The sequence below is a fragment of the Mobula hypostoma genome, chromosome 25, assembly GCF_963921235.1.
Source record: "Mobula hypostoma chromosome 25, sMobHyp1.1, whole genome shotgun sequence".
In the NCBI taxonomy this organism is placed as follows: domain Eukaryota; kingdom Metazoa; phylum Chordata; class Chondrichthyes; order Myliobatiformes; family Myliobatidae; genus Mobula; species Mobula hypostoma.
Window position 1 is genome coordinate 2655063 of NC_086121.1, and position 72089 is coordinate 2727151.

The 72089-nt window shown below is 45.8% G+C and overlaps 1 protein-coding gene across 1 annotated transcript; it reads left to right on the forward strand.

Annotated features, from left to right (window-relative positions):
• The first annotated feature begins 4999 nt into the window (after positions 1–4999).
• LOC134337889 (solute carrier family 2, facilitated glucose transporter member 1-like) lies at positions 5000–47523 on the forward strand. Its single transcript, XM_063033216.1, has 10 exons — positions 5000–5171; positions 23712–23807; positions 32843–33003; positions 34619–34859; positions 36572–36734; positions 38100–38287; positions 40357–40461; positions 41975–42076; positions 43502–43705; positions 44918–47523. Exons 1-10 carry the CDS (start codon positions 5145–5147, stop codon positions 45143–45145), a joined length of 1515 nt encoding a protein of 504 aa, XP_062889286.1. The 5' UTR covers positions 5000–5144; the 3' UTR covers positions 45146–47523.
• The last annotated feature ends 24566 nt before the right edge of the window (positions 47524–72089 follow it).

Sequence of the window (72089 nt, forward strand, 5' to 3'; positions counted from 1 at the left end):
TATTAAAGGTTATAGAGAGAAGGCAGGAGAATGGGGTTGAGCGGGATAATAAATCAGCCATAATGGAATAGTGGGGGCAGACTTGATAGGCTTTATGGTCTAATTCTGCTCCTATGTTTTATGGTCCTGAAAAGAAACCAATGTTCTTCCTCAGTTCAAATCCTATGTGAGACTAGACCAATGTGGTTAACTCTTAATGACTTTTGAAAAGGTTCGGTGTCAGGGCTATAAGGAGTGGCAATAAAATCCAGTAATAACCCTGTCTCATACCAGAATTGAAATTGCTGCCTGACCTGCTGAGTTTCTCCAGCATTTGCCGTCTTGTGATTTTGAAAAGCAACTTGTTTTGAGTGTATGCAAATCAGTTTAATTATAACCAATTGAAACAGCGTTGGCGAGTAAGTAGAGTTCAGAAAGAACAGCTTGTAATTTACAAACGGTCTTTCAGAACACCCCAAAGGTCTGCACGGCCAGCGAACTACCCTTGAAATGCAGACATTGTTGCCATGCAAGAAGTGTGGTAAGTTCCAAAGGCCAGCAATGAAATCATGGGACAATTTTCACCAGGGAAGTTGGCTGAGGGGGTAACAGTTGGTGAGGAAACTCAAGAGAAGTCCCACTGAACTTTTACAGCGTAGTGTCACTGCACTTGTTTATTCCTTCCGAGAGCACAGATTGAAGGCCTTGGTTTAAACAGTTACCTTCCCCAAGCAGTAAGACTGATCAACACCTCCACCCACGAACCTACTCCTCCACACCACCAACCACCACTACTTTATCATTTCCTTTCAGCGTCACCTTGTGTCCGACACTCCTGTGCCTGGTGTCACTTTATGGACATACAATCAATCTATGTATACAACCTAGGCTCAGGTCCTGCTGCTGTCAGTAAGGAGTTTGTATGTCTCTCCATGAGTATGTGTGTTTCCTTCGGGCTTTCCTGTTTCCTCTCGCAGTCTAAAGAGATACTGGTTGGTAAGTTAATTGGTCATTATAAACTGTCCCGTGATAAGGTTAGGACTGGATCAGAATCAGAATCAGATTTAATATCAAACAAGAGAAAATCTGCAGATACTGGAAATCCAAGCAACACACACAGGAACTCAGCAGGCCAGGCAGCGTAGGAGCTTGGCGAAGCGGTCTCCCAATCCACAGCGCCACTACCTGCGCGCTGCCTGTCAGAAGAAGCAGGATCTCCAAGTGGCCACCATTTTAATTCCACTTCCCATTCCCATTCCAATATATTGATTCATGGCCTCCTCCACAGTCGTGATGAGGAACAACACTTTATATTCCGTCTGGGTAGCCCCCAACTTGATGGCATGAACATCGATCTCTCAAACTTCCGGTAGTGCCCCCCACTTCACTATTCCCATCCCCTTTTCCCTTTCTCACCTTATCTCCTTGCCTGCTCATCGCCTCCCGCTGATGCTCCTCCCCCCTTTTCTTCCTTCCATGGCCTTCTGTCCTCTCCTATTAGATTCCCTCTTCTCCAACCCTGTATCTCTTTCACCAACTTCCCAGCTCTTTACTTCACCCCTCCTCGTCCCAATTTCACCTATCATCTTGTGTTTCTCCCTCCCCTCCCCTTCACCTTTTAAATCTACTCTTCATTTTTTTTTCTCCCGTCCTGCTGTAGAGTTTTGGCCAAAAACGTTGACTGTACTCTTTTCCATAAATGCTGCCTGGCCTGCTGAGCTCCTCCAGAATTTTGTGTGTGTTGCTCAGATTCAATATCAGCAGCGTATGTTGTGAAATTTGTTAACTTAATGGAAGCAGTACCATTGCATACATGATAAATATAGAAAAAACTGAATTACAGTAAGTTAATTAATATAGTTTAATTAACTGTATTAGTTAATTAAAAATAGTGCAAAAACAGAAATAATAGAACAGTGAGGTAATGTTCATGGGTTCAATGTCCATTTAGGAATCAGATATCAGAGGGGAAGAATCTGTCCCTGAACTGTTGAGTGAATTCAGGGATTGCTGGGTGATGCAGCTTCAACTACTGGAAGGGCTTATTCTATGCTGTCCCTCAATGAATGAACGAATGAACGAATAAATAAATAAATAAGTCACCTTGAGTATTTATACTTATTGTGTTATTTTCTTGTGTCCTTTATCTTATTGTGTGTGTTTTTTCAATGCTGCATCTGATCTGTAGTAACAATTATTTCGTTCTCCTTTACACTGGACTCATTGCAATTTGCCTATTGCTACAATAGGTCAATGGCAGATGCGGTTTCAATGGCTCTTCACATGGCTCTTCATCTGGACGATATAAACACCTATGTCAGGATACTGTTCGTCAACTATAGCTCAGCATTTAACACCATCATTCCCACAATCCTGATTGATAAGTTACTAAACTGGGGCCTCTGCAATTGGATCCTCAACTTCCTAACTGGAAGACCACAGTCTGTGCGGATTGGTGATAACAGCTCCTCCTCACTGACAAACAACACTGGTGCACCTCAGGGGTGTGTGCTTAGCCCACTGCTCAACTCTCTCTATACCCCATGACTGTGTGGCTAGGCATAGCTCAAACACCATATACAAATTTGCTGATGATACAACCATTATTGGTAGAATCTCAGATGGTGATGAGAGAGCATACGGGAGTGAGATATGTCAACTAGTGGGGGTGTCACAGCAGCTCAGTTTTTGAGGACAGCCTGCTCCAGGCAGATTTACAGCTGTACCATATTCTTTCCATTTCTTGATGACTGACTTAACTGTGCTCCAAGGGGTACTCAGTGACTTGGAAATTTTCTTGTATCCATCTCCTGACTTGTGCTTTTCAATAACCTTTTTATGGAGTTCCTTGGAGTGTTCTTTTGTCTTTATGATGTAGTTTTTGCCAGGATACTGACTCACCAGCAGTTGGACCTACCAGATACAGGTATATTTTTACTACAATCAATTGACACATTTTGACTGCACACAGGTCTCCAAAAACTGATCTCCATTAACTTATTATGTGATGTCTAAAGTCAATCGGCTGCACCTGTGATGGTTTGGGGTGTCATATTAAAGGAGTGAATAATTATGCAATCAATGGTTTTGTGTTTTATATTTCCGAATAATTTAGATCACTTTGTGGAGATCTGTTTTCACATTGACACAAAGTGTTTTTCTGTTGATCAGTATCAAAAAACCAAATTAAATCCACTGTGATAAACAATAAAACATGAAAACTTCCAAGTTGGTGAATAGTATTTAGAGGCACTGTACATTAGGGACATTTAAGAAACTCTTATGTAGGTACAAAGATCAATGAAAAATGGAGGGTTATGTGGTTGGGAAGGATTAGATTGATCTTAAAGTAAATTAACAGGTCAGCACAACACTGTGGGCTGAAGGGCCTGTGTCATACAGAAACAGCAGACGCTGGAGCTATTCAGAGGACAGGCAGTGCCTATGGTGACATAAAGAGTTACTGCTTCAGGTCAGTCCAGGAAAGGTAATGTCAGAAGAAATGTGATTTAACCTGCAGAGGAGAATCTGTGGAGCAAGTAAAGAGAAGGGTGACAATAGGATGGAGTAAAGGGGATGGTGACAATTGGATGGAAAGTAAAGGGAATGGTAATGATAGAATAGAGAGAGTAAAGGGAATGGTGACGATAGGATAGAGAGAGTAAATGGAATGGTGGTGATAGGATGGAGATTAAAGGGAATGGTGATGATAGGATGGTGGTAGAATATTAGGAACATGGGATGATGTGCCCTGGAATTGACTCCAAATGTTGTGGGAATAGTTGAGTGATGGGCAAGTGAAATTATCTCTTTTTGATCAGGAGCCTGATGGTTGAGAGCTGCATTATTCCACTGCCCTGTGAGATCTACCTGTCCCAGCTTGTACAGCAGAGCAAAAGCAGCCCAGTGCGCAGTGTCTTATGGCGGGGGGGGGGGGGGGGGGAGAGAAAGAGAGGAAAAGAGGGAGGGAGCATGGGAGAGAGAACAAGAGTGAGAGAGGGGGAGATAGAGAGAGTGGAGAAAGAGAGGGGGAATGAAAGAGAGAGGGAGAATAAAAGACGGGGAGGGAAAGGGTGAAGAAATGAAAGAAAGAAGAGAGTGAGGGAATATGGAAAGAACGAGAGAGATGGGAAGAGAGGGTGGGGTGGAGAGAGTGAAGGGGAGAAGGTCAGTAGAGATGGGAGAATGAGAGAGAGATGGAGATATGTGGGAGGATAGAAAGAGAATGGGAAGGTGGGAAGAGAGGTAGAGGTTAGAGAATGTGAGGGGAGAAACACAGAAAGATATAAAGTGAGAGAAAGGGGGAGGACTAGTGAGGGGGTGGGAAGAGAGAGAGAAGAGAGAGGGCTACAGCGAGAGAGGGAAGGAGAAAGAGGGAGATTGAGGGAAGGAGAAAGAGAGGGATAGAGGGAAGGAGAGGGAGAGAGGGGAAGAGAGAGGGGAAGAGAGAGGGAAAGAGAGAGCGAGGAGGGGGGAAGCAGGGAGGGAAGGAGAAAGTGAGGGAGAGAGAGGGGGAGGGAAGGAGAAAGTGAGGGAGAGAGAGGGGAAGAGAGAGAGGAAGAGGGAAGGAAAGAGGGAGGGGAGGAGAGAGTGAAAGAGAGAGAGACGGAAGCAGGGAGGGAGAGAGAAAGAAAAAGAGAGGGGAAAGGAGGGAGAGAGAAGGGGAAGGAGAGAGTGATTTATCTATTTCCGTATTTATTTACTTGTGGGTCCACTGTTCCCGTTGCAGGCCGGCCCGCATACAGCCGAGGCCTCTCTCTGTGTCTGGCAGAGAATCACGGTTTATAACTTCAGAAATGTCAGAGTGCGGTCGGCGCTGAGGAAACTCCGGGGCTCTGGAACCCCGCCCGCGCCCGCAACCGCACCCGCTGGGCGGGAGCAGAGGAGAGGAGAGAGGAAGCTGGAGCCCGAGCCGGAGCCGGGGGCGGTGTCCTGGGCGGCGAGGTGGGTTGGCCCGGGAGCCGGCTCGGAGCGAATAGAAAGGCGGCCGGCCTATCACACACCCCTCGTACGTCAGCCATTGACACATCCAATCCCGCGGCCGGTGGCGACACACAAAGAGCGGATCAGGTTGCTGCCCCAGGCCGGCTTATCTTCCGCGGGCGACCGAGTAGCGGGCAGACGCGCCTCATCGGCCGGGACACAGCAACGCGAACCGGGACAAGATGGCGAGCGAGACGGCCGACGGAAAGGTGAGAGCCGGGCGGGAGGGGGCTTCGGCGCAGGACGCTGCCGCGATTTGGGGCATCGCGTCCCCGGACCGGTTCCCCGTGCCCCGGACCGGCTGGCCGGATCGGGTCGGTCATTCCTGCCTCCCCCCGAGGAGCGCGTTGAGTCTGTGCGGGAGAGGAGCCCGTGTTACCGAGCGAGCGAGCGAGCCCTCTCCCCGCGGAAAGCGCCGGAGCCGGCACCGGAGGGCCGAGGGCTCACACGGCCAGGCAGAGGGGCAGCAACAGACGCAAAATGCTGGAGGGACTCGGCGGCACCTGATAAGCGGTCCAGGACTCGGGCCGAGACCCTTCCCGATGACCCGGAACGTCGACTCCATGTTCCCCTCATCGACCGGCGGAGCTCCTCCAGCTTTGTGTGTGTGTTGCTCTGGATTTCCAGCGTCTGCAGGATCTCTCGTGTTCACAGTCGGTCCGCAGCCGCCGGCCCGGTCCCATCCATGCCCGGAGCCCCAGTCAGCGGCTGGCCAGCCCTTCCCTTCCCTTCCCTTCCTCTCCACAGTGAGGTTTAGTCATACTGTATTTCATCACCCTGAGCTGGTCGCCGCTTCTCCCACGGCAGTGCGGAGTGTCTCCGCATATCTCCTGCATTTCGGTCAGATACCCAGCCTTTACAGATTTAGTCCCATTGTTTTTAAACCCCCAACTGGGCTTAATTACGCGGGTCGCGCCGACTCGTCCCGCGTAAACACTTCCTATCCGGCGAGTCATTCAAACGCCCTCGCTCAGAAGCCGGTATACAGTAGATATAATGGCGGAGGGGATAAGTTCTCCCTGAAACTTTGGGTGTGTGTCTTTAGGCTCTTGTATCTCTTCCCTGCTGGTAGCAATGTGCTGGGTGATGGGGGTCCTTTATTGAGGGATGCCTCCTTTTCCAGGCACCGCGCTTTGAAGTTGTGCTCAGTGCTGGGAAGGTTAGTGCCCATGATGGAGCTGGCTGAGGTTACATCTCTGCAGCTTTTTGTGTGGTTCTGTGCCGTGGCCCTCCGCACCAGACGGTGATGTTAGACTGTCACCCTGGGATTACCACCGAACGGGGTCGTGATTCCCAATAACACATCCCAGACAGGGGTCGGGAACTCTCAGCAAAAGCGTGTCTGATAATGGCTGGGGTTTGTCATGTGTGGGGACCGGGCACCGCTCTCCGCCCTCGCTCGAACCAATCGCAGGCTGCCCGGCCTCCCCAAGGGCCTCGGTTTAAAGCAGTGTTTCCCCGGTGCACCGCGCTCTGGCTTTTATTGGGAGCCGAGAGACGTAGCCTTCAACGTGTTGCGACAAGCAGTGTGTGTGTGTACGTGAGGAAGAGAGCGTAGCCGCCTGTCGCCATCGGCGCGGAGGCGCAGGGTCTCGGAAGCGACCCTGTGATTTCTGTGTGGGGGGATTTAGTATCATTTACTGCTCCCCATGTCATTCTTACAATGGCTTTGGACTCTGAACCGACTATAATCTGCATTTCCCATGTTTATCTGTGTGTGTCTTTCTCCGTACGTATATCTGTGTGCTTTCCTGTCATGTCTGGCTCTGACTGTCTGTCTCTATATACATATACCTGTGTGCCTTCCTGTGGATGTGTCTATGTGGCTCAGTATGTGTGTGTCTCTGTGCCTTCCTGCGTGACTGAGTGTGTGTACGCGTGTGCCATGCCTGGGTGAGTTTCTTTAGTAGTTTCTTTATTACCAAATTAGGAAGGTAACTAGTGGTTGACTTTTTTTGCCTTCTACCTTGGCTACTCATTATGGTACTGTGGCTGCAGATATGGGAAAACTAGCCTCTGTATATCATTTGTTCTAACCACGGCGTTTAATGTGGATTTTAATCATTTGTGACGGTTACTTTTTTGTCGTCTTCTGCTCCCTGGGCAGAGACATCAGTTGGTGGCTGAAAAATGCGGACCTACTGGTCAGGTCATGTGAAAGGATATGGGAGCTTAAGTACTTGCAGGGATCTGTTGTGTAGCAACAGTGAATGTCATAAATTCCTAATCAGCACGATCTGTATGTACCAGACAGGGGGAAAAAAAACTTGCTGATCTTCAGTTTGCTAAAATAACATGGCTCCACGCTAATTGTCCCAGTGTTTTGAATGTAGATAGGTTTCCCTTTGTTCAGTTATACATACACTCCGTATACCCATGTACCTGCACATTAATGCAAATATCTATGCTCTGCTAGAAGTGACAGGTTTAAGTAAAGAACTACCTCAATCTTTCCTCACTGGGCAATCAGTCAACGTCACAATGAATTTCCTCACACTCCTCCTTGTGATTAAGATCATGTGAATAATACCCCAAGGATTTACAACAAGTTATGTATTTCAATATACATTTTATATACTGTATATAAATATTACTATTGTTAGCATGTACACTCAGTGGTTGTATTATTAGGTACACCTCATTAATGTAAATACTTAATCAGCCAATCATACGGCAGTAAGTCAGTGCATGACAGTATGCAGACATGGTCAAGAGGTTCGGTTGTTCAGACCAAACATCAGAACGGGGAAGAAATGTGATCTAAATGAGTGTGGAATGATTGTTGGTGCCAGACGGGGTGGTACTACAAATCAACAGTTATTTTCACCAAACTTAGTTACAAATTAATGGGTTTTGAAGGTGAACTCCTCAGTTCTCTCCTCACAGATGCTGCTGAGACTCGCTGCTGTTATTTCAAATTTTCAGCATGTCTTTTTTTTCAAGCTTTAAAGCATTTGTGTTGATCGATGTAAATGTATACAGGTTTGAGGAGTGTTTAGTGGCTTTAGGCCTGTCCCATTTGAAGCTTAGAGAATGGGTGGGGTATCTAATTGAAACCTATGAAGTAGTGAAAGGCTGAGGTAGGTTGTGGAGAGAATGTTTCCTATAGGGACCAGAGGGCACAGTCTCAGAATAGAGGGACGTCCATTACGATCAGAGATGAGGAGGAATTTCTTTAGCCAGTGGTTGGTGAATCATTGCCACAGACAGCTGTGAAGGCCAAGTCAAAGCGGGGGTTGATAGGTAACACACATCAAAGCTGCTGGTGAACACAGCAGGCCAGGCAGCATCTCTAGGAAGAGGTACAGTTGACGTTTCAGGCCGAGACCCTTCGTCAGGACTCGGCCTGAAATGTCGACTGTACCTCTTCCTAGAGATGCTGCCTGGCCTGCTGCATTCACCAGCAACTTTGATGTGTGTTGCTTGAATTTCCAGCATTTGCAGAATTCCTTGTGTGGGGGTTGATAGGTTCTTGATTAATCAGGGTGTCGAAGTTTACGGTGAGAAGTCAGGAGAATGGGGTTGAGAGGGCTAGTAAATCAGCCATGATGAAATGGTGGAGCAGACTCAATAGGCTCAGTGGTCAAATTATACTCCGACGTGTTTGATTTCACGGTCTATATCTCTGTGCATGTGCTCTGCTTGTAAAGCACTAACATCCATCCCTGGAGTAGTGTGTGACAGTGACTCAAACATTTTTGGAAGGTACACAGGTGGAACTGGAGAAAATAGAAAAATGAAAGGGTCCGTGGCTGGTTGTTGTATCCAACAGCGACAGGAAGCTTGTGTGGAACAGTTTTTAAAGCTGAAGAGCCCTTGCACTGGGGCAGTCCCACTCTCTCAACCTTGGAATTCTGGGTCTAGTGGTACGTTGCAGTGATTGACCATGAATTCTGAGCCTCATTGTGCCCGTCACTCTCTGGAGATGGTTGCAGAACCACCTTTCTAGTTGTTGGAAGTCATTCCACTACCTCCCCCCAGTCCATTGGAGCTGACTTCCCATACTAGGACAGGCATGACCCTATCTCACTGGGGTATGAGGCCTGCCAGCTGCCCGCAACTGCGTTACCCTGCCTGTTGAAGTGGTATACCGGGGGGGAGGGAGGGGTGGCTGCTGTCACATGCAAACAGCTACTGGGAGCTGAGTATTCGGTGGGGACCAGAGGTGAGCGAGCTGCCTCAGATTGGACGTAACAGGCCCCATCACCAGAGGTGTTCCTCCTCCCTAGACATCCTAAACACCCAGATTAATTGTACGGTAGGTTAGAAGGACAGCACAGCATTGTGGGCTGATGGGCTTGTAATGTTCTTTGTTCTCTGTGGAGATCTAAACCGCACTGCCAGGGAGAGTAAACAGTTGACGTTTTGTGCCAGGGTCCTTCACCATGAGTTCTGATGATGATTTTTACCTGATACCTCAACTGTTTATCCCCCTCCGTAGACGCTGCCTGACCTCTTGAGTTCCCAGGCTATTTTTTGTGTGTTGCTCTGGACTTCCAGCATCGGCAGAGTCTATTTCATTAGAGATTTTGCAGATGTTGGAAATCTTGAGCAAAATGCTGCAGGAACTCAGCAGGTCGGGCAGCATCTGTGGAGGGGGGATAAACAGACCTGTCAGAAGAGAAAAGAGATGTCTGATTCAATCCCGCCCATTTAACCTTGTGAAGGATCTCGGCCTGAAACGTAGGGTAAGAGGCTGTTCATCAGGGCTGGAAAGGAAGGGAGGCAGAAGTGAGAATAAGGAGGTAGATAATCTGTTTTTGATGTAGCTTGTGAGTAAGTATTCGCCCAAATTCCATGTAGATGGGTAAGCTCTCCCAAAGAGTACCTCAGAGTTTTAACATCTGTCGGAGAGAGCTGGCACAGCCTTGATCTTAACAGCCAATCTGAAGTGTCCCTACAGCCATGTAGTTCTGCACGTACCTGTCAACTTGGATTAAGGGCTTACGGCCCTTAAAGGGAGACACACTCACAACAGTGTGCTGAAACAGATGATCTGTTGGTGAACCACAGCGACAAAAGAAGGGCTTTTGAAAGTCTTCATGGTGCAGAGCCACCGGTGGGGTTTGATGTTCTGTCTATTATTAAGGACTCCCACCACCCAGGACATGCCATCTTCACATTGTTACCATCAGGAAGGAGATACAGAAGCCTGAAGACACACACCCAGCGATTCAGGAACAGCTTCTTCCTCTCTGCCAGCTAATTCCTAAATGGGCATTGAACCCACAAATGCTACTTCACTTCTTAAAAGTTATTTTTGTTTTTGCACTACTATTCTTAATTTAAGTATTTAATATACATGTGGTTACTGTAATTCAGTTATTTTTATTCTCTATATTTATCATGTATTGCATTATACTGCTGCTGCCAAGTTAGCAAATTTCACAACATAATGCCAGTGATATTAAATCTGATTCTGACCCCGAGCTTTGTCAGTGTGGGTTTGCATGTTCTCCCCGTAACTTTATATTTGTGTAGAGGTATTGAACTCTACTTCCAGTCCCTTCACTAGGTTGAATGGGTGAATCAGAATGAAGCAGTTTGAATGAAGGATGTCGGCCTGAAACGTTGGCTCTTTATTTTCCTCTATAGACGCTGCCTGACCTACTGAGTTCAATTTTGTGTGTGGAGTTTTCAAGGGATATGGGCTAGGTGACGTTGAGTCAGAATCCTCCTGACCTTTCTGACAAGTCTGTTTATCCCCCTTCACAGATGCTGCCTGACCTGCTGAGTTCCTGCAGCATTTTGTGCGTGTTGCTCAAGATCTCTGGCATCTGCAGCACCTCTAACACGAGATTCTGCAGATGCTGGAATCCAGAGGAGCTCAGCAGGTCAGGCAGCATCTATGGAGAGGAGTAAACAGTTGATGTTTTGGGCGAGAACCTTCATTAGCTTTCATGATCAAGGGTCCGTAGATGCTGCCTCACCTGCCAGGTTCCTCCAGCATTTTGTGTGTGTTGCTCAAGAGTTCCAGGATCTACAGGATTTCTTGTGCTTGCAAACAGAATACGTTTATTTTCATACTGTGGTCAGGCTGCAGACTAACTTAGGCTTGTTACAATGCACAATTGCTTCTAAAGATACATCGCCCACCTCCACTGGGGCATGGGCTGCTGACAGCAGCCCACCAGAGTCCTCTGTCTTGGGTCAGTCTTTCAAATTGTCCCCATGTGTCGCCTCTGACCCTCCTTCTCCCAGGGATGAAGTCTTTAGAACTTCTGTTGGCATTTCTATAGTTCTGGGTTTTTACAGGATGTGGTTGCTAACCCGTATGCCCAACCATCCTCTTTTCTTGTGAAATAATCAATGGTGAATTTGTGTGCCATTAGGGTGAAATATTTTGGGGTGACCTGATATTCCGAAAAGCGTGGTAGAAATGAGATGAGGTTATGCTGGGACACTGCTGGGTAACACAATCCTTCCTGAATCCACCGGACAGTCAGGTTGTAGCACTGGCCGAATCAATGACGCAAGCAGTATAAAATGTCTCCTGGCCTGTGCGACCACAGAATATCCGGTTGCACTCTGCAGCGAAGTCACTTGATGTGCTCACGTGGAGGGCACGGTTAAAGGACACAGATATATTGGGAGGAGGCCGTTAATCTCCTGCTGGAGGCTGTCAGGGGTCAGGAGGGTTTGTTTGGACCGGTGACAGTACAGTATTAAATAATCATGGAGTAGGAAGTGTGGGTTGTACCTGTACAGGAGACTGCAGTCCTGTGCTGCCAGGAGAGTCAGAGGTACACAGCATGGAAACAGACCCTTTGTCTCCACTTTAATGATCAGCTTTATTTGTCACACGTACATCGAAACGTTCGAACCTGCAGTGAAGTGTCGACCAGCATGTGCTAGGTGCAGCCTGCGAATGTTTCCACGCTCTTCGAACGTGGCAGGAAACCAGAGCACCCGGAGGAGACAAGAAGGCACGAACTTCTTGCAGACAGTTACTTGGCAGGAATTGACCCCTGTTCGGTGGTGCTGTGAAATGTTATGCCTGCTGATATGCCACTGTGCTGCCCAGGATCATATCCAAGTTAGCCTCCTCTGCCCTTGTCCCTCTCAACCTGTTTTTCCAGTACACTAGTGTAAAAGAGAATGAGATAATTGTTACTCTGGATCCGATGCAACACAGTAATAATAAAAAAACAATAAATATGAACACATCAGATAGCTTGTATACATAGATTGTATGTCCATAAAGTGATGCTAGGCACAGGAGTGTCTGTACATAAGGGGACTCTGACAGGAAATGATAAAGTAGTGGTGGTTGGGGGTGTGGAGGGGTGAGTTAGTCGGTGGAGGTGTTGATCAGCCTTACTGCTTGGGGAAAGTAACTGTTTTTGAGTCTGGTGGTCCTGGTGTAGATGCTACGTTGCCTCCTCCCTGATGGGAGTGGGACAAACAGTCCATGAGCAGGGTGGGTGGAATCCATCATGATGTTACTGGCCCTTTTCCAGCACCTTTTGGTATATATGTCCTTGGTGTTGAGTAGGCTGATGCTGGTGGTGCGTTGGGCAACTTTGACTACCCTCCAGTTAGCTGCAGTGCTGTTTCCATACCATGCAGGGATGCAGCTTGTCAGGGTGCTGTCTACTGTGCATCTGTACAATCACCTGAGTATAGATATACATAGTCCAGCTCTCTTGGCCTCCTACGAAAGCAGAGGTGAAGAAGTTAATGTAGGAGGTCGGTCCCTGATTGCCAGTGTGAGTCACTGGAAATGATGTGCTGAGCTGCATTCTCCGTCGAGGTCGTGGCTCAGACTGAGTTGTTCTTTAAGGTAGATTGGATGTGAAACTCCGCGAGACCCTTGTCAAAGCCAGCATATCCTTTCTTAGATAAGGGGCCCAAAAGTGCTCACAATACTCCAAGTATGTTCTGGCCAATGCTTATAAAATCTCAGCATTACATCCTTTCTTTTAGATTCCAGTCCTCTCAAAATGAATGCTAAGATTGCAGCATTTGTCTTCTTTACCGCTAACTAAACCTGCGAGTTAACCTTTGGGGAATCCTGCACAAGGACTCCTCAGTTCCTTGAGAGAAAATCATATCTTAAAAATTGATTGGCCCAAAGTTAACAAAGTAATAATCCTCAGAAAATTTGCTCACGTCCACTGTTCACAGAAAAAATAACTCCTTCATACTGGTGAACAGGAAATTACATTAGACAATTTCAATTCTTTGATCTTGATGGGAGTGGGTCCATTGTACCTATCACAACACTTCCACTGGCAGCTCGTTCTGTAGACCGTCGCCATCCCCTCCACCCTCCATGTGAGTGAGAAACTTAACCCTCAGATCCCTTGTAAGTGTTTGAGTCAGCCTTGGGGCTCTGGCCATCTTCACCACTGGTCCTTATTCAAAGTTCAAAGGAAATTGATTATCAAAGTACACGTATGTCACTGTATACACCCTGAGATTCATTTTCTGGTGGGCATTCACAGCAAATGCAAAGAAATACAACAGAATCAATGAAAAACCACAGAATAAAACTGGCAATGTGCAAAAGACAACAAACTGTGCAAATACAAAAAGAAAAAAAAAAGAAATGTTAATAAATAAACATAACTATTAAGAACATGAGATGAAGAGTCTCTGAAAGTGAATCCATAGGTTGTGGGAACAGTTAGTTCAGTGAAGGGGTGAGTGAAGTTATCCCCATTAGTTCAAGAGTCTGATGGTTCCTGAGCCTGGTGGTGTGGGTCCTGAGGCTCCTGTACCACCTTCCTGATGGCAGCAGCGAGAAGAGAGCATGACCTGGGTGGTGGGGTCCCTAATAATGAATGCTGCTTTCCTTTGACATGGAGGATGTATTGGTCAGAGCTGCCCTTCGGCCTTTTGGGAGAGATTTCTGTCAGGGTTCTGGGGTCTGGTTCCTGCTGGCAACGTGAAGGGAACTTGTGCAGGCCATCAGAATTAGTTTTAATATCACCGGCATGTGTCATGAAATGTCTGTTTGAGGCAGCAGTTCATTCCAATACATAATAAAATGATAAATTATAATGTCATGTATACATAAGTAGACCAACAAAAAAGCAAAAAATAAGAAAAATACTGAGTTAGTGTTTATGGGTTCAATGCCCATTTCAGAAATCCATTGGCAGAGAGGAAGAAGCTGTTCCTAAATCATTGAGTGTGTGTGTCTTCAGGCTCCTGTACCTCCCTGATTGTAGCAATGTGAAGAGACATGTCCTGGGTGTTGCGGGGGTGGTGTCTGTAATAATGGATGCTGCCTTTATGAGTCATTGCCTTTTGAAGGTGTCCTCGATTCAGGGGGAGCTGATGCCCTCAATGGAGCTGGCTGAGTTCACAATTTCCTGCAGCTTTTTCTGATCCTGTGTAGTGGCCCCTCCGTACCAGGTGTCAGTCCCTGGACAGATGTCGTTACAGGGCTCAGCCTTAGACTGAAGTTAAAAACCCAGTAAATGGCTGTTGGTGATTATCTCCGAATGCCTGTTAAAATCGTTCCTATAGAATGGCGTGCGTGCCAATGGTCACAAAATGCTGGAAGAACTCAGAAAGTCAGCCCGCATTTACAGTGGGGAATAAATAGTTGATAGTTTAGACTGAGACCCTTCATCAGGACAATGTTGTCCTCTGGTCCCATGCTTGTAGCCTGTGTCATGAACTGGTCTCAGTTGTATCTACATAGTTTGTTGACAGACAGTTAAATTAGTCTATTTCCCAGGAAGTTTGTTTAACAGTAGGCTATCTCAGGAGCTTTCTTCTGTGAAAGGATTTAGAGAAGAGGCTTATGAAGTCAATGAAAATCAAAAATAATTATACATTGAGTGAATGTGACAAGGGTGTTTCCAGGCGTGGGAGAGGAGGTAATGATACCAGGAATGACAAGGTTAATGTTTGAGGAACATTTAGATTAGATTAGATTAGATTACGAGGACACGCAGTCCTCTTTTATTGTCATTTAGTAATGCATGCATTAAGAAATGATACAATGTTCCTCCAGAATGATATCATTGAAACACAAGACAAACCAAGATTGAAAAATTGACAAAACCACATAATTATAACATATAGTTTCAACAGTGCAAAGCAGTACCGTAATTTGATAAAGAACAGACCATGAGCACGGTAAAAAAAAGTCTCAAAGTCTCTCGAAAGTCCCATCATCTCACGCAGACGGTAGAAGGAAGAGAAACTCTTCCTGCCATGAGCTTCCAGCGCCGCAAACTTGCCGATGCAGCACCCCTGCCTCTGGGTGCCAGGCTCTGGCACTGATGGCTCTGGTTGTAAACTCGTTAGAGTTTAGAGGAATGGGGAGGGGGATCTCATTGAAACTTGCCAAGTATTGAAAGGCCTAGATAGAGTGGATGTGGGGAGAATGTTTCCTACAGTGGGGGAGTCTAGGACCAGAGGTCACAGATAAAGTGGATGTAGAGAGTATGTTTCCTATAGTGGGGGAGTCTAGGACCAGAGGGCACAGCCTCAGAATAGAGGGACATCCCTTCAGAACAGAGATAAGGAAGAGTTTCTTAAGCTGAGGTTGGTAGCTCTGTGGATTTCATTGCCATAGATGTGTGTGTCTGTGTATGCTTGTATAATTCTGCTGACCAAATGTTATATTATGTAATTCTGAGGCTTTATAAGGTGCTGGTGAGGCCTCACTTAACCATATAACCATATAACAATTACAGCACGGAAACAGGCCATCTCGGCCCTTCTAGTCCGTGCCGAACTCTTACCCTATCCTATTCCCACCGACCTGCACTCAGCCCATAACCCTCCATTCCTTTCCTGTCCATATATCTATCCAATTTAACTTTAAATGACAACATAGAACCTGCCTCAACCACTTCTGCTGGAAGCTCATTCCACACAGCTACCACTCTCTGAGTAAAGAAGTTTCCCCTCATGTTACCCCTAAACTTTTGTCCTCTAATTCTCAACCCATGTCCTCTTGTTTGAATCTTCCCCACTCTCAATGGAAAAAGTCTAACCACCTCAACTCTATCAATCCGCCTCATAATTTTAAACACCTCTATCAAATCTCCCCTCAACCTTCTACGCTCCAAAGAATAAAGACCTAACTTGTTCAATCTTTCTCTGTAACTTATGAGATGAAACCCAGACAACATTTTAGTAAACCTCCTCTGTACTTGGAGTACTGTGAGTAGTTTTGTGCCCCTTGTTTAAAAAAGAATGTGCTGGCATTGGAGAGGGTCCAGAGGAGGCTTAGAAGAATGATCCTGGGAATGAAAGGGTTAACGTATGTGGACCGTTTAAGGAATATGAATCTAAAGGATCTGGAGGCAGATAAAACGACCCTTGGTGTCGTTTGGATCTCTGACTCCATTTAGTGAAGCGGAGGAAGTGTGGTGTGATTTACATTGTGATTGCGAAACAGGGAAGTCAGTTTCAAGTAAAATTGACTGTGACCTTGGTGAAAGGAGAACAAGTTCTAGAACTTTCGTGGAATAGATTATTGTCCCGCTCTTCACAGTAATGGTTATTCCCTGGAATGGTGCCTTTCCATGTCTCTCCACACTGGAACGCCAATCACAACTGCCATCTCGCTCTCTTCACAAGGTCAAATTTAGAATCAGGTTTATTATCACTGACGTACACAGTGAAGTTTGTTGTATGTTGAGCAATACATACAAATAATTCCAAAAGGAATATTCTCTCCATGGCCATCTTATTGGATGCCTCCTCTTCCTAATAAAGTGATCACGGAGTGTATCTTCGTGACCTACTGCTGCTGTAGCGCCATCCAGTTCTAGGTTCGACCTGTTTTGTGTTCAGAGATGCTCTTGTACACGCCAATGTTGTAATGTGTGGCTATTTGAGTTAATATTGTCTTCCTTTCAGCTTGAGCTGGTCTGGCCATTCTCCTCTGATTTCTCTCATTAACAACGAATGCAAGAAAATCTGTACATGCTAGAAATCCAGAACAATACATAGAAGACGCAGGAGGAACTCAGCAGGCCAGGCTGTATCTATGGAAAAGAGCAAACAGTCAACATTTCGGGCCGAGACCCTTCATCAGTCAATGTGGACTGTTTGCTCTTTTGTGTAGAAGCTGCCTGACCTGCAGGGTTCCTCCAGTGTTTTGTGTGTGTAGCTGTCTCATTAACAAAGAGTTTTCACCCACAGAAAAGCTGCTTGCTGGATGCTTTTTTTGTTTTTGGCACCACACTCTGTAAATGTTCATGTTCTGCATGAAAACCCCAGGAGATCATCCGTTTCTGAGATACTCAAACCACCCTGTCTGGCACCAACAATCATTTCAGAATCAGGTTTATTACCACTGTCATGTTTTCTGAAATTTGTTAACTTAGCAGCAGCAGTTCAATGCAACACATAAAATAGAAAAAGAAGGAAAAAATAAAAATAATATTAAATAAGTAAATCAATTACAGTATGCATATTTTGAATAGATTAAAAATTGTGCAAACCCCTCTCCCCAGAAATAATATATATTAAAAAGTGAGATAGTGTTCACGGGTTCAGTGTCCATTTAGGAATCAGGTGGCAGAGGGGAAGAAGCTGTTCTTGAATCACTGAGTGTGTGCCTTCAGGCTTCTGTACCTCCCACCTGATGGTAACAGTGAGAAAAGGGCATGCCCTGGGTGCTGGAGGTCCTTAATAATGGACACTGTCTTTCTGAGACACCACTTTTGAAGATGTCCTGGGTACTTTGTAAGCTAGTGCCCAAGATGGAACTGACTAGATTCACAACCCTCTGCAGCTTCTTTCGGTCCTGTGTAGTAGCCCCTCCATACCAGACAGTGATGCAGCCTGTCAGAATGCTCTCCACAGTACAGCTATAGAAGTTTTTGAGTGTATTTGTTGACATGCCAAATCGCTTCAAACTCCTAATGAAGTGTAGTTGCTGTCTTGCCTTCTTTATAACTGAATCGATAAGTTAGGACCAGGTTAGATCCTCAGAGATCTTGACACCCAGGAACTCGAAACTGCTCACTCTCTCCACTTCTGATCCCTCTATGAGGATTGGTATGTGTTCTTTCGTCTAACCCTTCCTGAAGTCCACAATCAGCTCTTTCGTCTTACTAACGTTGAGTGCCAGGTTGTTGCTGCGACACCACTCCACTAGTTGGCATATCTCACTCTTGTATGCCCTCTTGTCTCCATCTGAGATTCTACCAACAATGGTTGTATCAGCAGCAAATTTATAGATGCTATTTGAGATGTGCCTAGCCACACGGTCATGGGAATAAGAGAGTAGAGCAGTGGGCTAAGCACATACCCCTGAGGTGCACCAGTGTTGATCGTCAGTGAGGAGATATTATCACCAATCCGCACAGATTGTGGTCTTCTGGTTAGGAAGTCAAAGGTCCAATTGCAGAGGGAGGTACAGAGTCCCAGGTTCTGTAACTTCTCAGTCAGGATTGTGGGAATGGTGGTGTTCAGTGCTGAGCTATAGTTGATGAACAGCATCCTGACATCCGTGTTTCCACGGTCAAGGTAGCTTGGATCACATTTCTTCCTCATTCTCATGTTTGGTCTGAGCCACAACTGAACCTCTTGACCATGTCTGCATGCTTTTATGTATTGAATTGCTGCCACGTGATTGGCTGATTAGATATTTGCATTAATGAGCAGGTGTACAGATGTCCTCTGAGTATAGAAAGAGAGCAGAATTGTGATGTGTTCTGTGTTCATTGAGAAATCTGATGGTGGATGGAAAGAAGCTGTTCCTGAAACAATGAGTGTGTGTCTTCAGGCTCCTGTACCTCCTCTGTGATGGTAATACTGAGAGCAGAGCTTGTCCTGGGTGCTGAGGGTCCTTAGTGATGGAAGCTAACTTTTTGAAGCATTGTTTTTTGAAAATGACCTTAATGTATGTGGATCCTTGTACTGAAAGAGCTGGCTGTACTTGCAACTTTTCCGATGTGACCCCTCTTCTATACCAGTTGTTGATGCAACCAGTCAGAATGCTCTGCACGGTACAACTGTAAAATTTTACTTTGACTGTGGTTTTGAGAGATTTGCTGCTGTCACTGGTGGGAAACTCGTGATGAAATATAGCTGCTGTTGTGCTTTCTTCGTGATTGTATCAGTATGTTGGGCATAGGGTGGATCTCCTTCTCCTTTCTCTTCACCCACTTCAAAGATTGTCCTGCCCTTCATTCAGGACTCTTCCATGCCCTTCCCACCTCTACACCTCCCCTGACAAATCCCTAAAATCAGGACCTGTTTACCTGGGAATGTCCGTGGGAATGCCAGGACCATGACCCATGCTGTAAAGAATCAAGGGTCAACTTATTCACCCTAGACATTTCCTTTTATTAGGAATTTGCTGTGCTGTGTTGGTCAGGGTGAGACGTGCAACAGAAAACAACACCATTCAACAATTATACTTAATACTTTAATACTTAATACTTTATACTTTATTGTCACCAAACAATTAGTACTAGAATGTACAATCATCACAGCAATATTTGATTCTGCGCTTCACACTCCCTGGATTACAAATATTAAATATTAAAAATATTAAAATAGTTGAAATTAGTAAATATTAAAAATTTAAATTATAAATCATAAATAGAAAATAGAAAAATGGGAAGTAAGGTAGTGCAAAAAAACCAAGAGGCAGGTCCGGATATTTGGAGGGTATGTAAGGAATTGTTTTAAACAATAAAGTTGGTTAAAGTATGTTTATGGGATAAAATGTGCATAAATACCAGCATATAATCAGCATTATAAAACATGGTTTAGAGTGCTTACAGTGCAGTGATGGGGGTCTGAGGGGGTTGTGGGGGTGACAATGGGCGATCAGATTAACTGTCTGGGAAAGCAACATTTAAGATGGCGTGAAGATTTTGTTTTGATAGCCTGGTAGCGCTGTACAGAAGGCATCATTTGGAAAAGGCTGTTTGCCTTTTCTAAATGAAGGACCTTCTTATGTGTTACCCTGGTTAGAAATAGAGCTACACCTTCTCTTAGAATTGTCATCTTGTTGTGGTGGAGAGGCTTATGAGTCCTGAGAGTGATGCTGTCTGGAGCTTAGCTCCTGGTAGGCTCACCCATGGTGGTAAGGTCAAGGGAGAGATTTCAGATGAAGTTCAATCCAACCAAGACCTCAGCGCTGGAGCTGGCCGAAGATGATGACACATCATAACACCAGTGAAGGTGGAGGAAGGCAACAGCAGGGGAGGGTCCCCAGTCGTCTCATTTTTAATCAGAAAGGCTTGAATTATTTTCCATAAACCAGCCGCTCTTCGCAGCTTATAAACCAGCTACAGCTGGAAATGTTCCCTCTGTTTCTACATTGTCCTTTCATTGCTGTATTCTTAGTACTTTTAATGTTGACTTTGCTAATTTTGTGTTATTGGGACATGAGGAGAGCTTGCCTCATTTGGGGTGGCATGGTAGTGTAGTGGTTAGCACAACATTTTACAGTTCCAGTGGCCTGGGTTCAATTCCTGCCGCTGTCTGTCCTTTCTCCTCGTGACTGCGTTGGTTTCCTCCAGGTGCTCGGGTTTCCTCCCACAGTCCAAAGATGTACGTTAATAGGCCATTGTAAATTGTCCCATGATCAGGCTAGAGCTAAATCAGAGTGACTGGGCAGCACAGCTCGAAGGCCCCCAAGGACCTATTCCATGCTGACTGTCAATAAATAATTTTTTTAAAATTACTAGAAGAACAAATTTATTAGGACGTGGGGAGAGCGTGCCTCGATTACTTGGAGAAGTGTGAATTCCTTGAGCCGGTTTAAGCTCTTCTGCCTTTCAATCAATTCAAGGCTTTGTGTTGTGGGGCACGGAAATAAAGCGGCTTATTGCATGGTGGAAATTTGATCCCACGATATGGACAAATGCAAACACTCTGCTTCCTGTTTCTACTCTGTGAGATCTGCTGAGCTGCGGACTAAGGGATTTAACAACGTGACTGGTTTCTCTGACGCCAACCTTTCTCAGTAACAAATAGGAAATTGTTTTGAGGACAAAGTGGAGAAAAGATGTAAACAGACTTTGGCCAATGAGCCACGTACGTGGGAAGTTCAATCAAAGGCAACAATGTTACTGGACATCCCTCTGGATTACCTAAATCTCCCCTTCAAATATTCGCTCAAATCCCACACAGGCACTTGCAGAATGTAAATTCGAGTAATTATAAAAAAATTTGAACAGTGAACTGATTACTGGAATTATTGGATAGTCATAAAACCCCTATTGTATGCCAGAATGTGTGTATGACAAAGGGGAGAGCATTGCTGGGTTCCCTCTCACTCAGGCAGCTGAGAGGTGGCCCATTAAAGAGCCTTAACATGAACAAAACCAGGTGCTGACCCTCCCCCCCCCCCGCATCCCATGGGGAGGGTATCATCCGAGGCTGCCAATGTCAGATGGTCACTCAGAAATCCAGGCAGGTATTTGGATGCCATTGCTGATGGTGTGCATCTCAACTAGCTTCGAACAACCAAGTCCAGCTCCGGGCCTTCATGTGTGGTTTAGCTACTAAGCCCGGCGGAACCGAATGTCGCACACATTCTGGCACTTAGCAAGCACGCAGTGTTTGGCAGAACAACAACGGCAAACGCAAGCCCCCTTCCTCCCTCCCAACCCACGCATTTACACTGCCCTCCAACCCCAGGGCACCATGGTAGCGTAGTGATTAGCGCAACACTATCAGAGCTCAGCCTGTCGTAGTTCGGAGTTCAATACCAACAACATCTATAAGGCGTTTGTATATTCTCCCCATGACCACATGGGTTTCCTCCGGGTGCTCTGGTTTAGTAGGTTCATTGTTCATTGTAAGTTGACTTTTGATTAGAGTTAAATAGGTGGAGTACTGGGCGACGTGGCTTGGTGGGCCGGAAGGGCCTGTTCCACACCTGTATCTGAATAAAATAGCAGGACAGGCTGACTTTGGGCCTCGATCCTCCAGTAGACTCGGACACACAGACACTGGGGCTTTGACTCACCTGGTGGAATCGTAGAGAGTTGCTGACTTCTGCCATCAGCCCTAATTTATTTCTGGACTTTCGATTGATCTTTGGGCTTCAATCTTCGGTGTCAATCCAGGACTCACCGATGATGTCCCTGGATGAGGACCCAAACTCCAGGTTTCAAACTCCGGACAGCCGATGACGGCGCCCAAGTGTGCTCGCTGGTCTGCCAGCCTGGTATTTGACCATGTCCACCCCACAGGCTTCGTACAAAGGCTGAGCTCCGGCCTGTTCTTTAATTCCCCAACATCACCGTCCCTACCCTGCAACCTGTTCCTGGAGAAGGAGCACATGATCTCTGTGGGCACAGCTGTGGATTTCTGATACCATACGCCCCTCAGGGGTTATAATCTGTTGTAGATAATAAAAATCTTTTAAAATTAGAAAACGTATATAGTTTATAAAGCCCCGTTATATGGTCAGTGACCTCTTTATCAGATACACCTGTACACCTGCTTGTTCGTGCAAATATTTAATCGGCTAATCATGTGTAAGCAACTCAATGCATAAAAGCATGCAGACATGGTCAAGACGTTCAGTTGTTGTCCAGACCAAACATCAGAGTAGGGAAGAAATGTGATATAAGTGGCCTCAACCGTGGTGAATGATTGTTGGTGCCAGATGGGGTGGTTTGAGTATCTCAGAAACTGCTGATCTCCTGGGATTTTCACGCACAACAGTCTCTAGAGTTTACAGAGAGTGGTGTGAAAAACAAAAAAACAACAACCGGTGAGTGGCAGTTCTGGGGGCAAAAACACCGTGTTAATGAGATGATAGTAGGCATCGATCAAGTGGACAGTCAGAGACTTTTCCCTGGGTGAAAATGGCTAATGATTGAAGGAAAGTATAGAGGGGATGTTAGAGTGGTGGTGGGTGTGTGAAACACCCTGCCAAGAGTGGTGGTTGAGGCAGTTACATTAGGGAAATTTAAGAGACCTAGATAAACCCATGGGTGACAGAAAATGAGAGCTGTGTGGGAGGGAAGGGTTAGAAAGGGTTAAAAGGTCGGCATAACGAGGGCCTGTACTAGAACGTAGAACAGTACAGCACAGGAACAGGCCCACAAATTTATGCCGAACCAGTTGAATTAGTAATCAAATGGCCAATTAAACCAATTCCTTCTCCCTACACAATGTCCATATCCTTCCATTTTCCTCACATTCATGTGCCTATCTAAACATTGCTCGAAAGTCTTTAATGTTTCTGCATCTATCACCACCCCAGGCGGCGCATTCCATGTACCCACCGGTCTCTCTGTTTTACCCCCCCCCCACCTTAAATGCCTGCCCCCTGGTATTAGACACTTCAGCCCTGGGGGAAAATACTGCCTTGTCTCTACCATCTAGACCTCTCATAATCTTATAAACCTCTATCAGATCTCCCTCGGCCTCCGCCGCTCCCGAGGACTCAGCCTTTCACTGTAGCTCATGCCCTCTAATCCAGGCTTTTCTGCACCCTCTCGCGCCTCGCCATCCGTCCTTTAATAATGGGGTGACCAGAACTGTACGCAGTACTCCGAATGCAGTAAAACTAGAGTTTTATAAAGCTGTATCGTGATGTACTCTTCTGTGTTCTATCAAAATACTATCCTATATGGAAGAGAGATTTAGTGAAAGAAATAACTGTGTTCCTAACACAAGCACCTGCAACTAATTAGACTGGAATTTGCCCCCAGAAAAGTTCCAGCAGAAACTCTGGAGAGGGTCCAAGTTGCTGCCTTTGAAGTTTTGGTATTTTTTCTCCAGTTAGCTGTCGGTGTTTGACAGTAAGAAGTACATTGTGTGAATTTGTCTTCTTTTACATTGTGTTTCAGAAAGTTACCGGAAAGTTAATGCTGGCTGTGAGTGCAGCAGTACTTGGTTCTGTGCAGTTTGGTTACAACACCGGGGTTATCAACGCTCCACAGAAGGTAAGGCACTCGTTCACAGAAGAAAAAACGTTTAAAGTGTTTGTTTTATAATGGGTTTATAATTTTAAACAAGTGCTACGCCTGCTCGTTCACCTCCTCCCTCACCTTCATTCAAGGCCCTGTAGTCCTTCCATGTGAGGTGACATTTCACTTGTGAGTTTGTTGGGGTTCTCTCCTGTATCCAGTGCTCCCACCAATGGTATCCCCCTCCTCTCAAGAACCTGCCTGTCCCCTGGATTACCTTGTCTCCCAGAAAACCTTTTTTCCAGAACCTGCCCCTCCTCTCCAAGACCTTCCCCACCTCCATTCATTATCTCACCTGTCCCCATCATTTCTACACAAACTGTCCGGAGGTTATGCTAACCGCTAAGTTTCCACAGGCCAAGACTTTTTCTGCCCTGTCTCCTCAAACCTTTCTTCCAGAACTTGCCCCTCCCCTCCATGACCTGTCCTGTCCCCTCAGTAACAACCCTTCCCCTCGAGAACATGCCCTGGTGCCCCTCCTCTGAGAATAAGAGTGGTGTGACGTGCACAGGGGACAGTACGGTTGATGTGTACAGGGTACAGCTTGGTGTGATGTGGGCAGGGGACAGTACGGTTGATGTGTACAGGGTACAGCTTGGTGTGATGTGGGCAGGGGACAGTACGGTTGATGTGTGTGGGGTACAGCTTGGTGTGACGTGGACAGGGGACAGTATGGTTGATGTGTGCAGGGTACAGCTTGGTGTGTCGTGCACAGGGGATGGTTTGGTTGATGTGTACGGGGTACAGCTTGGTGTGACGTGGACAGGGGACAGTTCAGTTCATATGTGCAGGGTACAGCTTGGTGTGACGTGGACAGGGGACAGTACGGTTGATGTGTGTGGGGTACAGCTTGGTGTGACGTGAACAGGGGACAGTTCAGTTCATATGTGCAGGGAACAGCTTGGTGTGATGTGGACAAGGGATAGTTTGGTTCATATGTGCAGGGAACAGCTTGGTGTGATGTGGACAGGGGATAGTTTGGTTCATATGTGCAGGGTACAGCTTGGTGTGATGTGGACAGGGGACGGGTTTGGTTGATGTGTGTGGGGTGCAGCTTGGTGTGACATGGACAGGGGACAGTACGGTTGATGTGTGCAGGGTACAGCTTGGTGTGATGTGGACGGGACAGTACGGTTCATATGTGCAGGGTACAGCTTGGTGTGATGTGGACAGGGGACAGTACGGTTGATGCGTACAGGGTACAGCTTGGTGTGATGTGGACAGGGGACAGTACGGTTGATGTGTGTGGGGTACAGCTTGGTGTGACGTGGACGGGACGGTTTGGTCGATGTGTACAGGGTACAGCTTGGTGTGATGTGGACAGGGGACAGTACGGTTGATGTGTGTGGGGTACAGCTTGGTGTGACGTGGACAGGGGACGGTTTGGTCGATGTGTACAGGGTACAGCTTGGTGTGATGTGGGCAGGGGACAGTACGGTTGATGTGTGTGGGGTGCAGCTTGGTGTGTCGTGCACAGGGGATGGTTTGGTTGATGCGTACAGGGTACAGCTTGGTGTGATGTGGACAGGGGACAGTACGGTTGATGTGTGCAGGGTACAGCTTGGTGTGATGTGGACAGGGGACAGTACGGTTGATGTGTGTGGGGTACAGCTTGGTGTGACGTGGACAGGGGACGGTTTGGTCGATGTGTACAGGGTACAGCTTGGTGTGATGTGGACAGGGGACGGTTTGGTTGATGTGTACAGGGTACAGTTTGGTGTGATGTGGACAGGGGACGGGTTTGATTGATGTGTGTGGGGTACAGCTTGGTACATCCTTGTAAATCTGGCAGGAGCAAAGGATGTTGGGAATGGCGAGGGTGGAGTGTTGTGGGATAGGTGGGAGAAGTAGTGCCAGGAGGCAGGGGTGCAGACACATCCAGCCCTGAGACACCAGACAAGGTCATTTGATTCCAAACAATTGGTTTATTGATCATTACAGAATGTCTCTCTGGTGCTCTCTGCTTCCTCCCCTCTCCCTCCCCGCTTCCCACTCTCAGTCTACAATAGAGATCCGTATCAGAATCAGAACCTCTCACACGTCGTGAAGTTTTTTTTTCGCAGTAGCAGTACAGTGCAATACATATAATTAGTACATTACTGTTCAAAAGTCTTAGGCACTCTGGCTCTATATATATACATATACATATACACACACACACACACACACACACACACACACACATATATATATATATATACACACACACATATATGTACATGCCGAAGACTTTTGCATAGGACTATATATAGGGTATAATGTGTTTTGACATAAATATAGTACAGTGTGGTCTGACGTATATAGAGTAGAGCATGGTGTGAAGCAGTGTGCGTTCAAATGCAGTGTAACATGATGCTGTGCAACAGCTGATTAGTGGAGCCGTGTGTGTGTGTGAAGTGGAACAGCTTCAACAACAGTCTCTCAGATCGTCAGTCATCCATGTTTAACTTGGGCAGGCAAGCTGAGTAAATTTGTCCTTTTGGCTTTTCACAAACTGCTGAAGGTGAGGCGAGTGATTTTCTTCCAGAGCATGTATCACAACCACCTTTCCAAAAATCCCATTCCCAGGGTAGATCACATTGACAAGATTCAAGATTGTTTAATGTCATTTCCAGTTCACAAGTGTAAGTGAGAACAAAATAACTGTTACTCCGGATTTGATGCAGCACAAAAAATGCAATTAGATTTTTTAAAAATGCAATAAGATTAAAAGCAGAATAATACTAATAATAAACATAATATTTATTAATACATAAGAGAGTTTATACACATAGATTGATTGTATGTCCACAAAGTGACGCTAGGCACACGACTGTCTGTACATGAGGTGACTCTGACAGGAAATGATAAAGTAGTGGTGGTTGGGGGTGTGGAGGGGTGGGTTAGTGGGTGAAGAAAACTAACTGTTTTTGAGTCTGGGAGTCCTAGCATGGATGTTACGTAGCCTCCTCCCTGATGGGTATGGGACAAACAGTCCATGAGCAGGGTGGGTGGGATCCTTCATGATATTACTGGCTCTTTTCCAGCACCTTTTTGTGTTATCCTGGACAAAACGGATGTTAGAAAAAGACTGGGAAGTGTTTGGGTAGCTTGTGGGTAGTTCCGATGTTGCCCGGTGAATCGTGTCTCTTTAAGTCCTGAGTGAGGGGAGACTTGATAAAGTTCATTCAATGAAGAATGGCATCCATGGGGTGGACAGTCAGAGACTTTTTCCCACAACCCAGCTGTCAGATACTGGAGGGGGTCGGCCCGAAACATGGATGCTGCCTGACCTGCTGAGTTCAAAGGTTCAAAGGTACAACTTAATGTCAGAGAAATGTGTACAATTGACATCCTGAAATGCTTTTTCTTCACAACCGTCCATGAAAACAGAGGAGTGCCCCAGAGAATGAATGACAGGTAAATGTTCGAACCCCAAAGTCTCCCCCAGCTCCTCTCCCTCCCGCGCGTAAGCGACAGTGAGCAGCAATCCCCCCTCCCCCACGGCAAAAAAATAGCATTGGCACCATCATGAGCACTGAAGCGTGAGCAAAGGCAGAAACTTGTAGTTACCTCAAAGACTTTGCGTTGGACCAGGTATTTGACATACCACAGGTTCTCTCTCTCTGTAATAAGGGAGAAAGAGGTGTCTCCATTTTCCCAGCAAGTGGGGAGACATAACAGACAACTCGCTGCTGGTTTACGATGTTAAAAGTCCGTTACATTGCTTATTTCGAGCTCTGTGCCTGAAGATCGCAAAGATCCCGGAAATCCAGGCAGACAGTTGAAGATAACCCACTCCCCCGAAAACACATGGGTCTCTTGTCATGACACCGACCCTCGATCCGCCCGTCTTCAGAGCCCTGAGATGCTAGGCTTCCGAATCTGGGCCGGACTCTGAGGCTGAGCCCTTGGCGTGCTGAACAACAGCCAGTTATGAAACCCGGAGAGTGGGTCCCATTCCCAGAAAGAACCAAAGTCAGTGTGTAACTCCAGGTCAGGGTCTTCAAAAGAACCCTGAAAGGGAAAAATAGAGATATTAAAGATGGAAATAGAGCTGTTTCCGAAGATGTAAACAAAGGAGTCGCCGCTAGGCGCCATTGACCCTCCTAAGCTCCGCCTAAGTCCTTCCTGTGTTTTGTGTGTGTTCCTCTGGACTTCCAGCTTCTGCAGAATTTCTTGTGTTTCTGAAGTACAAGAGTGCTCAGCTTTAAGTTTCAGGGAGGTATTTTTAAACCTGTACAAAGCAAGTTAGCAGAATCAGGTTTCGTATCACTAATTTAAGTCTTTAAATTTGTTGTTTTGTGGCAGCAGTACATTGTAATAGAACTATAAATTTGATAAGAGATTGTATAAATTAAATGAGTAGTGAAAGAAAGCAAAGGAAGCTGGTGAGGTCGTATTCACTGGGTTTATTATCCGGTCAGAAATCTGATGGCGGAGGGGAAGAAGCTGTTCCTGAAACATTGAGTGTGTGTCTTCAGGCTCCTGTACTCCTCCCTGATGGTAGCAATGAAAAGAGGGCAGGTCCTGGGTGATGGGGGTCCTTAATGATGGTCCCGCCTTTTTGAAGATGTCCTGGATGCTGGGGAGGCCGGTGCCCATGATGGAGCTGGCTGAGTTCACAACTTTCTGCAGCTTTTTCAATCCTGTGCAGTGGCCCCTCCATACCAGATGGTGATGTAACCGGTTAGGATGCTCTCCATTGTACATCTGTAGAGATTTGCGAATGTCTGTGGTGACATTCTAATGAAATATAGCTGCTGTCATGCCTTCTTTGTAACTGTATGGATATGTTGGTTGTATTAATATATGTTCAATATGTTGAATATATAAATATGTTTTTACACAGGGGTGGATGGTGGTAGAGGCAGTCAGTGAGTACATGAACTGGAGGAGACTGAAAGAATAAAAGACCATGGCATGGCAGAATAGGAATAGCCTAAGGTGGGGCATGTTGGCCTGACCTATACTGCTCTGCATCCGATATCACTCCCTTCTACGGAAGTCATAGATTTCTCCTTTTGTTTTCAAGTTTCTAAGAAAAAGGTTTTACCATGTGCGTTAAGGCTGAGCAAAGGGAAGCCATCTGTTTCAGAGCAGGGCTGAAGTGCCCTGAGGTGATTTAGTTTGGAGGTGATCTCTTGTGTAATTCAACCCTGGCAGGAGTGACCCTCCTGACGAAGGGTCTCGCCCTGAAACGTCGACTGTACCTCTTCCTAGAGATGCTGCCTGGCCTGCTGCGTTCACCAGCAACTTTGATGTGTGTTGCAGGAGTGATAACGTGCTTGGATGGTGTTTCAGAAAGCAGATCAAACTCTCTTTACGGCAGGGTATGTTAACCTCAGATGAAACTCGTTAACCATAAGACTTGGGAGCAGAATCGGGCCATTCGGCCCATTGAGGCTGTTCATTCAATCGTGGCTGATTTATTATCTCTCTCAACCCCATTCTCCTGCCTCTTCCCCATAAGTTTTGACACCTTGACTAATCAAGAACCTATTAACCTCCAGCGAGTGAAGGTGAACAAACCACCTTGCTGCTGCTACTAAAATCACCAAGTGACTAGCCCGGACTCTGAGTGGTCACCAGAACTCTGATGAGGGATGGGTGGCTTTGAACTCTTTAACTTCCGAGGTGACAGTTGAGTGGTGAGGAGCATGGAACCAGCAAGGTGCCCTTGTGCTGTGACCTCTCATTGAATTCAAAGTCAAATTCGAGCTATGCCAGTCGCTGAGCTTAAAGTAAACTGCAGAGCTGTTATCACTGTGGGGAGCTTGTTCACAAAAGATGGCTCTCTGCTGCCACCTACTGTTAATAATATTACACTGTCCATCCAGGACTCCCAATTGGTCCACTCTCCTCTCTATCCGATTCCTTCCTCTCCAGCCTTTTATCTTTCCCACCCACCTGGCTTCGCCTATCATTTATAGCCATCCTCCTTCCCCTCTCCCACCTTCTTATGCTGCCATCTTCCACCTTCCTTTCCAGTCCTGAAGAAGGGTCTTGGTGCGAAACATTGACTGTTTATTAATTTCCTTGGGCATTGCCTGACTTGCTGAGATCCTCCAGCATTTTGTGTGTGTGTGTGTGTGTGTGTGTGTGTGTGTGTGTGTGTGTGTGTTGCTTTGGACGTCCAGCATCTCCAGAATTTCTTGTGTTCAGAATCAGAAACAGGATTGCTACACCATGAAATTTGTTGTTTTGCGGCAGCAGTACAATGCAATACGTATTAAAAAGTACTAAACACAAGAGCTTCTGTAGACAACACACACAAAATGCTGGAGGAACTCAGCAGGTCAGACTGCATCTATGGAGACGAATAATCAGTTGATGTTTAGCATTGGTGAAGGGTCTTGGCCAAAACTGTTGACTGTTTATTCATTTCTATAGATGCTGCCCAACCTTCCGAGTTCCTCCAGCTTTTTGTGTGTAGTGTTTAATGAAAAATGCTATCAGTTACAATAAGAAGTGTGTTAAAAATAGGTAGTGCAAAATTAGAGCATTCAGTGTTGTATATTATAAAATACATAATACTGTATATGTACTGTAATATACTTACAGTGTTCTACATGTATATAATATCACATAACATACAAGAGCACGACAGTTAGTTCAACATTATTACAGCTCGGTGTCCCTGAGTTCAGAGTTCAATTCTGGTGCTGTCTGTAAGGAGTTTGTACGTCCTCCCCGTGAACCACATGAGCTTCAAAGAGGTACCAGTTATTAGGTTAATTAGTCATTGTAAATTGTCCTGTGATAAGGCCAGGGTTAAATCGGCCCTAAGGGCCTGTTTTGTCTTGTACCTCTAAATAAAATAAAACAATGAAGAAAGAAATATATGCACACACCCATAAATAAATTGCATTCCCATATGTCTGACGTATTACTTAAGTAGTGCAAAAAGTGGGCAAAAATATAGTGCATTAGTGTTCATGGATTCATTGTCCATTCAGAACTCTGATGGCAGAGGGGAAGAAGCTGTTCTTGAGTGTGTGTCTTCAGGCTCCTGTACCTCCTCTCTGATCGTAGCAATGAGGAGAGGGCCTGTCCTGAGTGATGGGGGTCCTCAGTGATGCATGTCACCTTCTTGAAGCATCACCTGTTGAAGATGGCACTTTACCAACTAAATGAAGGCTTCATAATCCCCACCCAGCTCCCTGTGTTTTTTCTTTTTGTGCACAAGAGGAAGATCTAATGTTAATCTCAAGTTAACATAATTGTGTTCAGGTCACTGATCGTGAGACAATGCTGTGAAAGGTCATGGTGTGAAGGTCAAAGATTAGCATTACATGTATATTGAAACATACAGTGAAATGTTTTAATTGGGTTTCGGACCAACACAGTCTGAGGATGTGTGTGTTGGGGGCAGCTCACAGGCGTCACCTCGTTTCCAGCACCAATGTAAGGTTAGCTCACAAGTACATCAAAACGTCGAACCATATAGTGAAATATGGTGTTTGCATCAAATCAACGAGGGTGTGCTAGGGGCAGCTAGGCACCAACATAGCATGCCCACAACTCACTAACCCTAACCAGTATGTCTTTGGACTGTGGGAGGAAACCAGGGCACTTGGGGAAAACCTACACATTAAGGGGAGAACATACAACCTCCTCACAGACAGCAATGAGCATTGAACCCAGGTTGCTGGTACTGTAAGGCACTGTGTTACCGTGCCACCTCATTTCCGGGAAGAGGTTTCCAATCCTGAGCCAGGCATTCGACACATCTAGTCTGCTCAGTTCATGGGGATGTCTTCCATGGAGGGTCACGCTCTTACATTAGTTAACATTTTCATCTGTAGTAATAAGTGTTGCATAGATTTTTAATGTCTGTTATTCCTCTTCCACCTGCTGTCCTAGGATAGTGTTAATATAAGAGCGTTTGAGTGTAGGTAGTGTTTTCTAAAATTCGTCCTTTCAGTTCTTATTTTTCTTTGTTAGTTTTCCAGATCAGTTTCAGATATATAATGCCAAAAGAATACTTTAATATAGGTGTAGCGAAAGTATTTATTGCCTTTGTTACATTTTTACTGTTGAGCTCTGTTTGACATATTTTCTTAAGACTTGAAGTAAATTCTGTCAAAGGTTTTTTCCTTTATTGCACTATGATCTATTTTCTTTGCTTGTTGATATCCCAGTTACTTATTCATCCTTCGGTTATATTGTATCCTGCTGCTCTGTTTTTATTCTATTAGCTCTATTGCACCTTTCTTTATGTTTAGTGTTCTGCAGTTATCCAGTCCAAAGTTCATGTTTATATTTTTTGAAAATAGTTTTAGTATTTAATTGCTTTAGCTTAACTGATAAAGGGGCGTATAATTTCAGATCATCCATGTAGAGAAGGTGTGTGAAGGTACAATTAATTCGGTGCTTCTGATTTTGATACTCAATTTGATTTGTAAATTAGCGAGCAGGTTTAAAGCTAGAGAGAACCATGGTGGGCTTAATCACCCTGAAAAATGCCTTGGTGTATTTTGAATACAGCAGTTGCTCTTTTTTGGTTGTTAATAGATATAGTACACCAATGCTTCATCAGATGTTGTGGAAATTTCACAAGAATTGGGTGCAGTGTGTGCGTGTGTATGTGTGTATGTATGTATAATATACACACACAGATACACATATTTGAAAACTCTTAACAATGAGTTATGAGTTAATTATGACAGAATTAAATGCTTTTTGGTAGTTAATATAACGACATGAAAGATTTCTGCTTTTCTGCTGGGCTTGATTTGGAATTACAGAATCTCTCATCAGTTGCTTTTTACATCTTTTCATGCCCTTGTAGCATCCTTTCCGCTCCTTAAGTATGCTGTGGTTATCTAAGTAAGTGGTGATTGGTCCCGAGATGCATGATGTTACAGTTTTATTTATAGTTTGTATATAAGTATTAGGATGATATTTTGATGGGTGATTTGTGATTTCTTCTTTAGTTAAGAGATTCAAACTATTTTTCAGGATTTTTAAGAAGGTTGTTGACTTGTGTTAATAGGTACAGATGATTTTATTTTTATTATTAATTTCAGGTTATTGAGAACTTCATTAATGACACTTGGTTGTACCGTTACAATGAGCCGATCAGTAAGTCATCGCTCACCTCTATTTGGTCATTGGCTGTAGCTATATTCTCCGTGGGAGGCATGATTGGATCATTCTCCGTGGGATTGTTCGTGAATCGGTTTGGAAGGTAATACTTGACATTGTTAATACAAACATAGTCATCGCTTACTGATTCGCTTTGTAAAATATCACAGAATATGGGGCTCAGTGTCAGACAAATCTCACACCCTGGAAGTACGTTCCGAATCAGAATCAGGTTTAATATCACTGGCATATGTCGTGAAATTTGTTGTTTTGCAGCAGCAGTACGTTATAATACATAATAGTGTGTTTCTAAAAAAAAGCAAAAGAAAAGGTCCATTTTAATGAAACAGCCTAATGTGCACAAGTTGAAGCTCACATTTTCCCCTTTGCCGATCCTCCTTCGATCACCCCGGGCTTCATCGAACCATGGCCCCCCTGCGGTTTGAGTCCTATGACCTCTTCTCTCCGACGTCTTCTCCCTTCATCCTCTGCCGAACAAAAGACCCAGCTCACACTGGTGTCAGGAACACAAGACGAAAAACACACTCCCTTCATTGGATGGCTCACACTCCAAAGCTCCCGTTATCCCTAACCATAACCCAAACACATCTTCTACAGAAAGACCACTACGTCAACAGTGAAGCCTTTCCGGGGTGTTACAGTAGTATAACAAAACTATAACATATAGACATAGTGCATATGGATTCCCGTTAATTGGGAGACATCAGGACCAGTACACTTTGGCTCAATTAAGCAGCTGCCAGAATTAGCTGAATAGTTGAGAAGGTATAAGAAAAGACAAACTACCATTTAACTGAGTAACAAATCTTGTATTTAACTGAAATACAGAACAAATTAGAACACTATTATACTATAACAGTACCATAAAACTGTGTATTAGTTCCTAATAGTTATTGACGGGGGAATTTATCCAGTGTACACTGCCATGTTCCTCTGACTGTAAATGACCAAAATCAGCACAGGAAGCTAGTGCAGATAATGGACTGCTTTCATTGCCTTCCTGCGTGAAGTAGAGTCAGAATTCACTGCTTTTTAATTCGGCGTCGGTCAGCCCAAATGAATAACATTACACAATAGGAGCAACTGACACAGCTGTTCACTCTGAGCACAGTGTAGTGTCCAGTGGCCACTCCAACTGCACACCACCGATGCTAGTTGAAAACTGTTTGGCAACAGTCTCCTGTCCCAATCAGAGTTGTAGTGTCCTGAATAAACAAAGGAATACCTGGCTGTTTTCTCAATTGGAATTTGTTCTTTAACAGTTATCCCGTAAAAGCAACTGCCCTGATTAACCGATGGCCCAATTAATTGTCTATAAAAAAAATTAAATAAGGAGTGTAGAAAGAGAGTGAAAAGGAGTTAGTGAGATAGTGTTCATTGTCCATACAGAAATCGGATGGCGAAGCTGAAGCAGTACTTGTTCCCCTTGATATCTTAATTAATTTGATTTTTAAAAATCGGTGATACAGGTGATAACAGGCCTTTCCAGCCCAATGAGCCCACACCACCCAATTACACTCATGTGACCAATTAACCCACTAACCTGTACGTCTTTGGAATGTGGGAGGAAACCAGAGCACATGGAGGAAACCCACATGGTACAAACTGTTTACAGACGCAGCAGTAATTGAATTTGAAACTCCAGAATGCCCTGTGCTGTAAGTGCATTGGATGTAATGTGTCTGCTCTCTCCCCAGGCGCAACTCCATGTTGTTGGTAAACATTCTGGCATTCCTTGCGGCCGTGCTGATGGGATTCTCTAAGGCGGCCAAATCGTACGAGATGCTGGTGTTGGGCCGGTTCATCATTGGGATCTACTCCGGCTTGAGCACAGGCTTTGTGCCGATGTACGTAGGCGAGATTTCACCCACCGCCCTGCGGGGAGCCCTGGGTACCTTACACCAGCTGGGTGTTGTGTTTGGAATCCTCGTTGCCCAGGTGAGAGTCACTACCGAAGCTGTACACTTTAAACAGCAGTGTTGTGCCCCAAAGCAAAATACCAGGCATGCATTCGGAGGGGGCAAGTTTAAAGGGGGTTTACACAGAGAGTGGTGCGTGCCTGGAACGGGCTGGCTGGGGTGCGGGGGGGGGGGCACTATCACCTCAGGTCTGTCTAAGTGAATCAGCTTCCACACTTTCAGCTCAGCCGATTCATTAAACAATCGTAGATTTAGAAAGATTGGAACAGAACAGATCAGGCCCTCTAGGCAAACACAGTTCCAAGTTAACCTAAATCTTTTCTGTGTGCACGTGATCGACGTCCCTCCATTCCCTGCATATTGGTGTACCTATCCCATGGTCTCTTAAACACCTCTCTCTATCTTATCTACTTCCACCAGCACCCCTGGCACCCACCACTCTGTGTAGAAGGAAGCATCCCACACATTTTTGTTAACCTTTTACTTTCTTATCCTATGTTCTTTTGTGTTTGACATTTTCACCATGGGAGGAAGATTCTGGCTGTGCACTTTATCCTGTGCCTCTCATAACTTTATTAGTTTCTGCAAGTCCGCTCCTCAGCCTTTAGGAAAAATTTGTCCAATCCCTGCTCGTAGCTCATCCCCTCTGTCAGCATGCTGGTAAACCTCCTGCACTAAATCCTTCACCCTCCTCCCTGTGATGGAATGATGGGAATGGCACATGGTATTCTAGGTGCGGCCTCACCCAAGCTTTATACAGCTGCTGGCTGCGTTACTGAGGCAGTGAGAAGTGTAGGCAATGTCCATGGAGGGGAGGCTGGTTTCTGTGATGTGCTGAGCTTTGTCCACAGCTCTGTAGTTTCTAATGGTCACGGAGACTGCACTTTTACACTTTATTCTGCATTCTGTTATTGTTTTACCTTGTTCTACCTCAATACACTGTGTAATGATCTGATCTGAATGAGCAGTATGCAAGACAAGCTCCTCACTGTGTCTCAGTACGAGGGGTGATAATAAGTCAATTTCAATGACTGGAAAACCCAACAACACCTGCCAGTTTGCCGAGCCGGAGCCATTGGTCTGATCATTGCCCTGGCTGATTGACCACTCTCCGCTCGTTCTCCTCAAACCTCTTCATAAGCAAAGAGGAGCAAGAGCAGGCCACTTGGCTGTCAAGTCCACCCTGCCATTCAACGTGACCCTGACTGCTCAGAGCTGGCCCCTTCCACGTCAGTTTCCCATCACTTGTAGTTCCTCAATTTTCCACATATTTACCCATCTCCACACACACGTTTGCAAGGTCCTTGGGTGGGACCTGAATGAGGCAGGATTTATTTAGCAATACCGCGCTTTCCCGTCCAATGAGCCACGCCACCCAACAACCCACCTATTTAACCCTAACCTAACAGAACAATTTACAATGACCAATTAACCTATTAACTGGGACATCTTTGGACTGTGGGAGCAAACCCACATATTCACAGGGAGGATGTTTATACTCATTACAGACTGCACAGGAATTTGACCCCGAAAGCCCCGAAATGTGACAGCATCCGCTAACTTCTGCACTACCTTGACACCCAAATCTCATGGTATACCTGTCATCGCTCTAGTTGTGAGTGCATGGGTACGATTGGGTTTCGCCCCGGGGAATGAGACTTTTGGAATTTGTGCATCTCCCTGATGTGTTTTTCTTTCTTTCTTTCTCTTTCTCTGTGTCTGTCTCTACAGGTGATTGGCATAGATGCCTTGCTGGGGAACAAGTCGGGCTGGCCATTCTTGTTGGGATTGCTCTTTATTCCCGCCCTGATTCAGTGCATCATTTTGCCTTTGTGTCCTAAAAGTCCACGTTACCTCCTCATCAACAAGAACGAAGAGGAAAAGGCAAGGAATGGTAAGCTTATCCGGGGAGGCGCAATGTGTCTAACCCCCACCCCCCGCACCTTTCATATTGAAAGATGAGGATGTTTCCTGCCATGGGGAGTCTAGGTCCACAGACCAAAGCCTCAGAGATCAGGGACATCTCTTTAGAGTTGGGATGAGGAGGGATTTCTTTAGCCAGAGGGTGGTGAATCTGTGGAATTCATTGGGACAGATGGATGTGGAGGCCAAGTCATTGGATATATTTAAAATGGAGGTTGATAGGTTCTTGATTAGTCAGGGTGTCAAAGGTTATGGGGAGAAGGCAGGAAAACGGGTTTGAAAGGGAAAATTAATCAGCCACGATGGAATGATGGAGCAGACTAGATGAGCTGAATGGCTTAATTCTGCTTCTTTGTCTTATTTGTTGTGTTAAGATTAAACTTGCTCTTGACAGCTGAGCAAAGTGTCACGTTTAACTTACTTTTAAATGGTCTCTTTACAGTGAGGCCATTTGGTCCATTGAGTCAGAGAAGCTTACAGAGTCCACCTTCTGTCCACCTGACCTTGGACGCTGCTTCCGTGGAGTTTGCATGCACTCCCTGGGACTGGTTGAGTTTCCCATTGGTGATGGGATGGGGATTTGTCCCTGTTGAATGGGGTTGATGGAACTTCTCCCAGGGAGTTGCTATGGGCCCAATAGAGCCACATGAACATAGGCCCTTCGGCCCAATTCGTGCATGTTACAGAAGATGGCCACCTAAGGTGTTCCCATTTGCCCACTATTGACCTAGATCCATCTTAACCCCTTCCTATCCATCTACCTGTCGAAATGTCTACCAATGGCTGAACAGCCTCCTCTCTGCCTCTAGGCGTAAACCGAGAATGTGGGACTGGAGCGGGAGAGGAACTGGGGAGTAATTATTTATTTAGAGATACAGCACAGAACAGGTCCTTCCGACCCAACGAGCTGCACCCCCCCAGCAACCCACCGATTTAACCTGAGCCTAATCACAGGAGAATTTACAATGGCCAATTAACCTACACAGTCCAAAGACCTACTAATGGTAGGTCTTTGGACTGTGGGAGGAAACCGGAGCACCCGGAGGAAACCCACACAGTCATGGGGAGGACATACAAATTCCTTACAAAGGGCGTCAGGTTTGAACTCCGAATTCAGACGCTCTGAGCTATAAGGGTGATCCCTTGGGGTCCTGGTACTCTGCATCTATACAGCAGGTATGAGGTGCCGACTCACAATTTCATACGTATATCTTTACTTTGAGATGATTTAGTCCGTCCAGTCTGTGTTTGTTCAGTGGCGGCAGTAGAGCGTGACATGCTCGGCACCGCGTGTGAGAGTGTGCTAGTGGTCTCACCCGTCACCTTTCCCCTCCAGTCCTGAAGAAGCTTCGCGGAGTGTCAGACGTCACCGCGGACCTGCAGGAGATGAAAGAGGAGAGCAGGCAGATGATGAGGGAGAAGAAAGTGACAATCCGCGAACTCTTCATCTCGCCGATGTACCGTCAGCCGATCATCATCGCCATCGTCCTCCAACTGTCACAGCAACTCTCAGGAATCAATGCCGTGAGTATCAGTGTCCCCTCCACAGCACAAGCGCAGCTGGCACAGTGTCGTGAAATTCATCTCGCCATCTTAGATTACCAGAGTGCTGCAGGATTGCAGTGTTTGTCAAAGTAAATTTATTATCAAGGTCTGAATATGTCACCATGGATATTCATTTTCCTGCAGGCATTCACAAGAAAATAAAGAAATACATTAGAATTTATGAAAAAATAAGTATTTATAAATTGCAGGTATAAAATGTTAAAATGAAAATCTATGGTGTGTATATAGTGCATATAGTCCACACAGACACAACACGTGTGTACTTGTGAATGTGTGTGTGTGTGTACCTACAGTCTATATCAAACTGAGGAAATGAGTTCTACATGAGAATGAGGATAGGTCGAGTGAGCTAATGCTTTGCTCTTTCGAGCGAAGGAAAGTGAGTGGTGACTCGATGGAGGTGTACAAAATCTTCTAAGTTGAAGAAAGTACATTCAGTCCTTCACTGAGAAACCAGCAAAAATGAACTGTCTTGTAATGAACAAACTAATGAAACTAGAACTAGCGATATAACAAAATAAAGGGTCTAAGCGCATTCGAACATACTTAAGCATTGGCAATCTTAAACATTAGCAGTTAATCATCACTAAGGGAGGCACTGAGCAAGTGTTTCTCGCAGAGTGGAAAGGGCTAAACCAGGGACATAATTTTAATGTGGTTGGAGGAAAGTATAGAGGGGGATGTCTGAGGCAGGTTGTGGGAGAGTGGTAGGAGCATGGAATGTGCTGCCAGGGGTGGGGGTAGAGGAAGATGTATCAGGCAGATGTAAGAAACCCTTAGATAGAAAAATGGGGGGCTATGTGGAAGGGAAGAGTTGGATTGACCTTTGAGTAGGTTAAAAGGCCAACACAACAATGTGGGCCGAAGGGCCTGTACTGTCACTGAGCGTTCTGTGTTCTAAATCACAACGTATCGCACTTACATCACAGACTGCCCAGCATCCCCTGGGTCAGTCCCAGCCCTGATCGTCAGCCCACATCCCCTGGGTCAGTCCCATCGCTGACTGTCGGCCCACATCCCCTGGGTCAGTCCCATCGCTGACCATCAGCCCTCATCCCCTGGGTCAGTCCCAGCCCTGACCGTCAGCCCACATCCCCTGGGTCAGTCCCATCGCTGACTGTCGGCCCACATCCCCTGGGTCAGTCCCATTGCTGACCGTCAACCCTCATCCCCTGGGTCAGTCCCATCGCTGACCATCAGCCCTCATCCCCTGGGTCAGTCCCAGCCCTGACCGTCAGCCCACATCCCCTGGGTCAGTCCCATCGCTGACCGTCAACCCTCATCCCCTGGGTCAGTCCCATCGCTGACCATCAGCCCTCATCCCCTGGGTCAGTCCCAGCCCTGACCGTCAGCCCACATCCCCTGGGTCAGTCCCATCACTGACTGTCGGCCCACATCCCCTGAGTCAGTCCCATCGCTGACTGTCAACCCTCATCCCCTGGGTCAGTCCCATCGCTGACCATCAGCCCTCATCCCCTGGGTCAGTCCCAGCCCTGACCATCAGCCCTCATCCCCTGGGTCAGTCCCATCGCTGACCATCAGCCCTCATCCCCTGGGTCAGTCCCAGCCCTGACCATCAGCCCTCATCCCCTGGGTCAGTCCCATCGCTGACCGTCAACCCTCATCCCCTGGGTCAGTCCCAGCCCTGACCATCAGCCCTCATCCCCTGGGTCAGTCCCATCGCTGACCATCAGCCCTCATCCCCTGGGTCAGTCCCAGCCCTGACCATCAGCCCTCATCCCCTGGGTCAGTCCCATCGCTGACCATCAGCCCTCATCCCCTGGGTCAGTCCCAGCCCTGACCATCAGCCCTCATCCCCTGGGTCAGTCCCATCGCTGACCGTCAGCCCTCATCCCCTGGGTCAGTGATTGTATTGTGTTGTAACGTTTTATGTTCTGCCTGCACAACCTCTCCTGTCAACTTACTCCAAATACTCACCACCTCAGTGCTGTAAATCCTGCCTTTAAACTTACTGCACAGATATTTCTGCTGGTGTTTTCTCAACTTGACTGTTGTTTTACCCACAGGTATTTTATTATTCCACCAGTATTTTTGAGAACGCGGGGGTGGCACAGCCAGTTTATGCCACCATTGGCTGTGGTGTGGTTAACTTCGCCTTCACATTAGTGTCGGTAAGTGTTCATTTCAACTGAGATTCCTTCCTCACCTTTGGGAGAATCTGGCGTTAAGACCTTCCCAGAGGAAAGGTTTAACAGAGAAGGTGGAGGTTGACAGGTTTTGATCAGTCAGGGCATCAATGATTGTGAGGAGGAGACAGGAGAATGGGGTTGAGGGGGATATTAAACAAAAGGAAGGCTTTGATTTCCATCCCAGCGAGGTCAGTGAACTGTTGCATAAGTTTACAGTCAATAACATTTGGTGGGAAACTTGCCCACCCGTGAAGTTTTGGGGTTTTGGAACTGACTGCCTGGTCGTGGCAGGAGGTTCGACCATGAGACATGGAAGCCAGTCGGCCCATCGAGTCTGCTCCACCATTCCCTCATGCCTGCTTTAATATCCCCCTCGGCCCTATTCTGCTTCTCCCAGTAACCTTTGACACACTCAGTAATCTTAAAACCAATCAACCTCCACTTTAAATACAACCAATAACTTGGCTACCAGAGCCATCTGTAGCAATGAATTCCACAGATTCATCACCTTCTGGATAAGAAAGTTTCTCCTTAGCTGTGTTCTAAAATGGATATCCCTCTATTCTGAGGCTGTGCACTTTAGTTCTAGATTCCCCTGCTATAGGATAACATCCTCTGCACATCCACTCTATCTTGGCTTTTCAATATTCATCAGTTTCAATGAGATCCTCCCTCATTCTTCTAAGCTTTCATTTGGAATCTTTCTTGTGAACCTTCTCTGCGTCCTGTCTTGGATAAGGGGCCCAAAACTGCTCACAATACTGCAAGTGCAGTACCATCCTGCAGAAGTTCTCATCAAGTTACGGGGTGACAACTCGAAGAGCTGTGCCTGGCTGGGTGACGGACTCGGTGGGGAGGTGACACTAGGCCAGAGAAGGGATCAGGGTAGTAACGGGTATCAAGGTGTCAAGTCCCATGATCAGTGAGTCCTGGGGCCTGTACCAGACATCAAAGTACGAAGGTTGAAGACCAAAGTCAGCAATGCTTTGAGGCCCAATAGTTGACGGTCGATGTTGGCCTGTCTACCAGTCTGGGCTGGGTTGGGGGCCCAGAGGGATAGAGACTTGCCAGTGTGTGTGAGTGGCTGGGTGGGAAAGGGGCTTGCTTTGTCCTTGTTGCTTGTGTTACTGTTGAACATTGTGAGGTTGCTATGTTGGTTCTGGAACATGTGGGCTTGCGGGCTGCCCCACTCCCAGCACGTCCTTGGGTTGTGTTGGTTGTTATTCCCTTTGTATCAAAATCCATCGTATTCTACTTCTTGTGGAGCCGTTCATGACCCTCCGGGGGGAAGTTTCTAAAGGTTCACCACCCCGAGTGAGGAAATGTTTCCTTATCTCCGTCCCAAATAGCAAACTCTGGCCCCTGGTCTCAGACACCTGAGCCGGGCCCCGCGACATGTGTAAATTCCAACAGGTCCCCGGCCGTCTGCATCTGTACACGGTCAGGAGCAAGATACTTGTCAGGAGTTTCTAACCAAATGTGCTTGTCTCTTCAGCTGTTCGTAGTGGAGCGTGCGGGGCGTCGGACTCTACATCTGCTCGGCCTGGGAGGTATGGCTGTCAGTGCCATCGTGATGACCATCGCCCTTGTCCTCCTGGTGAGTCGGGTGGCCTGAACACCAGCAGCTTAATCGCGGTCTCAGAGCTCCATGCAAGGTCCTGACTTCTGGTTCTGTGTGTGTCCTTGCTGTGACCACATGCATTTCCTCCGGATGCTTCCGGTTCCTCCCACAAATATATGGGTTCATCGGGATTGTAAGTTGCCCCCAGTGTGTGGCTGAGGGGTATTGGATGAGAATAGGTTATTGAATGGCTGTTTGGTGAATGTAAGGGTTGAAATACCTGTTTCTATATTGTGTGTCAGCAGCCTGTTGTCATGTAGTCTGATATTGGCACATAGCAAGGAGCAACCAAACCATAAACACCAGGTCCACAGGGGGCAGAAATGGCTCAGGCACGTCCATGCCCATTAGAAAGAGCGACACGAATGTGGTTTTAGTCTACACGGGTGTTTGATGGTCAGCTTGAACCCAAAGTGCCGAAGGGCCTCTGTCAATGAGTGTGTGACCTGAACTGCCAGGCTCAGGTAAGAGGGCAGAAGACGTCAGTGACTGACTGTGGTTTACTCCCAAACCTCCAGTTCCCCACTGCACCCCAAAGACATGGGAATCAGTGAGTTATAATCACAGAGATTCTGCAGATGCTGGAAATCCAGAGCAACACACACAAAATACTGGAGGAACTCAGGTAACGTCTAGAGAGTCCTGATGAAGGGTCTTGGCTTGAAACGCCAACTGTTTATTCCTCTCCATAGATGCTGCCTGATCTGCTGAGTTCCTCCAGCATTTTGTGAGTGTTGCTTTGCGTCAGGGAGTTAATTGGCCAAAATTGCCCCCAAGATTGTTGGTGAGGGGAGAGTGTGCGGGGAGGGGAGGAATAAAATGTAGAATTACGCTGTAAGTGGGTCGGTGTGGATTTCAGCCGAATATAGGAGAATTATTTGCAGGGGCAATCCTAAACACAGCAGTCTAGCATTTAGTGGATTGCCTTGCAATGCCAGCTAGTCATCCCCAGTTGGGGATCAGTTCTTATAGCAGCCTGTGAGTTCTCCCTGTGACCGTGTGGGTTTTGTCCGGGTGCTCCAGTTTCCTCCACAGTCCAGAGTCATAAATATTAGGGTTAGTAAGTTGTGGGCATGCTATATTGGTGCCAGATGTGTGGGAACACTTTTCAATCCTTGCTGATTTGATTTGACACAAACCGCACATTTCACCGTATGTTTCTATGTACATGTCACAGATAAACCTAATATTTATCGCCTTACAAACTTCATTGTTTGGAATGCAACTTCCTGCAACTTACTCCCTGGTTTTTCCCTGTTGCGCTGAGACACACCTTGGGTAAACAGTTTGCGGTTCCTTCTGAATAAGAGAGAGCTGGGGTTATTGTTGGATTTCACATGGGGTGAATAAGTTTGATGTTTATAATGATGGCATTCTAATGCAATAATGGTTTTGACCCAGAAACAACTGCCATGGATGAGTTACATCAGCATCATCGCCATCTTTGGCTTCGTGGCCTTCTTCGAGATCGGGCCGGGGCCCATCCCCTGGTTCATTGTCGCTGAGCTCTTCAGCCAAGGCCCAAGGCCGGCTGCCATCGCCGTGTCTGGTCTGTCCAACTGGACTGCAAACTTCCTCGTTGGCATGTCCTTCCAGTACGTGGAGGTAGGTACATCACGTGGCCTGTCTCATTTTTGACCTCAGGAGGGGAAGACTGCGGCAGGTTTGCCAGGAAGAGGCTGGACTTCTTTGGGTGGGGGAATGAGGAGAATTAAATGAGATCTGTGTAAGTGGGTGCAGGATGGTTGGTGTGGACCTTGGCTGAACATGCAGAGAGTATTTACTGAGTTAACCTGTGTTATAACGGATGGTTCAATAGGTTAGCACCTTATTCCCTAGAGTAGAGGTTCCCAAACTTTATTTATGCCATGGACCACTCCCACTGACCGAGGGGTCTGTGAGCCCCAGGCTGAGAACTCTTGCATTTGAGCATTGAAGAATGAGGGGAGATTTGATATAGGTATACAAACCTACGAGAGGTATTAGACAGGGTAAATGCAAGCAGGCTTTTCCACTGAGGTTAGGCGGGACTTGAACTAGAGCTCATGGGTTAAGGGTGAAAGGCTAACTAAAGGGGGACGTGAGGGGGATCTTCTTCACTCAGAGGGTAGTGAGGGTGCGGAACGCGCTGCCAGCAGAAATGGCGGATGCAGGTTCGATTTCAGCTTTTAAGAGAAATTTGGAAGGTACATGGATGGGAGGGCTATAGTCCAGGCGCAGGTCGATGGGATTAGGTAGATTCGTAGTTCAGCATGGGCTGGGTGGGCCGAAGGGGGTTTTTCTGTGATGTAGTTACCTATGACTCTAAGGACAATCTTTAAGCTTGCTTGGCCAGAACTCTACTTCCTGAGACTAAGGGGTGGACTTTTGACAAGATATACTTGTGCTATACTGTTTTGTATTCATACCTCCTTGAGCAGTGGCTGGTAAAAGCAGTAAATCAAAGCTTTCTTTGTTGGGGTGTGATTGAAAAACCTCTCAGTAAACTGGGGAGAAGAATGGAGGAATTCAAGATCACTAGAAAAATTTAATTGGATTTTGCGCCTGGAGGTTTGGTAGGTATGAGCTCCAGGCTCCTTTGTAAGTTGATGTTTCAGGCTAAGATCCTTCCTCTGGACTGATTCATTCTAATTCATTCATTCATCCTGATGAACAGTCTCAGCCTGAAACATCGACTCTATTCATCTCCATAGTTGCTGCCTGATTTGCTGAGTTCCTCCAGCGTTTTGTGTGTGTGTTACTTTAGATTTCCACCACCTGAGAAACTCTTATGTTTCTAAGTAAACCACTAAAAGTATTTTTCTTCCTTCCTAACAGCAACTCTGCGGCCCTTATGTTTTCATCATCTTCACCGTGTTACTGGTCTTCTTCATCGTGTTCACCTACTTCAAGGTCCCCGAGACCAAGGGGCGGACATTTGACGAGATTTCCTCCGGATTCCGCCAGAGGGGCGGGGTCGAGGTCGAGGTCGATGATATTGTTGACTCTCAAGAGAAGGGCGCCCTGGAGGAACTCAACACCCTGGGGGCTGATTCTCAGGTTTAATGAGGCACTGAACCACTGAGGGAGACTGGAAGATGCGGGGATGTGTAGCCAACACTACTGAGAAAAATGTAAGGGGAGTGGGGAGGTTGCTGGTCCTGTCAGGAGGCTCCTGTTTATGTGTAGGAAGCGAGTTCCAATTTTTCTGGCAGTTCACATCTCCAATTTTCATAAAATCTTCTGTTGGACAGCAGAACTAACTTTTTGAATATCTTGCAGTTTTGACTGACGAAGTTATCGATTAATGTTTCAAAGCTTTCCATGTATAGAATTAAGTATTTATATGTGGGGTATGTTTATAGTGTTAATAGAACAATAAGTTATAGTGCTAATGTAAATATAATGAGGCAGTGGCCCAGTGTAAATGTACAAACAGTTTTGAAGTTCCTCTAGCTGTAGACTTCGATTGTATATGAATAGACTTTCTTACTGTACAGCACACATTTAGAAAACTACTGCAGATTCACTGGAAGCCCAGAATATATTTTTTAAAATTGTCATAAATTTCCAGTACATTTGTGTATTGGAAATGACATTAAACAATCTTGAATCTTAAATGCATTTTCAAGCAATATCCCTGATTCTTAACCATGTTTCTCTGACTTCCAATATGACAATTTATGCTAAATTAGCAGAGGAACATGATTGTGAGCAGGATGAATATTTGTCTGCGAGTTCAGACAGCGGTGGCCAAGACGAGGGTGACTGATAGTCCTTTCCCAAGTGGTGAATGCATTTTTCCCCCTTATTCCCTGGAAACGGTTTAAGCCATCTTGTGCACCTGGGAAAGGGTGCGCTGTGGGTGGTGTAAATCCCAATGTGTATCAAGTTATGTCTTGCAGAGACCTCAGCGACACTGTGTATGTGTGTGAGATTTGTGAAAGTCTGTTAATATTTCACACTTTCTGAAAGGACCATGATATTTTCATCCCATGATATTTTTAAACGAAGAACACTCCAGTGCCAATGGTGGCAAAACAAGTGTGTCTGTGTCTCTTTTCAGTTTAATTTAAACACCGTTCCATTGTCAATCCAAAGTATTAATCACATTTGAGGAATATGTGGTGCAGTTGGTGCGACTGACATCCCTCCTGTCTGGGATCAGCCACTCATATTGGCTACTTAAATATGAGTTTTATAGGTCATCTGATTCCCATGGTTTTGATCCGATTTCTTTAAGAAGTAACAGTCCTACTCAATGCATGATTTCTGCTGTTCAAATGTTTTGACCTAATATCTGGGCTGGACTCCTCTGCCCTATCAGGGGCACACATCCGTCAGACTGGTGTCTCGAGGACACTCCCTCACTCAGTGTCCCACCCTTGATCAGCAAGGTAGCGCAGTGGTTAGTGCAGCGCTGTTACAGGTCAGGGTGTCAAAGTTCAGAGTTGAATCCTGGCGTCCTTTATAAGGAGTTTGTATGGCCTCTCTGTGGACTGTGTGGGTTTGCTCTGGGTCCTCTGGTTTTCTCCCACTATCCAAAGATGTACCAGTTGGTAACTTAATTGATCATTGTAAATTGTCCCATGATTAGGCTAGGGTTAAACTAGGGGTTGTTGGGTGGCACAGGTCGAAAAGCTGAAGGGGCCTGTTTCACGCTGTATCTCTAAATAAAATATAAAAAGCGTCATGCCCTGTCCTCTGCACTGTACCCTGCATCAGTTTGCCCAGAACAGACCTCAAAAGCATGCCCGAGACCAATGTGGATCTCTGCGAGAGCTGAGGTAGCAGGCAGCATACAGCTTCCCCATTTACTCGCTTGAACTCTCTGTAACGGGCCGGGAGCTCAAAAAACACCTGGGGCTAGCTTAAACAAAGAACGACTTTTAAAGTTCAGCAGTTTTTATAGTTATTTTCAGTGTAAAGAAGGAAAACCAGTAAACTGGATAATTACTGCAGATGGATTGATACCTTGATGGCAGTTTTTGTATTGTAAGAACAGGTAAAACGAAATCTTGTTCAGAACAAGTTCTGCAGCCATTAGGAGAAGGGCGAAGAGACTGAGATGGTGATGTGGATGTCTCCCTCTCAGTTCCGGGACACATTCTCTTGGTCAGATTCTGGGGTTTGCACTGTTTGAACTCCAAATTATTTTTTGAAGAACATATTCAGACACAAAATATCTCTCTGGCTGAGTAAGTAACACATCTTCTTTGGTTGTTTTTATAATGCCGTTGTATCTTATCTGTAATTGTTCCTCAGTAGCGATGATTGTGTCTACTGGAAACGATGTAAACCTCGATGTGTAAAAATTAATCTAGCACACTTGTTTAAAATAGCGTTTGTACACAGATTTTTTACTTATTTCTCTGAGAACTCACCTTAGTGACAACTAAGCTGAAAATTAAAAAAAAACTGAACAAACATACTTTGTGTTATTTCTAAGACCTGATTTAAAGAGTGCCATTGTGGCGTAGAGGTTAGTGTAACGCTATTACAGCTCGGGCATCCGAAGTTGGAGTTGAATTCCAACGTCCTATTCAAGGAGTTTGTACGTTCTCCCCGTGACTGCGTGGGTTTCCTCTGGGTGCTCTGGTTTCCTCCTGCCGTCCAAAGGCGTACTGATTTGTAGGTTTGTTGATCATTATAAATTGTCCTGTGATTAGGCTAGGTTTAAATCGGTGGGTTTCTGGGTGGCATAGCTCAGTGGGCCAGAAGGTTCTGTTCCGTGCTATCTCCAGATGAAGAGATTGTGGTGGCAATGTGGTCTGTATCTGGAGTTCAAGGCCAAAGTAAATTTATTATCAAAGTTCATGTACGTCACCATATGTAACCCTGAGATTTATTTTCTTGTGGTTGTTTACAGTAAATAAAAAGAAACACACTAGAATCAATGTAAAACTACACACAAAGACATACAAACAGCCAATGTGCAAAAGACGACAAATTGTCCAAATACAAAAAGGAAAAAAAGCAAATAATGATAATGATTAAGTAATAAATGATATTGAGAACATGAGTGGTAGAGTCCTTGAAAGTGAGTCAGTTCTGCGTTGGGGTGAGTGAAGTTATCCACTCCAGTTCAGGAGCCGGATGGTTGAGGGGTAATAACTGGCTGTGTAGAACCTGAGGCTCCTGTACCTCCTCCCTGATGGCAGCAGCGAGAAGAGAGCGTGACTGTAGTAGTGCTAGTTGTCTTACGATGAGAGTTTTTAAAATGGAAAAGCTGTTGCACTGGGGCAGTTCTGCTCTCCCGACCTCGGACGTGTGGGTCCAGTGGTGTGAGTAGCCATCACAGCTGGGGTCTTCCTTGGTTGCGGTGGATGACCATGACTTCTGTGCCCTGTCATACTGTTCACTCTCCACAGAGTGTTGCAGAGCCGCCGCCTTCAGGCCATTATTGCTCCCTGTTGAGGTCATCTGCTCGGTCCATCAGAGCTGACTGCATGGTAGGACAGGCATGTCCCTATTTCACTGGAGTATGAGGCTGTCCGGTTTAGCCCACCTGTTGAAGCTGTGTACCTGTGTGGTTGCTGTTGCATGCAAACAGTGCTTGGAGCCACAGGTGAGAGCTGAGTATCCGGTGGGGACCAAAGGTGAGTGAGCTTCCCCAGAATGGACACGATAAGCCCCTTTAGCAGAGGTGTTACCCCTTGTTGAACATCACATATACCCATGAAATGGTTATTAATTCATTCATTATGTGCCATGTTGTAGGATGGAGGCGATCATGGCCTTTTCGTGATCTTGATTGTCCTTGGCAAATGTTTCTACAGCAGTGTCTTTACAAGACGGGTGACTCCAGTCATTATCAATACTCTTCAGAGATTGTCTGCCTGGCGTCAGTGGTCACATAACCGGAATGTGTGATGTGCACCAGCTGCTCATACGACCATCCACCACCTGCCCCCATGGCTTCACGTGACCCTGACCAGAGGGGCTAAGCAGGGGCCCAAGGGCGACCTGCAGGCTAGCAGAGGGAAGGAGCACCTTACACCTCCTTTGGCAGAGACGTAACTCCACCCTGACACCCAAGTTATAGTAATATTAGTTTTAAGAAACTAGTATTGGTAATTGGGACGAGCAAGTCAACTGGAGTTTATTGTCATTTACACAAGTACGGTGAGGTACAGGTACAACAAAATACTTGCTTGGAGAAGTACCACAAACACGTAGGCATAGACAATTGATAATCGTGTTTATTATTGTTAACGTATTGAGGTCCAGTGAAAAACTCTGTTTTGCCAGCCGTCAGTGCATAAAAAGGTCAGATTAGTTTTATTTGTCACATGCTTTGAAGCATGCAGTGAGATGTGCCATTCGCTTCAATAACCAGCACAGTCTGAGGATGCCCACAAGTGTCACTGCACTAGCATAACTTCCTCGCAAATTACTAGCCTGCAAACTGATGACATGAACATCAGTGTCTCTAACTTCCAGTAACTTCTCCCACTTCCCATTCCTCCTTTCGTTCCCCATTCTGTTTCCCTTCTCACCTCTGCTCTCCTCACCTGTCCATCACCTCCCTCTGGTTCCTCTCCTCCTCCCCTTTCTGCCATTGTCCACTTTCCGCTCCAATCAGATTTCTTCTTCAGCCCTCTTCTCACCTGGCTGCCAACTTCTCACTTCACCCCTGCTCCCCCACCGTCCTACCTTCCCCCTCACCTGGTCTCACCTGACAGCTTCTCACTTCAACCCCCCTCCCCCACCCACCCACCTTCCCCCCTCATGTAGTCTCACCGATCACCTGACAGCTTCTCACTTCACCTCCCTTCCCCACCATCCTACCTTCCCCCTCACCTGGTCTCACCTATCACCTGACAGCTTCTCACTTCACCTCCCTTCCCCACCATCCTACCTTCCCCCTCACCTGGTCTCACCTATCACCTGACAGCTTCTCACTTCACCTCCCTTCCCCACCATCCTACCTTCCCCCTCACCTGGTCTCACCTATCACCTGACAGCTTCTCACTTCACCTCCCTTCCCCACCATCCTACCTTCCCCCTCACCTGGTCTCACCTATCACCTGACAGCTTCTCACTTCACCTCCCTTCCCCACCATCCTACCTTCCCCCTCACCTGGTCTCACCTATCACCTGACAGCTTCTCACTTCACCTCCCTTCCCCACCATCCTACCTTCCCCCTCACCTGGTCTCACCTATCACCTGACAGCTTCTCACTTCACCTCCCTTCCCCACCATCCTACCTTCCCCCTCACCTGGTCTCACCTATCACCTGACAGCTTCTCACTTCACCTCCCTTCCCCACCATCCTACCTTCCCCCTCACCTGGTCTCACCTATCACCTGACAGCTTCTCACTTCACCTCCCTTCCCCACCATCCTACCTTCCCCCTCACCTGGTCTCACCTATCAGCTTGTCCTCCTTCCACGCACCCACATTCTCACTTCTGCCCTCTTCCGTTCCAGTACTGCTGAGGGTCTCGGCCCGGTGCTGCCTGACCTGCTGAGTTCCTGCAGCGTTGTGTGTGTTTCTCAGGACTGGCCTGTCTGCCTGAATGCGTCGGCAAAGGGATGCAGGTTGCTGTCTCACACGATCCAGCAGAGGGTGCCGTCTCACACGAGTCACTCAGCAGCAGCTGGTAGCTGAGAAAGCTAAAGGAAGGGAGGTCTCTGTGTGTTGGGGCATACACTGGTCATTGTACCGAGCTGTTTGCCAGCAGGTTGTCTCGCACCACCCACTCTCAGGATCAGAATCGGGTTCATTATCACCGGCATGCCGTGAAATTTGTTGTTTTGTGGCAGCAGTACAGTGCCATGCATAAAACTCACTATAAATTAAAATGATAATTAAGTACATAGGTAAGCAAGCAAATATTTAGATAGCTAGGTCGATAAACTAATAAGTAAGAAGACAGTCAGACAGATAGATAGATAGATAGACAGATATAGACAGTCAGATATAGATAGGCACAGACAGGATATGATAGACAGACAGGCAGATGTAGATATAGACAGACAAATGTAGATACACAGACAGACGTATAGATAGACAGTCAGAGAAATATAAACAAACAGTTATTAATAGACAGACAGATATTAATGGACAGATGTAGATAGACAGATATAGATAGACAAACAAGTAAATAAATAGTGCAAAGGAGGTAGTGTTCAAGGGTTCATTGTCCACTCAGAAATCTGATGGCAGAGGGGAAGAAGATGATCCTGAAACACCAGGACATGCCCTCTTCTCATTGCTACCATCAGGGAGGAGGTACAGAGGCCTGAAGGCACACACTCAACAATTCACAAAAAGCTTTTTCCCCTCTGCTATCAGATTTCCGAATGGACATTTAACCCAAGAACATTACCTCACTACTTTTTATTTCTATTTTTGCACTACTTGTTTAATTTAGATATTATTTATATATTTACTGTAATTCAGATTTTTTTCCACAGACACTGGCTCTGTACAGTTTTTGCTAAATGCTAGTTACTGCACTGCCCTTAAGGAGGAATCCCCGCAGCTCATGTATGCCAATACTACAAAGTGCAGGCTAGTCCCACTGCCAAGTAAGCAGCTTAGGTGATATCGCTCCTGGCTTTTCAGGTGTGAACTATAGATGCTCCATACAGTAATGGGGAAAGGACAATTGCTCTATAGACCAAAAGTTTTATTTAGACTTGTAGGTTGTGGTCTTCAAAGACCCTTTTCCTTACAGTCCTTGCATAGGTTCCACCAGCACAACTCAGGCGGTGTTGATCTCTGAGTCAATGTTTGCTTTTGAAGAGAGAATGCCTCCGTGGTATGGAAATTGGTCTACATTTTCAAGGGTGATATTGTTAACTTTTATGGAGGGCTGGATAAATGGCTGGTTGGGCGGTGGCTGTTATGGGATCTGTGTCTTTTTTTAATGTTCAAAACAAGACCCAGGGCTCTATATGTCTTGGCAAAGGCATTAAGGATACATAAGAGGTTTTCTTTAGAGTGTGCTGTGATGGTGTTGCCATCCGCAGACTGAAGTTCCATGATGGTGGTGGAGCTGAACTGTTTTTGACCTTGAACTGGTTGAAGGTCTTGAGGATCAGCTGGAAGGACAGACACCCTAACACCAGCGTTCTGGAGGAGGTCAACGAAAACAGTATCTCCACCCACCATGATAAAGTCATGTCATCGGGATCTCTAACTCACATCTTCCCAAACAGATCCTTTACTCCATGTTGAAGGACGGTCAGTGAGCCCCTGGTGGGGCAAAAGAAACACTTCAAAGATAACATCAAAATCAGCCTGAAGAAATGCTACATTACTTCTAAAAACTGGCAAGAGATTGCAGTCAATAGATAATCCTGGGGGAAATCTGCTCAAGAGGGAGCTGTGTCACATGAGAACAATCTCCACTGTGTCACAGAGAACAAATGGCAGCTGAGAGACTGACAACTAAAAGACCCAACCATTAACCACAGTCACCACCTACTCTTGCCCACATTGCACCAGAAAGTGTGGATCGCATATCGACCTCTACAGTGACCTGAGGACCCATCAATAGACAACCCCTACAGACAACATTATACTTGACTTGAGTGGGACCTCCAGTTTAAGGTGACGCTACTGAATGTGGGCGACAGCTTACTGGTGGATCTCAAAGCAAGAAATTTGACTAAATACTCTATTGACAACACTTTTTATTTGGAAAATTTTGGTAAATGATCACCGCAAACAATGAAGAGGCAAGTCTGAGGGCCAAGGTGTGCAGGTGTGAGGCAGAGCTGGAGTGAGATCAAGGTGTGTTGCAGGAGAAGATGTAGTTGGAATTGGAGACATCGTTGAAGCAAGCGGAGTGGAGAAATGCTGCAGTGGAGCGGTTTCAAAGCCCTAAGCCGGGAGCGACTTTGATCTGTCTAAGTGCTGTGCTGATTTGAAAAGGTTAGGAAGTGACCCAGAGCATATCCATGAGGTGGGGCCTGGGCTCAGGCCTGAGTTCGAGGGACGAACCGATGCTTGGACAATTCAAACGCTGGGCCAGGTGGACTGAAAAGGTAAGGTGTCTGGACTGGAGGCAGGGGTTAAGCCGGTTCTGATCCGTGACATTTTGCTCTGCTCCTCTAGGCACCGAGGCTGTGTCATGCCCGAGGTGCTCTGGATTTTGTGTCTGAGAGCTTCACAGTGATTTGCTTCTGTGTGATGGACTGAGACTGAGATTATGGGCCCACTACAGCTGCTCCCGGCTTCGGGTTTATGGACTCAATTTTGTTCTGAATGCTGATTTGATCTGATCTGTTTTTTTTTCTCTCTGCGCATTGGGTGCTGTTCTTTATTTTACTGGGTTCTTTCAGGTTCTGTGGCTGCCTGTGAGCAGACAAATCTCAAGGTTGTATAATTCGTACATACTTCGATACTAAAATGAACTTTGAACTCTGAATTTTGATCACAGTATTATTACCACACTGTCTGTGGGTACATCGTTTTGGAGCTCTGTGCACATGATTAGTTTCTGCATCAATAATTGGAGATGGCGAGATGAAGATTAGTTTCTGGGACAAGGGAAAGGGTTTGAGTAGAATGGATCGAAGGACACAAGGCTTTGGAAGAAACAATGGAGAAAATAGGACATTCTGAGATGGACATTTCGGGTCTGGACAACGGTTGTGACACAATTCCTCACCAGAAGCTGACGACAACAGTTAAAGCACATTGAAGAAACTGGCAGCAAAGTTCAAAGTAAATTTATTATCAAAGTACATACAGTATGTGTCGTCAGATACAACCTTGAGATTCATTTTCTTGTGGGCATTCACAGAAACGCAATAGAATCAATGAAAAACCACACACAACCAATATACAAAAGAGAACGAATCATGCAAATTCAAAAGAAAAAAGAAATAAGAATAAAAATACATGCATACAGTAAATATGGAGAACATGAGATGAAGAGTCCTTGAAAGGGAGTCGGTAGATTATGGAATCAGTTTGGTGCTGGGGTCAGTGAAAGTTGAGTGAAGTTATCCCCTCTGGTTCAAGAACCTGATGGTTGAGGGGTAATAACTGTTCCTGAACCTGGTGGTGTGAGTCCTGAGGCTCTTGTACCTCCTTCCTGATGGCAGCAGCGAGAAGAGAGCACGGCCTGGAGACCGAGATAGAAAAAGAAAATAATTTTATGACAGAGTGTGCTGAAGATTGAGTGATTATATCTTCCTGAAAATTAATTTGTGGCTAATTACTGGGCTTGTAACTGCTGTTTATTTGGAGCCTCCTGTTTCTCCCCCAGTAAAGGCTGATTTTGGTTTAATCAATTCAAGCGGTAATTGTGGAAGAAAATGGAAGTGTTTTAAAAAGTTATCTGCATGCTACTGCTAAAAGATCAGAGTGAATGAGTCACAAATACCAAGTTTATACCCAGTAATTATTCAGTGCCACCTGATTTCTCCATTTATTTTCTGTGTTCCCACTCCCCCCCACCCCCCCCACACACACACACACTCTAATCAGCTTCTTTACACCATTCAAATTCTCAGGACTTATTCTTGCATGAGTCTTTTTAACACAAATCCAAAGATGGCTGTAATGTAGGCTACCATCTCACTCTAGACTGGGCCCATGCATCCCTGGGTGGACAGAACTGGAAGATGGGAGCTCCTCGGGAGGACGTACAGGAGCCCGATGACCCACTGTCAACAGGTCCTTCTCCCTCCACCATCAGATTTCTGAATGATCTGTGAACCCATGAAGGCCACCTGATTATTCAGCTTCCCATTCCCATTCCCATTCCCTCATGTCAGCGCATGTCCTCCTCTACTGCCATGAATGACACCAGCCTCAAGTTTGAGGAGCAACACCTCATTTTTCATCTGAGTAGCCTTCAACCTGACAGCATGATCATCAATTTCCCTTCAACATCCGGTAATTTCTCCCCCTCCCCTTCCCTCCCCCTTTCCATTCTCCATTCTGGTCACTGTCTCTCCCCTTCTCTTCTTCTCAACTGCCCATCATCTCCCCACTGAGTCCCCTCCTCCTTCCCTTTCTCCCATGGTCCACTCTCCTCTCCTATCAGATTTCTTCTTCTTCAGCCCTTTTCCTTTTCCACCTATCACCTCCCAGCTTCTTACTTCATCTCCCCTCCCCACCATTTATGTTCCCCCTCACCTGGTCTCACCAATCACCTACCAGCTTGTCCTCCTTCTCCTCCCCTCCCCTCATCTTCTTATTTTGGCTTCTTCTCCCTTCTTTCCAGTCCCGATGAAAGGTCTCATTTTGAAACATCGACTGTTTAATCCCCTTCATAGGTGCTGCCTGACCTGCTGAGTTCCACCAGCATTTTGTGTCTGTTGCTATCTCACTATTCATTTCTTTTTGCTTTGTTTATTTATTTTATAATTTATAGTAACTTTTACATCTTTGTACTCTACTGCCGCTGCAAAACAACAAATTTCATTCATATATCAGGGATAATAAAGCTGATTCCTGATTTGGCAGCAGCATGGTAGCGTAGCGGTTAGCATAACGCGATTAGCACCAGCGACCCGGGTTCAATTCCTACCGTTGTATGCAACAGTCTTGTACTCCTCGCCCTCCCTGTGACCAAATGGTTTCCTCCAGGTGCTCTGGTTTCCTCCCACATTCCAAAGACGTACAAGTTAATAAGGGTTAGTCAGCTTTCATCGCATCATTGGTTGAAGGACCTGTACTGTGCCTGTAATGTTCTATGATTCTGATAACTGCAGTGAATTCCCTATCGAACGCCCCCCTCACCATAACCCGACTCTATACTGAACAGTCCTACTCAAGATGTAAGTTTCAAGATTGTTTAATGTCATTTCCAGTACAAGTGTAAAGGAGAATGAAATAATTGTTTCTCCAGATCCAATGCAGAAAAAAAAACACAATAAGATAAATAAATCACAATGATAAAAACACAATAATATAAATCCATTAGATAACTTACATACATAGATTGATTGTATGTCCATAAAGTGACACTAGGCACAGGAGTGTCTGTACATAAGGTGTCTCTGACAGGAAATGATAAAGTAGTGGTGGTTGGGGGTGTGGAGGGGTGGGTTAGTGGGTAGGGGTGTTGATCAGCCTTACTGCTTGGGGCAAGTAACTGTTTCTGAGTCTGGTGATTCTGGTGTGGATGCTACGTAACCTCTTCGCTAATGAGAGTGGGACCAACAGTCCATGAGCAGGGTGGGTCTGCTCTCACCCCATCCTCCCGCCACCCCACCAGGAATAGGGTTCCTCTTGACATCACCTACCACCCCACCAGCCTCCGTGTCCAGCACATAATTCTCCGTAACTTCTGCCATCTCCAATGGGGTCCCAACACCAAGCACATCTTTCCCTCTCCCCCACTTTGTGCTTTCTGCAGGGATCACTCCCTAAGGGACTCTACTGTCCATCCGTCCCTCCCCACTGATCCCCCGCCTGGCACTTATCCTTGCAAGTGGAACAAGTGCTACACCTCCTCCCAAGGCCCTAAACAATCCTAGCAGCTGAGATGACACTTCACCTGTGAGTCTGTTGGGATCACCCACTGCATCCAGTTTTCCTGGTGTGGCCTCCTGTATATTAGTGAGACCTGACGTAGAGGGGAGACCACCTCGCCGAGCACTTATGCTCCGTCCACCAGAAAGAGCGGGATCTCCCAGTGGCCACCCATTTTAATTCCACTCCTCATTCCCATTGCGATGTGTCAGTCCAAGCTGTACTGAGGACATACTCAGGCTGGAGGACTAACACTTTGTATTTCGTCTGGGTAGCCTCCAACCTGATGACATCAACATTGATTTCTCAAACTTCCAGTAATGCCCTCACTCGACATTCCCCATTCCCATTTCAATCTCTCTCCTTACGTGCCCATCACCTCCCTCTGGTGCTCCCCCCCCCTTCCCTTTCTTCCATGGCCTTCTGTCCTCTCCTATCAGACTCCCCCTTCTCCAGCTCTGTATCTCTCTCACCAATCAACTTCAACCCTCCCCCTCCCAGTTTTGCCTACCACCATGTGTTATCCCTCCCCTCCCCTCACCTATTAACTCCACTCATCTTTATTTCTCCAGTCCTACTGAAGGGTCTCAGCCTGAAACGTCAACTGCCTTCTTTTCCAGAGACGCTGCCTGGCCTGCTGAGCTACTCCAGCATTAGTGTGTGTGTTGATGTTACTGGCGTTTTACCCATTGTGGAGCTTTCCTGTCCGTCGCTGTGCAGTCACCACAGTGTAGTTTCTGTACCATGTTCCTGTGTCACGGTGTAGTTTCTGTACCATGTTCCCGTGTCACAGTGTAGTTTCTGTACATGTTCCTGTGTCACAGTGTAGTTTCTGTACCATGTTCCCATGTCACAGTGTAGTTTCTGTACCATGTTCCCGTGTCACAGTGTAGTTTCTGTACCATGTTCCCGTGTCACGGTGTAGTTTCTGTACCATGTTCCTGTGTCACGGTGTAGTTTCTGTACCATGTTCCCGTGTCACAGTGTAGTTTCTGTACCATGTTCCTGTGTCACGGTGTAGTTTCTGTACCATGTTCCCATGTCACAGTGTAGTTTCTGTACCATGTTCCCATGTCACGGTGTAGTTTCTGTACATGTTCCTGTGTCACGGTGTGGCTTCCATGCAATGTAGTGATACAGCTTGTTCGGATGCTCTCTACTATGTATCTGTAGAAAGATGTGAGTGCAGATGTGCATCGGCCATCCTGGGGAACACATCAGCATTGTAGTGACACAAGGGAAACTGACTGCACTTTCTCTGCAGCTGTTACACTTTATTCTGCATTGTTATTGTTTTACCTTTTTCTACCTCAATGCACTGTGTTATGATCTAATCGGTATGAACAGTATCCAAGACAAACTTCACACTGTATCTTGGAACATAAGACCATAAGATATAGGAGCAGAAGTAGGCCATTTGGCCCATCAAATCTGCTCCGCCTTTCAATCATGGGATGATCCAATTCTCCCAGTCATCCCCACTCCCCTGCTTTCACCCCATACCCTTCTATGCCCTAATCAAGAACCTATCTATCTCTCCCTTAAGTACTCCCAATAACTTGGCCTCCACAGCCGCTCGTGGCAACAAATTCCACAGATTTACCACCCTCTGACTAAAGTAATTTCTCCGCATCTCAGTTCTAAAAAGGCGTCCTTCAGTCATGCCCTCTTGTCCTAGAATCCCCTACCGTGGGAAATAATCTGTTCAGGTCTTTTAACATTTGGAATGTTTCAATGAGATCCTCCCTCCTTCTCCTGAACTCCTGGAATACAGCCCAAGAGCTGCCAGGCGTTCCTCATACGGTAACCCCTTCATTCCTGGAATCATTCTCGTGAATCTTCTCTGAACCCTCCTCAATGTCAGTATATCCTTTCTAAAATAAGAAGCCCAAGACTGCACACAATACTCCAAGTGTGGTCTCACGAGTGCCTTAAAGAGACTCAACATCACATCCCTGCTGTTATATTCTATACCTCTAGAAATGAATGCCAAAGTCAATGTAAATTTTTTAATCAAAGTACATAAAATGGTGCTGGAAAGTTTGTGAACCCTGTAGAATTTTCTCTGGTTCTCCATAAATATGACTTAAAATGCGATCAGATCTTCAGGTAAGTCCAAAAACTAGATAAAGAGAATCTAATTAAAAAATAATCCAAAAACATTATACTTGTTCATTTATTTATTGAGTAACATGATTCAATATACATATATTGCTTGGAAAAAGTATGTGGACCTCTGGGGTAATGCCTTACAAAAGCTATTTGGAGTCAGGAGTTCCAATCAATGAGATGAGATTGGAGGAGTGGGTTGGAGAGGTGCCCTGCCCTGTAAAAAAGACACACAAAGTCAGGTTACTGACAGAGCCTGCTCTTCTCAAGAAAGATCTGTTTACGTGTACAATACCTCGATAAAAACAACTTTCAGAAGACCTTAGAAGAAGAATTGTAGAGATGCATGAAGCTGGAAAAGGCTACAAAAGCATTTCTAAAGATCTGAGTGTTCATCAGTCCACAGTGAGAGAAATTGTCTACAAATGGAGCAAACGGAGTACTGTGGCTTCTCTCCCTAGGAGTGGGCATCCTGCAAATATCACACCAGGAGCACAACGTGCAATGCTGAAGGAGGAGAAAAAGAACATAAGTGTAACAGCAAAAAGACTTGCAGAAATCTCTAGAACTTGTTACAGTCTCTGTTCATGTGTCCACTATAAGAAAAACACTGAACAAGGATGGTGTTCATGGAAGGACACCACAGAGGAAACATAGAAACATAGAAAATAGGTGCAGGAGTAGGCCATTCGGCCCTTCGAGCCCGCACCGCCATTCAGTATGATCATGGCTGATCATCCAACTCAGAATCCTGTACCAGCCTTCCCTCCATACCCCCGATCCCTTTAGCCACAAGGGCCATATCTAACTCCCTCTTAAATATAGCCAATGAACTGGCCTCAACTGTTTCCTGTGGCAGAGAATTCCACAGATTCACCACTCTCTGTGTGACGAAGTTTTTCCTAATCTTGGTCCTAAAAGGCTTCCCCTTTATCCTCAAACTGTGACCCCTCGTTCTGGACTTCCCCAACATCAGGAACAATCTTCCTGCACCTAGCCTGTCCAATCCCTTTAGGATTTTATATGTTTCAATAAGATCTCCCCTCAATCTTCTAAATTCCAACGAGTATAACCCTAGTCGATCCAGTCTTTCATCATATGAAAGTCTTGCCATCCCAGGAATCAATCTGGTGAACCTTCTTTGTACTCCCTCTATGGCAAGGATGTCTTTCCTCAGATTAGGGGACCAAAACTGCACACAATACTCCAGGTGTGGTCTCACCAAGGCCTTGTACAACTGCAGTAGTACCTCCCTGCCCCTGTACTCGAATCCTCTTGCTATGAATGCCAGCATACCATTCACCTTTTTCACCGTCTGCTGAACCTGCATGCCCACTTTCAATGACTGGTGTATAATGACACCCAGGTCTCGTTGCACCTCCCCTACTGCTCTCCAACAAAACATTGCTGCACATCTCAAGTTTGCAAAAGACCATTTGGATGTTCTACAATGCTTCTGGGACAATGTTCTGTGGGCAGATGAGACAGAAGTTGAACTTTTTGGCAGAAATGCACATTGCTAAGTTTGGAGGGAAAAAGGCACTGCACACCAACACCAAAACCTCATCCCAGCTGTGAAGCATGTTGGAAGGAGCATCGTGGTTTGGGGCTGCTTTGTTGCCTCAGAGCCTGGACAGCTTGCAATTGTTGAGGGAGCAATGAATTCTAAATTGTATCAAGACATTGTACAGGAGAATGTCTGTCACCTGGAGCTTAATAGTTGGATAATGGAACAAGACAATGATCCAAAAAACAAGAGTAAATCAACAACAGAATTGTTTAAAAAAAAATTGTGTTTTGGAAGGTCCGAGTCAAATTCCTGACCTTAATCCTACAGAGATGTTGTGAAAGGACCTGAAGCAAGCAGTTCATGCAAAGAAGCCCACCAACATCCCAGAGTTGAAGCAGTTTTGTAAGGAGGAATGTCCTAAAATTCCTCCAAGCCAATGTGCAGGACTGATCAACAGTTACTGGAAGTGTTTGGTTGAAGTTATTGCTGTCCAAGGGAGTCTCACCTGTTCCTGAAAGCAAAGGTTCACATAATTTTTCCCATAAATACATGAAATATAGGATAATTTTTCTTAATAAGTAAATAAACAAGTAACACATAAAAATTGCTGGTGAATGCAGCAGGCCAGGCAGCATCTCTAGGAAGAGGTACAGTCAACATTTCGGGCCAAGACCCTTCGTCAGGACTAACTGAAAGAAGAGATTGTAAGAGATTTGAAAGTGGGAGGGGGAGGGGGAGATCCGAAATGATAGGAGAAGACAGGAGGGGGAGGCCAGCATCTGCAGATTTCCTCATGTTTGTGTTTTTAAATAAACAAGTATAATGTTTTATCTGTGTTATTTATTTAATTGGGTTCTCTTTATCTAGTTTTAGGACTTACCTAAAGATCACATCTTAGGTCATACTTATGCAGAATTAGAGAAAATTCTACAGGGTTCACAAACTTTCTAGCACCACTGTATATATCTCCATATGCGCCTTGAAATTTGTTTTCTTGCGGCATTCGCAGTAAGTCCAAGAAACACAACAGAATCAATGAAAGACCACACCCAACAGGACGGACAAACAATCAGTGTACAAAAGGCAACAAACGATGTGAATACAAAATAATAAATAAACAAACAATAAATATCAAGAACATGAGATGACAAGTCTTTGAAAGTGAGTCCATAGGTTGTGGGATCCGTGTTGAGGTGAGTGAAGTTATCCATGTACTAATAATAAATCCATTCCAATACAATACAAAGTAATGATGGGCATGGAAACCATTGAGTCCGTTAAAGGGACATCTGCTGTCCTTGCCTTCCTTGGTCCATGCTGGGTCCACTAATCAGATAGACTCTTCTATACCTACTAAAGTGAGCTTGTGAGCCATTCAGCTTAGCTGGTTCGATTTAATATCTCAGAATGTATACAGTATACAACCTGAAATCCTTACTCTTCACAGACAACTGCAAGACAGAAGCAAAAACCCCAAAGAATGAATGATGGAAACCATTAGAACCCCAATATCTCCCCTTCCCCTCACACACAAACAGCTGCAAAGGCTTCAACCCTCCCCCTCCCCCTGCTTTCTCCAGCAAAAGCATCAAACACCCCAAGCCACCATGCAAGCATTAGCAAAGCCCCCCCCCCCATGAAAAACCGCAGTTTGTGTGCAGCTGTAGATCACGGACTCCGACAGAACCCCGGCCGCCTTGAAAAGGAAAGAAAAGACATTAGAAGAGAGGAAATTAAACTGCTTTGCAGCTGAACTGGAAGAAGTCGTCCATGTCCACAAAACTCTCTGGCACCATCTTTAGCTCCTCCCGCTCAAGATTCAAGATTCAAGTTTATTTACATCGAAATCTCCAGTGAAGTGCATTGTTTGGGTTAAGAACCAACACAAACTAAGGATGTGCTGGGGCAGCCCACAAGTGTTGCCACACATTCCGGCACCAACGTACTATGCCCACAATGCTCGGCAGAACAACACAGACACAACAAGCAAAAACAGGCCTCGTTCCTTCATGTAGTGAGTTCTAGGGCTGATTGTTCGCTCCGTGGAATAGAACACGAGATGGAGGAGGAACACTTCATACTTCGTCTGGGTAGCCTCCAACCTGACAGCATGAATATTAATTTCTCCAACTTCAATATTTTGATCTCTCTCCCCTTCCCTCTTTTTCCATTCCCCATTCTGGCTCTCCTCTTACACCTTCTCTTCTCCTCACCTGCTTTTCATCTCCCTCTGGTGTCCATCTTCCTTCCCTTTCTCTTACCGTCCTCTTCTTTTCTAGTCCTGATGAAGGGTCTTGACCTGAAACACTGACTTTCTGTGATTGGATCGGGGTTAAGTGGTTGGGTTGCTGGTGGGGTGGTTCGTTGGGCTGGAAGGCCTGCCTGTGCTGTATGTCTAAGTAAAATAAAATTAAGAAAAATGCAGAGTGGAGTTTACAGTGTAAAGTGTCCTATTTGAGTGGCCTCCAACCTGACAGCATGGACATCTATTTCTCCAACTTCTCCCCTTCTCTCGGTTTCCATTCCGCCTTCTGGCTCCCCTCTCATCCCTTCTCTTCTCCTCACCTGCCTATCACCACCCTCAACTTTCCCTTTCTCCCATGGTCCACTCTCCTCTCCTATCAGATGCCTTCTTCTTCAGCCCGTTGCCTTTTCCATCTATCACTTCCCAGCTTTTTACTTCATCCCCTCTCCTCACACCCACCTGGCTTCACCAATCACCTTCTAGCATGTCCTTCCTCCCCTTCCCTCACCTCCTTATTCGGGCTTCTTCCCCCTTCCTTTCCAGTCCTGATGAAGGATCTCAGCCTGAAATGTCGACTGTTTATTCATTTCCACAGATGCTGCCTGATCTGCTGAGTTCCTCCAGTATTTTATGTGTGTTGCTGTGGGTGGAATATTCCTGCTTTTGCATGTCCTCTTTAATGCAGATGGTTGATTTAAACCCACGCCCTACAGTGACTGATGTACTCCCCTGTCTCTCTCCTCTGAGCCTGTTCCAGGTTAGTGGTGATTGCTGTCTGCATTGCATTCAGATACAATCCATCAACACTACCTCATTATTCCGTATTCTTTGTGCTGCGGTATTTATTTATTTTTTGAGAGAATATAGTAATTTTATGTCTGTGCTGTACTGCTGACGCAAAGCAACAAATTTCATGTCATGTGTCAGTGATTCTGATTTTTTTTTATGAGCCTGTGAGTGGATCTGCATTGCGATATTTCATGAACTGCAATATCACACTGGTTGCATCAAAGCCCAGTATGGAAACACCAATGCCCTCAGACAGAAATCTTACAAAAAATAGTGGCTACATCCCAGCCCATCGCAAGTAAAATCCTCTCAACCACTGAGCACAACTCCATGGAGTGTTGTCGTAGGAAAGCAGCATCCATCATCAGGGACCCCCACCACCCAGGACATGCTCTCCTCTCACTGCTGCCATCAGGACAGTGGTACGGGAGCCTCAGGACCCACACAAGCAGGTTCAGGAACAGTTGTTACCCCTCAACCATCAGGCTCCTGAACCAAAGGGGACAACTTCACTTGCCCCATCACTGAACTGTTCTCACAACCAATGGGCTCACCTTCAAGGACTCTTCATCTCATGTTCTCGATATTTATTGCTCACTTATTATTATTATTATTATTATTATTTCTTTTTGTATTTGCTCAGTTTGCTGTCTTCTGCACTCTAGTCAGTGTGGTCTTTCATTGACTTACAGAGTATGCCTACAAGAAAATGATTCTCAGGGTTGCATATGGTGACATATATGTATTTTGATAATAAAATGTTCTTTGAACTTTCTCTTTGGAAACTTCCAATGATCAAAGCTCGGTATCACCACACTCCACCGCGAGAAATCTTTAGGTGTAAAAGACCATCATCTTGTATTGTGTTTTAGTCATAGAGCACGCCAGCACAAAAACAGGCCCTTTGGCCCATCGAGTCTATGCTGAGCTGTTATTCTGCCAGGTCCCATTGACCTGCACCTGGTCCATACCCCTCCCATCCATGTAGTTACATAAACTTATCTTAAATTGAGGGAGTTAGATATGGCCCTTGTGGCTAAAGGGATCAGGGGGTATGGAGAGAAGGCAGGTACAGGGTTCTGAGTTGCATGATCAACCATGATCATACTGAATGGCGGTGCAGGCTCGAAGGGCCGAATGGCCTACTCCTGCACCTATTTTCTATGTTTCTATATTTCTATGTCTCAAAAGAACTCACAGCCACCACTTACTCTAGCAGCTCACCACCCTCTGAATGAAGAGGTTCCTCCACAGACTTCTCTTAAACATTTCACCCTAACCCGTGACCTCTAGTTCTAGACTCACCCAACCTGAGGGGAAAATGCCTGCTTGCATTTAGCTTATCTATACCTCTCACTAATTTTGTACGCCTCTATCAAATCTCCCCTCCTTCTCCTACATTCCAGGGAGTAAAATCCTAACCTATTCGAACCTCCCCTGTGACTAACAACCTCATGTCCTGGCAACGTCCTTCGACATTTTCTCTGCACCCTTTCACTCTGATTGAGATCTTTTCCTGTAGGTAGGTGATGGGAAATCCACACACAGAGCAGAGATAGGTGATGGGAAATCCAATGGAGAACAGAGGTTAGAATTAGAGTTTGCTGGAGCTGAACAGCACACAATACATCCCAACTCTTGCACTCAGTACTCTGGTTTATGAAGGCCAACGTGCCAAAAACTTTCTTTTAAACCCAAGCTACCTGTGACACCACCTTCAAGGAATGATGGTTTTATGTTTCCGGGTGCCTCCGTTCAATCGCACTCCTCAGAGTCCAACTGTTCACTGGTTTGTCCTCCTAAAGTGTAACACCTCACACTTGTCTGCATTAAATTCCATCTGCAGTTTCAGCCCATTTTTCCAGCCGGTTCAGATCCTGCTGCAAGCTTTGATAGTCTACCTCACCATCCATTACATCCCCAAGATGATGTGAGTGTCATCTACAAATCTTCTGATCTTGTCTTATATATCTTCCTGTTTGTACCAGGGCACCAGATGGACCTTAGGACCCTAATAAACTTCGCCATTATGGATGAAACAACAGAAAGTGATGGTGATAAAGGAAAGGAAAAGTATGTCTCATCCGGAGTTTCTCCGACATCAATCTTAAAAATAATATCGGCACATTTCAATGGAAGTGGATTAATCCAGACCAATCCCACTGGTGTCATTACTCCTTATTGGTTTGGAGTCTGTTCTGGTTATTATGTTTTGTTCCTGTTAAAGACTATGATTTCCTACCAGGTAATAATCACTCAGCCTTCGCTGACTAATTGGATTGTGATAATCTTCTCCATCACTTTCATAGAGGCTGTACATGTAACTCTCGTCCCGACTAGCAGCTTAATATAGGGGATGACAGCTCCCAGCCCAGCCAAACTTAAGAAATCTCGTTTGGGTGGATGATGTGTCCCCTGTTACAAATTAGTACCACAAAATAACAAAAGGTGCACAATATGCGATTAAACGATTGAACTTTATAATTCTTAATTTGACAATACGGTTAGTGAAGAAAACAAAAAGAAAAAGGGCCCATTCTCATGAAACAGTCTATTGCACAAGGTTGGAGTTCACCGATAAGGCCGTTCGTCCACCATCGACCTCCTCCGATTGTCACTGACCTTCGGATCCTCGCTCCAAGTTCACTCCGTCCTGCGGTCTACCAGCTCTCTCCTTTTGTGTCTTCTCTCCTCATCTCTCCCTGGCAAAAGACCTGCAGATTCCTGGCTCCCAGACACACAAGAAAGAACAACATCCCGCTCATTGGCTAGCATGCCCCACTATCTCTAGTCATAACCCAAACATTGCTGCTACAGAGAAACCATTTCCTCAGCAGTGGAACATCACAGAGAAGCCATCACATTAGCAGTGAAGCCTTACAGCGTGTTACATACAATTTAAGATTTTTAAGATAAGATTCACTTTATTTGACACACGTACATCGTGAAATGCATCATTTGTGTCAATGACCAACACAGTCCGAGGATGTGCTGGAGCAGCCTGTAAGGGCCGCCATGCTTCCAGGGTCAACATAGTAAGTCCACGATTTACCAACCCTAACCTGTGTGTCTTTGGAACGTAGAGGAAATCAATGCAGTCACGGGGAGAACATGCAAACTTCTTACAGCCAGCAACTGGAATTGACCGGACCCTGGACCCATCACAATTTGTCTACTATCACAATAGGCGAAATCTTATTGGCTCTCCACTCAGCCTTGGATCACCTGGACAACAGTAATACTTAGATCAGGCTGCTGTTTATTGATTACAGCTCAGTATTCAACACAATCATACCCTCAGTTCTAATCAAAAAGCTCAAAAACCTGGTTATTTGTACCTCCCTCTGCAACTGGATCCTTGACTTTCTCACTGGGAAACCACAGCCTGTACGGAATGGAAATAACACCTCCTCCTTGCTGACAATCAATGCTGGCGCACACTCTACTCTCTCTACACCCATGACTGCGTGGCTGGGGCACAGCTCAAATGCCATCTATCAATTGCCGATGATAGAACTATTTCTGGCACAATTTCAGATGGTGATGAGAAGGCATACTGGAGCAAGATAGATCAGCTGGTTGAGTGATGTCACAGCATTAGTGATGTCAGTGTTTGTAAGGACAAAGGAATTGATTATGGGCTTCAGGAAGGAGAGGTGGAAGGAGCACACTAGTCTTCATCGAAGGATCTGCAGTGGAAAGGGGGAGCAGTTTCAAGTTCCTGGGTGTCAACATCTCTGAGGATCTACCCTGGGCCCGACATATTAGTGCAATTACAAAGAAGGCACAACGGTGGTTACGTTTCATTCGCTGTTTGAAGAGATTTGGTATTTTACCAAAAGACTCTCACAAGTTTCTACAAATGTATCATGGAGAGCATTCTAACTGGTTGCATCACTGTCTGGTATGGAGAGGCCACCATCTATTAAATGCTCCCAATGGCATATGTCTCAAATAGCCCCTGGCAACCAAGTCCAGCACCTAGTCTTCATACGTGGCTTAGCTACTAAGCCCGGTGGAACTGTTTCTACTGACAGGAGAAGGGGCAAAGGTGGGTTACCGGCACCTTAAAACCAACTGTTTTGAGCTGATGGGACTCATTAGCTGTGGTTGGCATCTCCTCTAGGAGAAGGAAAACTCTGATCTCAAACTTCCACTGGCTTGCAGCTACACCCACTCATGTGGAAGGCTTTGGAGTGAATCCTGAGCGAAAAAGTCTGGAGCAGGAGTCTCTAAGGCAGCCCTATGTTGAGTTCAACACTGACTGGCAACTCCTGTGATGCCACTGGTGCCAAACCCTATCATTCACTCCTGTTCCTTTAGATTCATCAGCTGTGGAGAGGGGGAACCTGATACACGGTCAACAGATTGTTCTCCATATTGTACTGCCCTAGCTTGCTTATTGATTTGCACATCACGTAGATAGCTGGGACACAGCATTCGTGGTCGACCCAACCAATGGAGAATACCTTCTGCAGTGCAGTGGCCTGTCCATACCGGACACTGATGGAAACCAGTTAGAATGGTCCATGGGATGCTGGGGAGGCTAGTGCTGCCAATGATGGAGCTTATAACTTCCTTCAGCTGTTTCAGATCCTGTACACTGTCAAACCCCACAGGAATTTTATCTACTTCACTGCCATCTATCTCCTGAGCTCTATTACATGCAAGCTGTTTAATTCTCATGGGACAGATCTGTCATTCGAGGAAAGTGACTCTGAACTCTGTTTTTCTCTTGTTCTCACTGTGTGTGCTTTGATCCAGTCAGCACCACATCTTTCATGAATATTTCAACATATCAATAATGTATTTATTAAAAATCCGTCATGAACTAACTGCAGAACTGTGATCAGAGTCATACGTGGGATGAATTATATGCTTTAAGGCTATAAAGCTGCAAGACTCTCCTTGCTGGATATTAAAGATTCCCTGACAATTCTCTCATCTGCTCGAAAGTGTTCCTGTCTCAGAAATGCTGTATAAAGCAGATTCGCAGACCTTTCATGTCATAAACACAAGGGATTCTGCAGATGCTGGAAATCGAGGCCTGAGCCTGCACTCACTGGAGCAAGGATATAATGCAAAGGCTTTATAAGGAATTGGTCAGACAGCAGTATTGTGAGAAGCTTTGGGCCCTTTATCTAAGAAAGGATGTGTTGGATTTGGAGAAGGTCAGGAGGAGGTTCATGAGAATGATTCCAGGAATGAAAGTGTTAACTTATGAGGAGCATTTGGTGCTCTGGGCTTGAACTCACCGGTTTAGAAGAATGGGGGGGGTGGGGGCGGTGGTGGTTGGATCTCACTGAAACCTCTCGGGTATTGAAAAGCATAGATAGAGTGGATGTGGAGAGGAACAGAGGACGTTTCCTATGGTTGGGGAGTCGAGGCCTGATGGCACAGTCTCCCAAAAGAGGGATGTCCATTTAGAGTAGAGATGAGGAGGTATTTCTTTTGCCAGAGAGTGGTGAATCAGTGAATTTCATTGCCACAGGCAGCTGCAGAGGCCAAGTCATTGGCTGTATTTAAAAGGGAGGTTGATAGGTTTTTGATTAGTCAGGCTGTCAAAGGTTATGGGGAGAAGGCTGGAGAATGGGTTTGAGAGGAATAATAAATCAGCCATGACGAAATGGCAGAGCAGACTTGATTTGCTCAATGGCATAATTCTGCTCTTATGTCTTATAATTCTATCTTGAGCACATGTACAAAATACTGGCAGGACCCAGCAGGTCAGGCAGCATCAATGGAGAGGAACAAATCAGACTGAGAACGTTCATCATTGCGTTTTTGTGGGATCACCCAAACCTATGAAATGGATCCATAGAACAGTGCCAATACAGATGAAGGCCTTTCACTCCATCTAGTCTATGCCAGCTCATGTGGACCCCTCCATTCCGTCTCTTGCCCATCTCTCTTCTATAGCATTACAAATTAATTCCCCCCACATTAATCTTCCTCAAGGGGAGACCTACTTTTTTGCATTTGTATTTACTTGGGAGACAGACACAGAGTCTATAGAAGTGGGGCAAATCAGCAGCAAAGTTGTGGCTCCTATACAGATTACAGAGGAGGAGGTATTTGCTGCCTTGGGGCAAATTAGGGTGGATAAGTCCCCAGGGCCTGACAATGTGTTCTCTCGGACCCTGTGGAGGCTAGTGCAGAAATTGCAGGGGGCCTAGCAGAGGTGTTTATATTATCCTTAGCCACGTGTGAAATGTGGGAGGATTGGAGGATAGCGAATGTTGTTCAGCTGTTTATGAAAGGCTCTAAAACTTAGCCAGGAAACTACAGACCAGTGAGCCTGACATCAGTAATGTGACAGTTATTGGAAGTGTTTGGATAGACAGGGACTGATTAGGGATAGTCAGCATGGCTTTATGCATGCTAAGATGTGTCTAACCAATCAGAGTTTTTTGAGAAAGTTACCAGGAAAGTTAATGAAGGCAAGGCAGAGGATTCTTCATGGATTTTAGCAAGGCGTTTAATGTCCCGCAAGGCAGATTGGTGAAGAAGGTTCCGTTGCCAAAGAGGGGTAGTAGAGGGTTGTGTCTCCAGCTGGAGGCCTGTGACCAGCGGTGTGCCACAACGTTCAGTGCTGGGCCTGATGTTCACCATCTGCTGTGTATCAATGATCTGGATGATAATGTAGTGAACGGGATCAGCAAATTTGTGATTCCACCAAGATTTTGGGTGTAGCGAACAGCAAGGAAGGCTATCAAAGCTAGCAGTTGGGTCTGTACCAGCTGGAAAAATGGCAGATGGAATTCAATGCCGACAAGAGTGAGGTGTTTCACTTTGATATGACCAACCAGGGTAGATCTTACACAGCGTATCGAAGGGCACTGAGGAGTGCAGGAGAACAGAGGGACATATTTCACGACATTAGCCAGTGATATTAAACCTGATTCTGATTCTGAATTCTGGAAACCTGAGGCAGCCTGGATCTGTGAGTTTCTGTGGATCTGCTAGAGATGCCAAAGTCCAAAGTCTGTGAATCCAAGAGTCTGCTGGAGACCGAAGATGGCCTGTCCTGGGTTGGAGTTCTGTGTATGTGAGTGGGAGGGAGGAACGGGCTTGTTTTGCTGTTGGTGTCTTGTTCCTTATTGTGTTGTGTGTTGTTTTGGTGAGCATTGTGGACATCCTATGTTAGCGCCAGAATGTGTGCGACCCAGCACACATCCTTTGGTCGTGTTGGTTGTTAACAGAAGTGACACATTTCCCTGTGTGCTTCCATGTATATGTGATAAGTAAATGAACCTGAATCCCTCCAGCCCTGAATATTCATGTGTCCATCTAAAAACCCTTTAAACACTTACCCCTATTGTATCTGCTCCACCATCACCCCTGGCAACACGGTCCAGGCACCCATCCCTCCCTGTGTAAATAAAAACTTTCCTGCACACCTTTGTGGAGTCATAGAGTATGAAAACAGGCCCTTCGGCCCAAAGACCAATGTAAATCCTCTTCTATCCCTTCTCTTTTCCTCACCTACCTTTTGCTTCCCTCTGGTTTCACTTCTTCCCTTTCTCCCATACTCCACTCTCTTCTCTCAGATTCCTTCTTCCTCAGCTCCTTACCTCTTCCACCTATCACCAGCTTCTCACTTCAAACCCTCCCCCACCTACCAACATCCCCCCTCACTTGGCTTTCCCTATCACCCCTTTCACTCCCACCACATTCTCATTCCGTGTTCTTCCCCCTTCTTTTCCAGTCCGGATGAAGCGTCTTGGCCCAAAACATCAAATGTTTATTTCTGTCTGCTGACGCTGGCTGACCTGTTGAGTTCCTCCAGTATTTTGTGTGTGTTACCCAGCTAATTCCACTTGCCAGCGTTTGCCTCGAACCTTCTAAATGTTTCCAGCCCATTTACCTGTCCAACCTGATCAAGTTGCTGTTGGCAACATATCGTAGGCAGCTCACAAAACTGCTGGACACTCTACTAGATATACTTCTGAACTATGATCGCTGTGATCCACGACCTGTAATTTCCCTTTAAGAAGCAAACTTTCAAACTGTCTAAACAATCCAGTGATTTTACCACCTACTGAAGGATTAGACGATCTTGACTATCAGAAACGCAGGTACATCACCTTGAAGTGGATGAAGGTTGGCTACTGTTTGCATGAATTTCAAACCAGATTAAAGCATCGAAGCCCAAGAGTGGAAAACAACGCAGTGTTCAGCCCCACTTTCCCATGACAGCCAAGATTACCCACCTGAGCTTGTCCTGCCTGTCTGTGTCCTTGTCTTCTTGCTGTTGTTATCGGGGAATGGTGCAGGGGTCTTGGGTCCCATGTCGCCAGGTGCAGAAGCAGACTTTACCTTTCAACCATCAGGCTCCTGGACCGACGTGGATACCTTCACCCTCCTGAATGCTGAACTGACCCCACAGCCTGTCGACTCACCTTCAGGGACTCTTGCCTTTGTTGCCTTTTTCAAGGATTCTGTTGTATTTCCTTATTTTCCTGTGGATGCCTACAAGGAAATGAATATCAAGTTTGTTTACACACTTGGATAATAAATTTACGTTGAATTTTGAGCTGCCTTTTAAAAGTTGTTATTGTACTTCCCCCAACCAATTTCATTTCTTTAAACATACCCTGTCTCCCTTTAAATCTCTGCTCTCCAGTTTTCACATTTCCATCCCGGGGAACAGATTCTGACTACTTACCCCAAGACCAGAAGACATAGGAGCAGAATTTGGCCCATTGAGTGTGCTTGGCCATTCCATCATGGCTGACTTACTATCCCTCTCAAACTCATTCTCCTGCCTTCTCCCCAGTCTATGTCTCTCGTATCTTCATACACTTCCCTGACAAAGTCTCAGTGGGGCAGGACCACGATGTAGGGTTCTTTCACTACAGGACAGGAAGGGGCTGGGTTGGGTGAGGAAGTCGTGAAATTGCTGTAGTAG

What these genes read in the sequence shown, in the direction of transcription:
- LOC134337889 (XM_063033216.1), top strand. Translation starts at nt 5,145, where the DNA reads ATGGCGAGCGAGACGGCCGACGGAAAG. An exon ending in GCGAGACGGCCGACGGAAAG is followed by an intron (nt 5,172 to 23,711) that starts GTGAGAGCCGGG and finishes ATTGTGTTTCAG; the next exon opens with AAAGTTACCGGAAAGTTAAT. An exon ending in AACTCTCAGGAATCAATGCC is followed by an intron (nt 38,288 to 40,356) that starts GTGAGTATCAGT and finishes TTTTACCCACAG; the next exon opens with GTATTTTATTATTCCACCAG.